At 42.9% G+C, this 70,411-nt stretch overlaps 5 protein-coding genes across 6 annotated transcripts; 2 read left to right on the top strand and 3 right to left on the bottom strand.

Moving 5' to 3' along the window:
- Positions 1–1,179: 1,179 nt before the first annotated feature.
- Positions 1,180–4,691, bottom strand: LOC308123405 (FH1/FH2 domain-containing protein 1). Its single transcript, XM_080485890.1, has 3 exons — positions 3,786–4,691; positions 1,618–1,758; positions 1,180–1,469 (listed from the first exon to the last, which is right to left on the bottom strand). The coding sequence occupies exons 1-3, from the start codon at positions 4,239–4,241 to the stop codon at positions 1,212–1,214; spliced, it is 855 nt and encodes a 284-aa protein (XP_080342016.1). The 5' UTR covers positions 4,242–4,691; the 3' UTR covers positions 1,180–1,211.
- A 7,077-nt stretch (positions 4,692–11,768) lies between these two features.
- On the top strand, positions 11,769–30,382 carry LOC308123909 (uncharacterized protein). 2 transcript variants are annotated; one of them, XM_080486639.1, is made up of 7 exons: positions 11,769–12,077; positions 13,746–13,847; positions 16,332–16,421; positions 16,652–16,726; positions 21,389–21,459; positions 21,537–21,708; positions 28,864–30,372. In XM_080486639.1, the coding sequence occupies exons 2-7, from the start codon at positions 13,779–13,781 to the stop codon at positions 29,071–29,073; spliced, it is 687 nt and encodes a 228-aa protein (XP_080342765.1). In that variant the 5' UTR covers positions 11,769–12,077; positions 13,746–13,778; the 3' UTR covers positions 29,074–30,372. The 2 variants fall into 2 exon arrangements, with proteins under 2 accessions (XP_080342765.1, XP_080342766.1); XM_080486640.1 differs by having other exon boundaries at positions 11,792–12,077; positions 13,729–13,847; positions 28,864–30,382.
- Positions 30,383–35,776: 5,394 nt separating this feature from the next.
- Positions 35,777–41,906, top strand: LOC308124036 (uncharacterized protein). Its single transcript, XM_080486816.1, has 4 exons — positions 35,777–37,944; positions 38,606–39,545; positions 39,626–39,793; positions 40,465–41,906. The coding sequence occupies exons 1-4, from the start codon at positions 36,003–36,005 to the stop codon at positions 40,985–40,987; spliced, it is 3,573 nt and encodes a 1,190-aa protein (XP_080342942.1). The 5' UTR covers positions 35,777–36,002; the 3' UTR covers positions 40,988–41,906.
- A 4,609-nt stretch (positions 41,907–46,515) lies between these two features.
- Positions 46,516–49,862, bottom strand: LOC308123842 (kelch-like protein 33). Its single transcript, XM_080486544.1, has 4 exons — positions 48,952–49,862; positions 47,928–48,876; positions 47,684–47,854; positions 46,516–47,386 (listed from the first exon to the last, which is right to left on the bottom strand). The coding sequence occupies exons 1-4, from the start codon at positions 49,718–49,720 to the stop codon at positions 46,867–46,869; spliced, it is 2,409 nt and encodes an 802-aa protein (XP_080342670.1). The 5' UTR covers positions 49,721–49,862; the 3' UTR covers positions 46,516–46,866.
- An 844-nt stretch (positions 49,863–50,706) lies between these two features.
- Positions 50,707–69,292, bottom strand: LOC308123399 (protein mono-ADP-ribosyltransferase PARP14-like). The gene is made up of 15 exons (XM_080485882.1): positions 68,997–69,292; positions 66,971–67,122; positions 63,991–66,111; positions 63,258–63,488; positions 59,608–59,832; positions 57,459–57,519; positions 56,106–56,252; positions 55,646–55,705; positions 55,354–55,530; positions 54,501–54,639; positions 54,326–54,381; positions 53,511–54,200; positions 51,997–52,130; positions 51,726–51,903; positions 50,707–51,630 (listed from the first exon to the last, which is right to left on the bottom strand). The coding sequence occupies exons 1-15, from the start codon at positions 69,169–69,171 to the stop codon at positions 51,350–51,352; spliced, it is 4,827 nt and encodes a 1,608-aa protein (XP_080342008.1). The 5' UTR covers positions 69,172–69,292; the 3' UTR covers positions 50,707–51,349.
- Between the last annotated feature and the right edge of the window lie 1,119 nt (positions 69,293–70,411).

The raw sequence follows: 70,411 nt of genomic DNA, 5'->3' as shown, positions 1-70,411 counted from the left end.
TCCCTCACCTGCGACAGCTTTCCCAGGTAACTCAGCTCAAAGCCTCGGGCCTTGGCAGAGGGAAGGAAGTCATGTCAATTCAGGGAAACTAAGAAAATCAAGGATGTAGGTTGGAATCAGTCACCTTGCATCCATTGAGAAAGTTGCCGATTGCCAGCACTGTTGCTAGTATTCGCCTGAACGTCTGGCTGGTTGCCAGTTGCTCCATGGCTAACTTCAGGTGGAAGAGAGGCTCAGCAATTTCCTGTCAAGAAGAAGGACGCGCGTTTGGCGTTTTGAGGCGATTCATTCACAGTGGGCCACCAAGTCTGTGTTTTATCTTTAGTCTTGTGACATTTGTTGTGATGGGAGGAAATCACACTGGAGTTTTCACACTGCGCACCGCGGTGATGACGTGTCAATGTGACGCAGCGCGTGGCGGTGGAACGATGGTGGTCATGTTTAGATTTCTGCTATCCAGAGTAGCGTAGTAGGGAATATTATCCACAGATTTGACACAAGACAAAGTACTGTCACTTTAGGATAATCTTACTCAAGTGAAGAGTAGAAATACAAATAATTACTTGAGTAAGAGTAATAAAGTACTTGGATTCAAAAGTACTCAAGTAGTGGGTAACTTCTTGTTAATGTCATTACATCAGGATGTGCACATTTAGATACAATGAAACAATATAACTTCTAATCAGGCTGGAAATGTGAGGTTTTTATTCATTCATTCATTCATTCATTCATTCATTCATTCATACTAATTGAGACTGCATGGAACTCATCTTCTGTTTTACGGAGGGAAAATTATGGAGGTTGTGAAGCGTAAAACACATTCAAAAATCTCAGTGAGCAGGATGTCAGTGTGTGTCCATGAGTTTGAATGTGTGTGTGGAGAGTTTGTGTGCAGTCATGTGACTGTCTGGCATCGTTTCATTGGTCACATGGAGTCAGTTGATGAAGCCTTTTGCGAGATGAAAATAAAGTGATAAATTTAAAATATTCCAATCAAAGGTAACGGTACTGAGCAGCATGAAGCCCAGTGTAATGGAGTAAAAGTTTTTTCTTCAAAATTGTACTCGAGGAAAAGCAAAAAGTATGTTGCAGTAAAACTACTCTCAGGGGTAAAATTGATAGAAAAAGTTACTCAAGTCATTGTAATGGAGTAAATGTAACACGTTACTACCCACCTCTGGCGGTATCTATTCAAAAATATTTATTTATACTCAATGGTTGATGCACAAACTTTCTACTACTTTCCATGTTTGACTTCTCAGTACTTCCTGGTTGATTCGGCTCACCCTCTCCAAGTAGTCGTAGTCCAGAGCGAAGGCCCACAGCTGGAGCCTGAGGCTTAAGTGAGGCACGTCGCCCAGCGTCAGCAGACAGAACTCGGCCTGGGCCAGACAGGAGTGTGGATTCTGGGCTTTGGCCTCTTTGATCAGACAAATCTCTTCTTCTGTTGGGATTAATGCTTGAAGACGCTTTGGAAGAAACAACACAAAGAACAATCAAATGAAATCTGTCTACTCTACTGATCTGTCCAGTTTCACAGCGATGTATTGGAGTTGATGATAGATATTGGTGGGCACACTCCAGTTTGACCTCTGGAAGAAGAGCTGTGTTGTTTACCTGAACGTCCTCTCTGTCCAGCACACTGCTGTCCATGCTGAAGATAGCAGGAGGGAGGAGGCGGGGAGGGGGCAGACTGCTCAGGGCAATGGTGATGATGTTACTGCGCTTCATCCCCAACACTGACACCGTCGGCTGCTTCTGTTGGCATCAAAAGTTCAGTTTTCTGAGAGTAATTTCTAATATTCTGCAGTTGCAAATATGTATTTGAAGCACGTTGGCGTCCCATTTAAAAGCCAGAGAACCGTTTGTGGGGCCTGCTTATTGTGCACTAGGTGACAGTGATGAGTCGTTGAAGCGTCCAGTCTGTCCTCAGTCCAGCTATCAGGGTTTTAACAGTTTACCAAGAGCTTCATGTAATGTTGAATTTACCGTTTCATTTCTCAGCAGCAACACCATCTACATTTTCTCCTGTTTGTTGAGTGAGTTAAAAACAGACATTAAATACAAAGGCACATGGTACAAAATACTAGATGGTAGTAGACTGGATGTCCCAATGGCTAAATTTGGTAAATATACCTTAATATGGATATGGGTACCTTAGATGATATTGTGGTTGATTGAAGTGATGATTTTGAGTTGCACTTTTGCAGGTTTGAAAAAGAAAATACTTATAGGAATTACTAACTGATGAAACAGTTCTCTTTGCATCATCACAATGAAGAAAATCCCAAAATATGACTTGAATAAGGGGTTGCTTTTGCTTTTACAAAGTGTTTGACTTAATAATGAGAAACACACATGAAATAAGCTATAGACCAAAGCATGGAAGGCTCAATGAACTGCTTTGTCAACATTTTACAGTCCTAGGGATGCACACTGAACAAAAATATGAACACATCGTTGTTTTTGCTCCCATTTTACATGACCTGAACTCAAAGATCAAAGACTTTTTCTATGTATGCAAAACACCTATTTCTCTCAAGCATTGTTCACAAATCTGTCAAAATCTGTGTTAGTGAGCACTTCTCCTTTGCTGAGATAATCCATCCCACCTCACAGGTGTGGCAGATCAAGATGCTGATTAGACTGCATGATTATTGCACAGTGTCTTAGGGTGGCCGCAATAAAAGGCCACTCTGAAATGTGCAGTTTTGCTTTATCGGGGGAGAAGCGGGGGGTGGGGGGACAACAATGGGCCTCAGGATCTCGTCACGGTATCTATACGCATTCAAAACGCCATCAATCAAATTCCCCTGTGTTTGTTGTCCATAACTTGCGCCAGCATGCCAATTGCACGCTCACTCAAAACTCACGGCCCATGGTGGCGGTGCGGTTATGGTATGGGCAGGCGTATGTTATGGACAACGAACACAGGTGCATTTTATTATTGGCATTTTGAATGCACAGAGATACCGCAAGGAGATCCTGAGGCCCATTGTTGTGCTGTTCATCCACGACCATCACCTCATGTTGCAGCATGATAATGCACGGCCCCATGTTGCAAGGATCTGGACACTATTCCTGGAAGCTGAAAACATCTCAGTTCTTGCATGGCCAGCATACTCAACGGACATGTCACCCATTGAGCATGTTTGGGATGCTCTGGATCGGCGCATACGACAGCGTGTTCCAGTTCCGGCCAATATCCAGCAACTTGGAACAGCTATTGAAGAGGAGTGGACCAACATTCCACAGGCCACGATCAACAACCTGATCAACTCTATGCCAAGGAGATGTGTTGCACTGCGTGAGGCAAATGGGGGTCACACTCCATGGGGTATGACTGGTTTTCTGACCCCCCCGGAACCCCCCCAATAAAGCAAAACCACACATTTCAGAGTGGCCTTTTATTGTGGCCACCCTAAGACACACCTGTGCAATATTCATGCTGTCTAATCAGGAACTTGATCTGCCACACCTGTGAGGTGGGAGGGATTATTTCAGCAAACGAGAAGTGCTCACTAACACAGATTTTGATCTTTGAGTTCAGCTCATGAAAAATGGGAGCAAAAACAAAAGTGTTGCCATTATATTTATGTTCAGTATGTGAAGCTTGTTAACTCATTTTATTGTTATTTTTACCCAATGATCTGGTGTTCTCCATTGCTTTTCACAAGTGTTTGCATGTCAAAATTATGAATGAACCTAACTGGCTTGATCTGTCCTTGCTGTCCCGATTTAAAAAGCAGCTTATAAAAGATCCTTCTGCGTCTCATTAGTCTCACCTGCCGCATAGAAACCACATTGAAACTGGTGCTACGTCCCTTGGATTCAAACAAATATTCGAGGCGGTTTGTGTCCACGTGCACTGGCTCAAGTACTGCCCAGATAGTCTGGGTCCCAAAGCGTGTCATCCTGGGAAGTGGGCCCAGGTTCTGCAGCTCCCTCCAGTGGAGCTTCATGGTGCGACTTTTAATAGGTGCACCTTTAGCAGAGGAGGGAGACAACGGGAGCAGCGGGGGAGGGGGAGGCGGTAGGGGAGGTGGTGCTGGAGGGGTTTGGGGGCACGTTGATGATTTCTGGGTCGGGAGGGCTCCTTCATCTTCCGTGCTGTCTTCCTCATCCCAGAGGTCAGAAAAATCCAAGGAGTTCAGGCAAAGACGTGCAGATGGTTGAAGGAAGGAGCCCCAGGACGGGTTTGAATCACAGCTGGAGTCCTTCGTTTGCTCTGGCTCCTTCATTGATTCCTTTGAATTTGAGTCTTCAAGTTCCACATGAAGTAGAAGATCGTCTCCTTCCTGCTGAGCAGACAGCTGCCGCCTCAAAGACCGAGCATATCCATCTTCTTGTGGATGCTCTGGCTCAATGTCCACAGAAGCCCCAAAGTCACTCACAACTTAATCTTTCAGCTGCTTTGAGATCCGCTATCCACCGTGAGTGCTGGGATTCTTCTTCAACTCTCCAACTTCAGGTTGTAGTTATTCCAAAAGTCCAAAGTTGTAAAAAAAAAAAAGAAAAATCCAACTTGAAAGAGAAAAAGGGGTTGCTTCCAAGTTGGTTGCATTCAGTCCTGATCCCAAGTCTGAGGGGGAAATAAAAATCTGAGCAATGCGTTTCTGCAGCACTTCCAGTTTCCAAATGATGAGCTTCTGCAGCCCTGACGAGACTCTGATTTCTGCCAGCGTTTCTGTGAGTGGCAGAGAGTAAAAGATTTAGTTTGAGTGCAGGAGAGAGAGGGATGCATTGGTCCGTTGGTGCATCACACTTGCTTTATTTGAGTTGCACCCTTTCCCTTAATTTCCTTATCGAGCCTGCATCTCCTGTTTGTATTGCTCCTTCTGTTTACACAAACCTCTCTATCTGCCCCTGAAGATCTGGTACTTCCCTCTGCCTCCCCTTTTAACCCTGCGCACTTAAAAGAGTCCAGCTGACCACATTTTTCCCTCAATTCGTGATATGTTCAACTCTGTACTTGCCTTGTCTTAAAGGGGACATATCATGCTAAATCCACTTTTTTAGCCCTTAAATGCATTTTGTTGTATATTTAGAGTGTTTAGAAGTACAGAAAAGTTCAAAGTAGTCTCTTCAGGTGCTCCGTTGATATCTTTATATTCTGTTTTGGTCATATTTTGCGATCGGTTTCGATTTTTCTATTCTCTATTACGTTTTTTGAACAATGACGTCACAGTATTCTCAGCGGAACTGCCAAATTAGGACATCGACATTTCGAGCAATCCGCCATTTTTGTTTCTCGCTGCGATTTTGTAGTCCAACCGAAGTTACGAGAGGATAAGTCGAAATGTTCGGTTGTTGGATGTAGTAACCCACAAGCTTCGTTACACCGTCTCCCAGCATCAGAACCTTTTCGAAGTGCCTGGTTGAGTTTTATTTTTCACAGAAATGTACCCACATCTGTGGGTAAGGTCATTTTTGTGTGCGCGAATCACTTTAAGGACGACTGCTTCAGCAACCTCCGCCAGTATAAAGAAGGATTTGCCGAAAGACTTGGTCTGATTGAGCGGTCAGTTCCTTCTATCTATGGAGACGACGAACAGAGCACTTCGGTAAGCTGTATATAACGCTAAAAAGTGTGATGATAAGACGTCCCTATCATTGTTTTGTTAGCATTAGCAGTTGCACCGTCTTCATATGTTAGCGCTGTGTGCTCGTTTTAGATTATAATGTAACTTCTGTGTTAAATAGTCGTTGTAATACAGGCAGTATTGTAGTAGTGGGCATGGATGGAGAAGTTAGTGTAAATATAGTAACACACCATTGCGTTACATCCATATGAAGACGTTGTTCTGTAGGTGCATCATGGTCATTTTCATCTCGCTCCGCCGGGTCCGACTCTGGCTCCAACATGTATGGCTGGATGGACAAATCTTCCGTTGTTGACATTTTGTAAATAATGTGTGAATATAAAGTTTCTGCGCCGCTAGATAATTGTATCTGTTCTATCAAACTACAAAGATGGCCGAACAGGGTGACGTTGAACCGAGTGTCACCTCTGCAACCTGGAGAGGAGGCGGGGTATGAAGTGTCTCATTTGCATTTGAAGAGACCGCCCCAAAACGAGTTGCTCTCAGAAGCACATCAGAAAAGGGGTTGAAAAGGGGCCTGTGGAGCTATAATAATGAGGAATTCAGACCCAAGCATTGCAGTTTCGCGTTGTATAGACCACAACTGTATGATTTATATGTAAAAAGGAAGGATTTAAAAGCATGATATGTCTCCTTTAAGGATCGGCCGCGATGAGCTGCAGTGACTGAAGCATCACGAATGGGAACATTGTGCTTGAAGGTTCAGCATATAATCACATATAATAATTAAAATGTTATCAGAAGCAGAGCGGTAAGAACACCTTACAAAAATATTGGATTCCAGAGAACAGAAGTGCAAACACATTGCAGCATGACATGAGGGTCTACAGACTACACAGTGTACGGTTGTGTTCTCAGGGGTCATTTGCAGAGTCGATATGCAGCCTTAATGATGATCCCTCCCTCGACCATTAGGTCTCTTGTAATTACACTTTATCTGGTGCAGTGGCCCTGCGGTCCACCCGTGGCAGAGAGGCTCATGGGACATGTAGACCTAAATGAGGTTGCTTTATAGAGCATAAGAACATTAAACATTGACTTATTAACAGAGGTTTTTCAGCAACACTCACCAATGCCTGCTCTATCAATGGTAACCATTTGAGGTCATTTAGAATTATCCCTGACGATGAGTTCACTCCAGAAAATGACAAGCTATTTACACCCCACATCCTGCTGGGAGGAGGGAGAGAGAGAGGGGATCGGGTGTGTGTGTGTGTGTGTGTGTGGGGGGGGGGGGGGGGGTTTAGTGACATGTAATAGTGACACATGGTGAGTGAGAAAGGAAAGCTCAGTGCCGGTCCTCTAGCAGTCTTAACTTATGGCAGCTTTACAAGAAAATGGTCCAGGGTGTCCTGGACCAGGCTTAACTGTATTCTTTAAATAGAAAAGTCTTAAGTCTAACCTTTAAAGTAGAGACTGTGTCAGCCTCACCTTTTCCACCGGAAAGAACCAGGTGCTAGTTCTGGTCCAGGGCCAGCCTTAGCACCAGTTATTTGTCTGTCAAAGCCCCGGCCAAACGGGCTAAACTGCTGCTACGCTGGCCCCACTTCGTTGCCGGGCCAGAGAGGGGCCAGACTGGGGCCGGGATTATTTAATCCGCGTTCACGGAGCGCAGCAGAGCTCCTCCGCTATCAGTCAGCTACGTCGGATATAATTTAGGCCCTGTTTACACGACAACGTTTTACGTGACAACACCTCATCCGTTAAAAAAAAAGGAGTGTCTTTACACTGCAGCAGCGGACACAGAGACAACGATGTAGTTAGTATGCCGGGCCACTGGAGGGTGCTGTTGCTTGATTTTGTAATGAAACTACACAGACGTGAGCAGAGAACAACACACTATAAATGTGAGGAAAATGGGGAGAACCTGACATGCGCATGGACTGATGATGCATCAGATGCTACCAGGGGAGAGTCTCAACTATTAAACTACTGATCTGGACGATAAAACTAGAATATAGACAGCGGGTCGTACCGCTACGCGGCCGCCATGTTTGTTTACAGGAGGGAGGGGGAGAGATGTGCATGTGCAGTAACAGGCTCTGTAACCTTTGATTTGATTTGAGCTGTGAAAGAATCTTTCCACCTTGGGAGCCGGATTAAAAACTTTGTGGATACAGTGCATCCGCAAACTGGTGTCGTGTAAACGGACCCCCCAAAAGTGAAGAAAGTTTTGCGGATACACTCGATTTCTTTGTCGTGTAAACTGGGCCTTAGAAGCATTTTTCCATTGTCATTTTTTTTTCACACTTTTCATGGTAACATTATTATAACTAACGTCACGTCCAGGTCTTGTTTCACGTTCTGACCGCAGGCTGAGGAGCTGCAGCCACTGAGCAATGCAGTGTGAGGCTGCAGGGGGCGCTCCGCTCCGCTCCGAGACGCTCCAATATTATTTTTTAACCCACAGAACTTCTTTACAATGAATACTTTTGGTTCATCAGCAACTAACAAACAAACTACATACTACTGTAAATGAAAGCTTGGATTTTATAGGCATAAAATGAGCGTTTTAACGGTGAAAGAGAACTTAAATCAGTGGGTTTACGTAGGTTGCCATTGGAAACCGTTTTAGAGCAGCGTTCTATCATTCTACACCTCCATCCTTCTCTGATGTTGAAGCATTTGATTCAGACACGTCCAGAAATAAAGTGAAAGGAGCAGAAATTCACAGTGTAATGCCCAAATGTTGAAAAATAAGACCCAAACTCATTCACGCGTTTTTATTTCCCCTCTACGTCCACTCCGGGGCTCCGGACTAAAGCAAGACGGACGTGAAAAAACATCAATAGAAACAAGAAGAGGCGTAATGTCTTTTCGCTCTTTGGTGAATCAGAGGTTCAGACCAAACTAGATGGAGCGACCCGGACTAAACCGATGAATACAGTCCGTCTCCTTGTACCTGGATGAGTGCTGTCAGCGCCAAATTGGTGAAATCAGTGACGTATCACGTTTTGGAGTGACGCAATGACGTGGCTCTCACTTGGCTCCGCTGACGGTGGCAAAAGAACCGGTTCTTTGGTGGTGCTCATTTAAGAACCGGCTCTGGCACTGGCCCTGTACTAGAACCTGGTTCTTTTTGGTGGAAAAGCCTTATGGCTGAACCTGGGAACTGGGAGCTGAAAGCTCTGCCTCTCATTCTACGTCTAGAAAACCTGGGAACCTCCAGGGGGCAGCACTCTGAGAACCAGGGGCCTCATTTATAAAGCTTGCTTACGCACAAAACGTACAAATACACTAAACTGTATGTACACGGTAACAACTAAAGTGAGTCTCTGGGAAAGTCTCATGCAAAAAAAAAACTGCAATTGAGATGATTTACCAATGGGTTACATGTAAAATAAAGAAATTATAGATTTTATATCGCTTATTTTATTATCATAAAATGCGTAAAGCTGCACTGTGGATGCTCTGGTACCGCCAAACGCTCTGGGGCTGCAGACGACCTCCTCCACCCTCCGCTTCCAACTCAAGAGTGACTGAGGATCAAACAAAAAGTCCACTGAGCCGTTTCACAAGTCCCTTTTTAATATGTCATTTTTACATTAAACAGATAAAACTGAACTTTATCAGTCTGCTGTGGTCTCCACCAAATATGTCTCCTTCCTGTAGGGTTGGATGGCGTAATGAAGAAGCAGGACAGCATGGATTTACTGTCTCAACAGCATTCCTTACAACAGCATGGCAAAGACTCTTCCTTCCTGTCTCTATACTGGGTGACTCCATCCAGCTTACAGCCTACACTGACACCTAGTGGAGAAGCAGTGAAATAACATCTTGCCTGGCAAGATGTTAGAGAACACAACACTTCCCTCTCCGACACTGGGCAACCATGGAGGTTGTGTTGGTGTCCAGCGTTGTGCTCAGGTGCTGGCCCCATGACGGTGTCATGTCACTCTCCTCCTGGCTCCACCTTCCCATCAGACTCTTCATCTCCACCACTGCAGTCACTGATGTCTCTGTAATCTGCGGGTAGATGTGAGGACCACTGTTTTACTGATTCAAAGTTTTTTTTGGAACACACTATTTTCAGCTTTTGGGCGCACAAACATTTTCAGTAGGAATCTTATGCAATGTTTTATAAATGAGGCCTCAGGTGTTCCTACTGGGTGATATGGGACTAACAGTTCTTTAAGACAGGATGGAGCCTGGTTGTGAGGAGCTTTATAGGTTAAAAGAAGGAAACTAAATTCTATTCTGGATTTATCAGGGAGCCAAAGAAGACAAAACACATGCATTGTGAATACTTTTTGCTCTGAATAATATTTTGACATTAATCTCAAAAAGCCTAATTAATTCCTCTTCCCCCTTCAATGTGGCTCTAATGTTTGGTTGCTGTGACGGTAGCACTGCATTGAATCTGATCTAAATGTTTATTTCCGGGACCAAGTGTTCAGACTAAAACTCAACATGAAGATTTTGAATCTGAAGAAGCGCAGCACTTTTATTTTTCTTTCTGTTGTTGCAGCACATTGCAGCAACGGGCAACTACTTGAACCTTGTTTTCTTTAAAGCTGCAAAGTCCATCAATCCAACCATCCATTTATCCATCCCTCCATCTCCCAGTCTTCTATCCAGTCCAGGGTCGCGGGGCGCTGGAGCCGATCCCAGGCTACTGTGGGTGAGGACAGGATACACCTGGACAGGTCGCCAGCCTGTCACAGGGCAAACACATATAGACAGACAAACAACCACATACTGACACATCGGGGCAATTTAACATCACCGATTGACCTCACGCATGTTTCTGGACAGTGACAAACTGAATGTATGGACACCTCAAACTGTCCAACTGTCCAACACTTGATAATTCACAATGATGGATTTGCATCAATTCACATCTGTTAATGTTGAGTTTAAGCCCCGAAGCTTTGGGAAAAATATCAATTGTTTGATTTGTCTTTGGGACCTAAGTCGGCTGTTTCATAAAAATAGCTGTGTCGTCCGCTAACTGACTAATGATTATAGGTTTGCCCAACAACTCTAAGGGGGCAATATTCGAATTCTTGCTAAAGATAGAAAGCATTTCAGTAGCAATAATAAAAAGAAATGGAGAAATTGAGCAGCCTTGTTTTATTCCTCGTTTGATATCAAACGTTGGTGAAGTACCTCCTGGAAATGAAACTGAGCGCTTCCTTATTCTGACACTGTTTGGCGCATCTGTGACAAGCGATACAGCGCCTGCGGCGGGCACGTGACTTTTTCTTAGACGAGCACCAACACGGGTTTCGCTCTGTGAGCTACACGTCTTGCCAGTGCTGGAGAGTGATGCAGCGTCGCCGCCATATTGGATGGGGCATCTCGCTCTCGGTTAGCACCAGAGTCAAAGAAAGTTAACACAAAACGAGCAACTTTGTCCGCGTTTTGTTTACAAACACTTGAAGGAAGCTGAAGAGAGCTGACCAGTGGACCTTCCTCAGTCCTTCTCTGAAAGTCAACCTCAGTCTGATTACGTGAGTATTTGAGACGTTGCATGAAGCTGTCAGCATCATGAATCTGTTCATATTAAAATCTTAGATAGATAGATTGATAGATATGTTAACCTACGGATACACAACCCATTTTACTATACTTTTTGTGTGTGAAAATTCGGCGACAGATGATTATTATAGTTGGACTAAACCTTCCTCAGTAGAAATAAATGGACTTGAGGCGCAGGGTGCCCTATCCAAGATGGCGTCATGCTGTGACGTCAGCTCCGATAGGGAGCGCGAGTCAGTGAAGCGTCTCCATATGTTATGTATATGTTGTGTCACCCACCACTGACCTGACCTACCTAGGTAGCATCGATATGAGCTAATGGCAAACATGTTAGCGATGCTAACTCGGTTCTGCAAACAAACGTGGCAGGTATGAGTTCTACCGAGTTCTACCAGTGCACGTTCTAGTTCAGGTTTGTGAAACCTTTATTCTGTTTGTGAAAATGTAATAGTGGTTTTCATTCCTTTTTTCATTAGGCATTTTCACGAATAGAATAAAGGTTATACAAATTCAATATTTGTTGTTGAGAAAAATGTATGTGTTACTTAAAATGTCTAAAATGTTTTTATATCGATGCAGAAGTATTTTTTTATTAACTTCCGTTAGACCTTTATTTTCAAACGGAAGTGCTCCTCTGTTCCTTGCTCGCTTCTGCGTTATTTTTAGTATATTTGGTATCCGCTTGTGCGCGCTGTCATCGTTTCGTCACACACACACACACACACACACACACACACACACACACACACACACACACACACACACACACACACACACACACACACACACACACACACACACACACACACACACACACACACACACACACACACACACAGGTTTTGCTACAGTGTCAAACAAGCAAGCAGCGCGAGCTCATGGCTTCATCGCGCCACCATGAGAAGCGTCGCCGCGTGCAGCAGCAGCTCTCCGTCTGAACACGCGCTCACCTTTATGGCTTTATTCCGCGTTGTGGGACGAGATGCGTTTAAGGTACGATGGGATAAATCAATGCTTAATTAATTTAATAATTCATTACTTATTTCAGTTTTATTCTTTTTATACTCGTCAATTCCTGCGGGTCTTTATTGTATTTTAAAGTGTTAAAATGTATTTAACAACGACATCATCCGTCTATTTTTCCTGCTTCTGCTCTTCATGTGAAAAGTTGTCTGGCTGCTTGTCGCGTGTTTACGTAACAGCTGAGCAGATGTTCCAGTCACTGAGATGCTGTGAGAACAAATCTCTAATGCTCGACCTTGTGATGACAGCGCCAGTTGTCTTTATTTATTCATTTTAAATTCATGATTTAACCACAATATTCTGTTTAATTTCCCATTAAAAAAGATTTATCACGCTTGAAAAATGGCACAACTAAACGGTGCACAAAAAGTAAGAAACATGTGTTTGGTAGGTTATTGCTGTTCGGTCATTTGCGTCTGGGCTCATCATTTCCCTTTAAACGGTGCCATCGTTGTTGGGAACAAGCATGTGTGGGATGAGCAGTGATATTCTGATCAAAGAGTGTTTTCTTTAACGTTAAAATAATTACAATGTCGATCATATATTCTGCTGACTGCTATAAGGACCTTTCTTCCCAGTGTGTTTATTGATGTTAATCCAGCTGTTTGTTCATGACCCACACATGGTGGCGGATAGAAAACACAGCAGGTTTGGAGCTGAGATTGAATAAAGATATAGTTTACCATTAGCTTCTTTTAAATAGCTAAGATTTGCAAGAAAATACCTTTAACTGGTTTCGCTTATCACAGGTCAGTGTTGCACCTCACACATGCTTGTGTTTATAGTACTAGTAAGGTATCAGTGTTGGTAGGCTGAGTAGGTTGAAAACATGTCAAGTCTTCTCTACCAAGCACATGAATTGGATGTTAGGAGGTCTAAAGAAAATACACTTTTTCTCGTGTCAGGCAACCTGATTGTGTTGGACACTCCTGAAGTCTGGGAGTAGACAGGTGGAGCATGTAGGATTGTCATTGCCTGCCTCATCTCATTTTCATATCTGATTATATTTAAAAGTGCTGATCAGCCTGGGAGTAACAGAAAACCCAGCGAGAGCACGAAGCTCTATGACATGCCAACAAGTAACGATAAAATAATAATCTACCAAACACAGATTCTCTTTAGACCGAAAACTACTGTACTCTCCTTATGTGAGACAAGTGTGGTGATCCTGCTGCAGGTGGGGGGACACACAGTCGCAGACACAGATTGCTGGTTGACCATTTTATTAAGCATAACACCCACACACAGCTACACACACAGCAACACACACAGCTACACACTCAGCTACACACACAGCTACACACACAGCGACACACACAGTGACACACACAGCTACACACACAGCTACACACTCAGCTACACACTCAGCTACACACACAGCTGCTCCTTCCTCCAGCGGTCACACACTGTAGACTATTTTGTTTGACTTATTTGTCAATATAGTATTCAATAACTTACCAATTATTGTTGAGTAGAATAGAATAGAAAATACTTAGTTTTCCCTCTGGACCCGAGGACTCACCCAGCAGGGAAAGTGATTCTGAAGCATCCTTGCAGCCGGGCTATTTGCTTTCCAACCATTCATATTGATGACTTTGGCCTCACTGTGTCATTAACTCAGAGAACCGTCACATGCAGGTGTTCATGAGTGAGTGAGCCAGGTCAGAGGTCATGCTACGGAGGGAATCCCACTCCCACGGCCCGCTTACCTCTGGAGAGACGTCTGACAATGACTGTGAGGTGAGTTACTTATTTATATCTCTTACTTGTTTCTCTTTGCCCAGATTTCTTTACATAATTTGAAACTATGAGGATCAAAACTTTGACAAGATTACTTTTTTGTAATTTTACTTGTTGCTTGTTTTTCACAAAGTAATTCATTGTACACTTTGTGTTTACGACTTTAGGACAAGTAGATGCGCTGAAGCTTAGTAAACAATCCAACGGCACATTGAAAAACAAGCACAAATCTAATAGGTCCCCTTTACAAAGGAGACAAGCGAGCGATAAAACATCACCGACTTGTTCCAGATGATAGTTCAACCTGCATCATAGTTTTCAATCATAAACTGTGAATGAATGAATCCCAGGTGGAACTTTTTGAAAACACCCTCGACTCTGTCACCATGGAAATGGGAAAATGCAACTTTTTGAAAACGCTACTGCGCATGTGCACCGTGGCCGTAGTGAACAGTAGTTGTGCACATGCTCAGTAGAGACAGTCAGGACAATGTTTACTCCAGAGTGTCATGACTCCCAGTCCAGATTCTCCCGGACTTGGTAGTTTTATTTTGACGGTCACTCTAATAACAATCCGACTTGGTCGTCTGTCCACTAGAATGCCCGTGTATGAGGGCTGGGTCATATAGCCTAAAATCTATATTGCGGTATAATTTGAAGCAGGTGCGGTAACGATATTTATTGTGATATATTTTTCTCTTCTGTGTATATATATATATATATATATATATATATATATATATATATATTATATTATTATATATTACCTAAAATTACTCATAATTACTCAAAAAACATAAACAAAACAAAACTTTTTCCACAGTAATAAACGGCACCATGTCATTATACAGGTACACCGGAATGGCATTTGTAATATCAACCCACCGCCAATTCTTTTTGTCATACGCAGTGCCTATAGGAAATGCTTGTAAACTATCAGTCTGCTGATGTGGAGGGTCTTTTTTCTTCCTGCTTAACTGACTGGGCGTTTGTAGAGGGCGAGGCTTTTGCCTTTTGTCATGTTCCAAATTGTACTTCGTGCTTGTATTCCCTCTCTTCCCTAAACCGTCGCCCAGTATGTTTTGCAAATTATGTGTTTCTGCTCAACAGCCGACTCTTTAAACCCAAACCAGGCCCATATGACCGACGTAGAACAGCTCTACTTTGCCAGCACCTCCTCCTCCTCCTGTGTAAGCAGCTTGCAGCTGCGGCCATGCTTTTGAGCAAAACAGGCGCAGCTTAATGACATCATCAACATGTGGTGTCACTGTAGGCTGGTATAGTCAAAATCTCTACCGTGGGTTAACTTCATATTGTTTATAAAATATTGATCCCGCCCACCCCTACCCTGTACTCCCATTGTGACCTTTGCCAACAAAAGTTGGTCGAGAAGGTTATGTTTTCATCTGCGTGTATTTATTTTTAATTTGTTTATTGGTTTGTTTGTATGTATTTTACCAAAGTTTCACAAAAACTATTTCCCCGAATTGCATGAAATGTTCAGGGATGATTTGTCATCATCCAAGCACCAATCTTTTAGATTTTGGGACATTAATAGCTAACCATTTCCGAATAAATCCCCAAAAACTGTGAAAAAATCTCCTATACAAAGTAGATGGGAGGAGCACCTTATGGAGGAGATCGAAGCAGATCAAAGGAGATCAGTGTCTGTTGCCATGGAGATGCTTCCTGCTCAGTGTTTCACACAGTGATGTTATCTGACAGGCTACTTAGCATAAATATAAGCTAACGGCTAACATGCTAGTGATGCTAACTCGGTTCTGCAAACAGATGTGGCGTTGGCGAAGTTCTGCACTCTACCGAGTGTAGCTCTAGTATATGTTCATAGGGTGTTGCTCTCTGAGCACACGTGTGCGTGGTTTCATTACAAAAACAACCAATAGCGCCAAATTCTGCCGTTTCCATGTAAATGGACATCATTTTTAAAACGTTGCTGTGGAAATGGTTTCTTAGCTGCTTTGACACTTTTACTGAATCGTCCTCAAAGAGGTGAAAACAAGAAACAAGCAGGTTTAAGTTTGGAAGGGGGACAAAGATCACACATTGGTCTTCAAATGTAGGCAGTAATAGTGAAAGAGAATCTCCTCAAGTTCAGTGATGAGGTACAAATGCTCTATTTTCCACCTCTCATGGTTAGAGGCAAAATAGTGTCTTTCTGTTGTGATGCAAGTTCTCCCTCAACTTAATTAAATGGATTTTTCTGATTTCATATGCAGCCAGCCGTCGATCTTTGAGTATTTCAAAATGCAAGTGCAGTAGGTGGGAACGCTGAAAATCCAGGAATTTCCTCAGTGAGCCGCTGACAGGCTTGCATGATATTAAAACTATATCCAGCGGATCACATCCTCGGATGCTGGATTTGAGGTTGTGTCCGTCGGAGTTTTCACCGTCTTAATATGCAATAAAAAGGAGGAGAAGTTTGTTGAAGTCAACAGATCACAGTTGTTTGTCTCTCTGTCTCAGGTGGGGGCGACTTGTGGAGAGGTGGATAAGATGTGTCAGTGCGAGGCCGGTCCCTGTACACTTTATTCCGAAGCACACACGCCTACGTCGGTGAGTGCTCAGGCGTCCTGCTTAAGTGTCTGCGGCCGTCGCTCAACCCGCTCAGATCGCAGACTGCTTCTCTGTCTATAATGGAGCTCTAAATAAGTGCCTTCAAGCTTCTCGCTGACCTGTTTCTGTGGTTCTGCCTTTTATTTAGTTTTTTTCCTTCACTGATTGGAATGTCACTTTGGTGTTTGTCAATCTCAATTTTTGCCTTTTATTTTTGTTGCTGTTCCCAGGACACACTTCTGTGTGAACACTGTGGGAAAAGCAGGGTGATGATCACCAGGTACTCAGAGGGATACGGCACAGAGGTACTATGTGTGTGTGTGTGTGTGTGTGTGTGTGTGTGTGTGTGTGTGTGTGTGTGTGTGTGTGTGTGTGTGTGTTTATGTTCAATCAGTTGTATCTGTAGGAGTCTGCAGCTCTGACACCCGACGACGCTTTGATATATTTTTGCTTTTAATTTGGCGCACATGCTGGCTGTTTTTAAGATTTTCAAGATGACAGCGTGTGAGGTGTTCGTGGTAACCTCCAGGGTTCATGGAGGTTGAATAAATCAAGCCTGGGTTCAAGTGAATGGTGGATCATAGAGAACGTATATTCAGCAGACTTGGATTATTTCCTGCAAGAAAGGAACGTGTCCTTTAAACGAAGCTGAGTTGAGGAGTAGAATTTAAAAACAAACAATAACTCTTGTGATTTGTATCTTAAATCGTTTGGGACGTTAGACAGAAAACGAGTTGGAGGAGCGGGTCTGTTGCATACCGGCTCTCCTTCCCTCACCTGCCACCAGGGGCACCGCCATCTCCTTCCTAAATTCACCATCTTTATAGGAGTGAAATCTCCCCAACGCTGCTTTGACGTCTGTTTCCAGTCCCACGTTTTGGTTCCTCAGAAGACAACCAACATGAATCGAAAGCGAACATAAACCGAGGTTGAGACCATAACACTAACCAGACAACAAGCTGGTGTCAAATTACAAAGACTCGATGCTTCCTGTGGGCAGGCTCGTGGGCAGTTTTGAAATCTGAATAATAGGGAAAAGATTTCAAGAGAGTAAAGCCAAAACTAATTTTTTCATCATACAACATATTATATCGTCATATTATACAGTTTTTCAACACTTGTCTCGTTAGTCCAAAAACCTTGTATTCAAAGTTTTTTTCCCAGATCAATATTTTCCTCGATTTTCCTCATTTGAATATTGGATCATAGCAGCTGCATTGAGAATCTGCTATGTCTGTGTGAGCTGGACTGGCTCCGCCCACACATGCCCACCTTGGGAAGAGGAGGAAGTACTTCCTCTCGTGGTGCCATGTGCCAGAGCAGAGCTGCTTAATTGTGGGAGGAGTCAAAGGGAGGGCCTACCTTGATTGGGATTGGCTAAACCCCCGATGACACTATACAGGGTTTGATTTCTGATTGGCTGGTTGGAGCAACACACTTTTTAAAACCTGAAACAAGCCTGGGAGAGAGAGGATCAGTGGCCTTTCTAGACTTAAATACTTGGTGGACTAAGATTTTATTTCAGGTCTAGTGACACCACTGAATTCCAAAGTAAAGTGTGTGCACCACCTTTTAGCCACATTATAACAATAGAGCCACTGATCCCGTAAAAATGTTGAGCCTTGGAGATAGCGATCAAAAAAGAAATGATAAATTCAATTAAAAAAAAGTCATTGATAAGAATGGACCTCTGTCATGCAGTTTCAAAGACGAAAGTTCTGCCGCTCAACCACCAGTAAAGATGCAAATTAATGAGATTTTTAGAAACTCTTCATTACAGCGTCACTCAGTTTACCACTAGTTACCTTCAGTTTCTCAGCTAAAATAAGAGTCTGAAACTTGTAGTTGCAAATAATCAACCAAATTATTTTGATTATTTACTGTTTGTTAGCTTTAGCTGCTAACAAGCTGGTATTTGTTCGACTCGTGCCGGTTCTGTGAAGCAGAGCCTCAATCAGCTCCAGCCAATCAGCTCTGAGCTTCTAAATGACGTCAAAATCACGGGATCTGAATGAATGGAGCCACAGCCTGAGCATGAACACTCACACTTTATTGAATGCAATACACACTGCATGGTGAGAGAGGGGCGAGCTACACTAATGCAATACACACTGCATGGCGAGAGAGGGGCGAACTACACTAATGCAATACACACTGCATGGCGAGAGAGGGGCGAGCTACACTAATGCAATACACACTGCATGGTGAGAGAGGGGCGAGCTACACTAATGCAATACACACTGCATGGTGAGAGAGGGGCGAGCTACACTAATGCAATACACACTGCATGGCGAGAGAGGGGCGAACTACACTAATGCAATACACACTGCATGGCGAGAGAGGGGCGAGCTACACTAATGCAATACACACTGCATGGTGAGAGAGGGGCGAGCTACACTAATCGGTGTGGATCAGGAGGAAACAACCTGAAACAGCAAGAGGAGACCAGTAACCAGGGAGTTCAGTCCTCACACAGTAATTATGTGCTATATAAGAGGAAGTTTTATTCACTGACAAGAAAATATTGTAGATAATCGCAAAGAATTATAACATACTTTGCATGCAGTCCTTTCTGATGACAGCAGGTGGCGCTCAGCCACACCTGCCCCTAATGACCAGTCGCCACTGGACACGACAGACCTTTTTCTCTTCTTGGCGTCATTCCAGGTAATAGGGACGCACATTACTGATGGAAAATCATTAGAGAGTGAATTTTGCATAATATGACCCCTCAAAGAAAGAGGATAAACTGAAGGGCTTTGTAAGAAGAAAGAAATCTACTCAAATAAATCCAAATTCATGAAAACAACAATGAAACAAGACCACTCTGTCTTTTTTTAAACTTCGGTTGAATGGGGCCAAAACACTTATTGTTTGTGAACCTTTAACCTAGAAATGATCTCCTTGTTTAATAGTGTCATTAACAGCACTTCATCTCACATAAACAGATAATAAAGGGACTAAAAACTTTAAACAAGACATTTGTAGAGGGCGAGGCTTTTGCTTCTTGTCATGTTCCAAATTGTACTTCGTGCTTGTATTCCCTCTCTTCCCTAAACCGTCGCCCAGTATGTTTTGCAAATTATGTGTTTCTGCTCAACAGCCGACTCTTTAAACCCAAGCCAGGCCCATATGACCGACGTAGAACAGCTCTACTTTGCCAGCACCTCCTCCTCCTCCTGTGTAAGCAGCTTGCAGCTGCAGCCATGCTTTTGAGCAAAACAGGCGCAGCTTAATGACATCATCAACATGTGGTGTCACTGTGGACTGGTATAGTCAAAATCTCTACCGTGGGTTAACTTCATATTGTTTATAAAATATTTATCCCGCCCACCCCTACCCTGTACTCCCATTGTGACCTTTGCCAACAAAAGTTGGTCGAGAAGGTTATGTTTTCATCTGCGTGTATTTATTTTTAATTTGTTTATTGGTTTGTTTGTATGTATTTTACCAACGTTTCACAAAAACTATTTCCCCGAATTGCATGAAATGTTCAGGGATGATTTGTCATCATCCAAGCACCAATCTTTTAGATTTTGGGACATTAATAGCTAACCATTTCTGAATAAACCCCCAAAAACTGTGAAAAAATCTCCTATACAAAGTAGATGGGAGGAGCACCTCATGGAGGAGATCGAAGCAGATCAAAGGAGATCAGTGTCTGTTGCCATGGAGATGCTTCCTGCTCAGTGTTTCACACAGTGATGTTATCTGTCAGGCTACTTAGCATAAATATAAGCCGTTAGCCGGCTAACTCGGTTCTGAAAACCTCATCATGCTCTCATTTAAAAACTTAGTTTAACATTTTAGAGTCAGAGAATCAGATTGGTACCACTTGAATATAAATAGGAAGCCATTACCAGATTAAGAGCCTCAGAGTCCATTAGTCATGTTTTGGATAGAAAGTGTCAGTTGACTCATACATTTTAACAGTCGCAAAACGTGACGCATGAACACACGCGCAGAGACAAAAAAGCCATCGTCAGGTGTTGTTTTTGGTTTGGATGGCAGGTGATGATGTAGTCTGGGCTTTTTTTGTTGTTTCATTGAAAAACCACGAAATAAAAGCCTCCATACACAGAATAAGGAGGAAGCGGACATCTGGCCAAAGTCTGCTGCAGAGGATCCAGTCTGAGGGAAATGATAAAAAAGACTTTAAATCAACAAAAGCTACTTTTCCACATTGTTTTTGTCAGACAACTCTGAGAACAGCAGAGACAGCAGCAGAGACAGCAGTAGAGACAGCAGCAGAGACAGCAGTAGAGACAGCAGCAGAGACAGCAGTAGAGACAGCAGCAGACACAGCAGCAGAGACAGCAGCAGAGACAGCAGCAGTGCAGCAGCAGAGACAGCAGCAGAGACAGCAGCAGTGCAGCAGCAGAGACAGCAGCAGAGACAGCAGCAGTGCAGCAGCAGAGACGTCAGTCATGCTACAGTGAGATCACCTTGATGCTTTTCAGCCACATCAACGCCTGCATGCTGAAAGCTTCACAAACTGAGTGTTTGAGAAGCATTAGGCTTTTTCTAACAGCTTGGAGAGAAAGACTGGTTTGACCAAGTACTGAAAGCAAAGGCATTTCAGATGTTGCACAACTGGCCTTGTTGGAGCCCTGAACACAGTATGCACTAGTGAGGATGCTCCATTAATGAAAACACTGATGTAATGTCAGAATCTAGAGGGAAAGTTCATCCGTGGGACTTTTCACTGTATTTTTAATATGGGATTAAATTAAAATAATACTGTTTGGATCTGAGTTGTTTTTCTCAATAAATTGATGTTTAGGTTGGGCTTTGTACTAAGATATTGCACTAAAACAAAGAGGACTTATTGACATGGTTGTGATGCTATGGTTTCAATGGTTCAAATCAAGAGGCTAAGATTAGTTTGATTCCCTGTCGCATTTAGTCATTTATGTGTTTTGATTCTTCTGTATATAATTCAGTGTGCTTGCTTTGTTCCCCTCCAGGAGGAGTGTGTGTTATCTGACCCTCAGGGGGAGAGTGATGCAGATGCTGATATAGAGGACACAGATTGCAGGTTGGACACTTCACTTTGCTTCACTTTTTTTTTTCTTTCCTCTCTATATTTATCTGACCTTGTGCTGTTTGGTCCAGACTCCAGGAGGCGGGCTCTCTCCAGCGAATCAGCTCTCGGCGACGTAAGCGTCCGCAGGTAGCGCGGCAGGACACCACGGAGAGCGAGGACGATGGTGGGCGGAGTCACAGGTCCTATCGCTGGAACCTTCGGCTCAGTCCTGATCGAGCGCACAGCAGGACCATCCTGGAGGTAAAACACACACACACACACACACACACACACACACACACACACACACACACACACACACACACACACACACACACACACACACACACACTGAGGAGGGGTTTCGTAGCGATCTCACCAGTTACTGATTAATACGTTTAACCAACCGTTACCTTAAACCAGGTGTTATCTTGATGTTAAAGTTAAAACTCCTCAGGACCTCCACTAACTGTTTACCAGTGGTTAACTCTCACCATGGCGTTCACTGGCAGCGCAGCGTTCATGATACCAGTTAGACAAAGGAAGGATAGAGTGGACCGTGGACTGAACTTTGATAGAAGTCAATACTGGAATTAAGAGTTACGCCTCTATGGAGCCCCGGGGTGGCCATAGAGAAAAAAACTATAAAAAACTATTGATAAATATGTAATGCGTGGAAATTATCTCCTTCCCTCGTATTATATTTTTTCACCAATGTCGCCTCCATCCCATCATATTTGCTGTTCTGGAGCTTTGAGATCAAATCATACGAACCACATTAGATATTGGTGTTTTCTAACTAAAGCATGAAAACCAGACATGTTAAACTCACCTTGATCTAAAAAGAGAGGATCTAATTCTCATTTCTCATTTCTGGACGTGTCTGAATCAAATGCTTCAACATGGAGGAATGGAGGTGAAGAATGATAGAACGCTGCTCTACAGCCGTTTCCAATAGCAACCCATGTAAACACTCTGATTAAACTTCTCTTTCACATGAAGCCATTAAAAGGCTCATTTTATGGCTAAAAACTCCAAGCTTTCATTTACAGTAGTATGTAGTTTGTTTAGTAGTTACTGATGAACCAAACAGTTTGCTTTGTTATAAAGAAGTGCTGTGGAGCGTCTTATAGCGGAGCGCCCCCTGCTGCCTCATGCAGACCTCTCCCTTCGTCAATCTCACAGCCAGAGATTAAACAATCTGGTTCCCTCGCTTTATTAATCTGAGGTAACGACTTATTATCTCGTTCCCACACGTTGTTATTATTTTTCTGTCTGGCTACGTACAGTCCACTTTCTATGTTGTTCTCTCTGGTCAAATTAAAAAGAAGAGGCAACATGAAGCCTCAGATCATCCAGCTCAGTTTTCATCTTCCACTTTAACATCCTGTCAGCAGCGGAGTTTGTCATGTTTTATGGTCGTTTAATAGAGCAGATAAAAACACTGCGCTGCCTCCACCACAATGTTTCAGACAAAACACAGAAGCACAGAGACTTCAAAGTGGGCGGAGCCTTGGGTGGAGCCTTGGGCGGAGCGGCGGCAGGGACACTTTCCACTGTTGTTAACCTCACAGTTAACTTTAACAGCCACGTTAACTAACGGGATGACTAACCATGTTTTACACTACGCATATTTAACGGTCGGTTAGCCAACGGCGGGTTAAGGATTTAACCGGCGGTTAGGGCTTAACCAGTGGTTAAAATAACCCAGTTCTGAACAACCGGGCCCTGAGTGACTGACATAAAATCAAACCAATCAGCGTCATTTGATGTCTGAGACTTGGGGACTGTTAAGTCGCCTCCCGCTCAGTGATTGGCTTAAAGTCCGTTCTGGTTTGTTCTCACGTGTTTCTAAGAGATGTTGAGATGAAGACAACAAGCGGTGAGTCTCTGTTTATTAACTCGGTCACATCTCTTCTAATTTAGCCTTTGGAAGGAGAAGTTGGCTGAAAAGCTGCAGGTCAAGTTCAACTTTCTCCAGTATAGTTACAGTGGTGTGAACAAGTGTTTCCCTTCCTGATTTCTTAGTTTTTTCCATGTTTTCCACACTTAAATGTTTCAGATCATCAAACAAATGTAAACATTATTCAGAGATAATACAAGTAAACACAAAATGCAGTTTTTAAATGAGGGGTTTTATTAATGAGGAAGAAGGAAATGGCCCTGTGTGAAAAAGTGTTTGACCCCTAAACCTAATAACCTGATGGGCCACCCTGAGCAGCAGCTACTGCAATCAAGTGTTTGCGATAACTTGCAATGAGTCTTTTACGACGCTGTGGAGGAATTCGAGTCACAACAGAGTTGTTGTAATTCAGCCACATTGGAAGGTTTTCCAGCACGAACCACCTTTAAGGTCCTGCCACAGCATCTCAATAGGACTGAGAGCAGGACTTTGACTCGGCCACTCCAAAACCTTCATTTTGTTTTTCTTCAGCCATTCAGAGGTGGACTTGCTACTGTGTTTTGGATCGTTGTCCTGCTATAGAACCCAGGTTCTCTTCAGCTTGAGGTCAGGAACAGATGGCCAGACATTCTCCTTCAGGATATTTTGGTAGACGGCAGAATTCATGCTTCCATTTATCACGACAAGTCTTCCAGGTCCTGAAGCAGCAGCACAGCCCCAGACCACCACACTGCCACCACCAGACTGTACTGTTGGTATGATGTCCTTTTTCTGAAATGCGCTGTTACTTTTACGCCAGATGTACTGGGACACAGACCTTCCATAAAGTTCAACTGTTGTCTCGACACTCCGCAGAATATTTTGCCAAAAGTCTTAAGGATCATCAAGATGTTTTCTGGCAAAACTGAGACGAGCCTTAATGTTCTTTGTACTTAGCAGTGGTTTTGGTCTTGGAACATTTCTGCCCCGTCTCTTTCTCATGGTGGAGTCATGAACTCTGACCTCAGCTGAGGCAAGTGATGCCTGCAGTTCTTTAGATGTGGTTGTGGGTTTTCTGTCACCTCTTGGATGAGTCACCGCTGCACTCCTGGGGTAATTTTGGTCGGCCAGCCACTCCTGGGAAACGTCACCACTGTTTTCACCATTTGTGGATAACGGTTCTCACTGTGGTTCTCTGGAGTCCCAAAGCCTCACAAATGGCTTTAGAACCTTTTCCAGACTCATAGATTTCAATTACTTTTTTTCTCATTTGTTCCTGAATTTCTTTGGATCTCGGCATGATGTCTGTAGCTTTGGAGGATCTCCTGGTCGACTTCACTTTGTCAGGTAGGTCCTATTGAAGTGGTTTCTAGACTGAGACCAGGTGAGCAGTATTCAGGCCTGGGTGTGGCTCTACAAGTTGAACTCAGGTGTGATCAACCACAGTTGTGTTTTAACAGGAGCTGGGGGGCAAACACTTTTTCACACAGGGCCATGTAGCTTTGGATTTCTTTCTTCCTCATTAATAAAACTCTTCATTTAAAAACTGCATTTTGTGTTTACGTGTGATATCTTTGACTAATGTTTACATTTGTTTGATGATCTGAAACACTTAAGTGTGGAAAACATGCAAAAAGTAAGAAATCAGGAAGGGGCAAACACTTGATCACACCACTGTAATTTTAAATACACACAAAAACTGAAATTTAATAATAATGAAGAGCCCCACCTAAGAAATTTACCACCAGTTTCCACTGAGTTTTGTATGACTGAACATCATGATCACATCTTGCATCTTCATCTAAATGGTGAAAGGATTTCACTTATAGTGCTGCTTGTAAAGCGACCCTGCAACCTTCTGTTGGGAATCAACTTTATGAGCAGTTTCCATAGCTCCGTAGCTCCCCCTGGTTTCTCTCACGGAAATGCACACACTACAACAAGATGGCTGCCGCTAACGAGAGGCAGACGTTTGTTCCCGAAAAAGGAATAGTATCGTTAGTTGTCTGGAATTGGTTTGGGTTTGTGGTGACAGACGTGCAGCAAGTGAGTCGCATGCTGCAAGGTTTGTCTGAAGCCCGTTGCTACAAACGGCAGCAGCACAACAAACTTATTCCAACTTCTGAAACAGGCATCCAGCGTCAATACGTCTCCAGGCTAAGACGTATTGAGAAAATTCCTTTGTCAATGTTTTTGAAAATGGTGCAACTATTGATGTGAATGTTAAAATTCAGTCTTCTTTCAAACTGCAGAATTATTTATTTATTTATTTATTTATTTATTTATTTATTTATTTATTTGATTATCTATTTATTTATTTATTTATTTATTTATTTATTTCAAAAGAACAAGTGGCACTTTGATTCCAGGAGGTAAATAGGGTTTCATTTTGTTAAGTTTGATGAAATATAATCAAACATCTGTGTCATTTTGTACTATTTGTTTTCTTTGAAAAGTCGGGGGGAAAATCAGAAAAAATTGTAAATCAAATTTTTGGTGAGAAAATCTGAGATTTAATTTTTAGGCCGTATCGGCAGTCCTATGATTAATAATGATGAAAGTTATGACAGAAGGTACGGAGTCCAGAATCGGCTGCCTTAAGGAGGTCGTTGGTGATTTTGACCAGTGCTGTTTCGGTGCTGTGGAGTGGGCGGAAACCGGACTGGGAATTTCCATCGAGGTTATTATGGGATAGGTGAGAGTGGAGTTGGGAGGCATGAAGTGTAGATTGGAGATGGGATGGTAATTGTTGAAGTTTGAGGGGTCGGCACCAGGTTTTTTCACATTGAGGTGATGGCAGCAGTTTTGAAGGTAGTGGGAACAGTTCCAGTATGAGGGAGGAGTTTCTGGATGTTTTAGAGTGAAAAACGACATGATGGGATTTGCAGAAGCACGTTGTGTACAGGTGAGGAGGGAGAAGGTCCTGGGTTCAGTGTTAAGTGGGAAGAACCATGACTCATTGTTTTCTTCATTCACAGAGATTATTCTGGAGTAGTAGTGGGCTGTGATGTCGGCAGAGACCTTATAACATATGACGTGGTTAATGTACAATTCTTTGTAGATTGTTAGAACTGTTTTTCTGGAAAGCTGTTCAAGTTGAGAGCCGAAAATCAGGAGTGAGCGAAGGGGTGGATACAGAGGAAGAAAGAGATCTGTTGTTTAACTGGACTTCACTTATATAGCGTTTAGGGCTGCAACTCACGAGTACAAGTACGAGTACATCTCAAATTGTAGGACCAGTTGATATTGAAGGAACAAAACACCAAATATGTACATAAGCTGTATACAAAATAATTATTAAATAAGATTTAATTAACTTCAGGGACCACATACAGTCCAGTTCCATCCTGAGTGGACCAGACTGGTAGAATATTGCTATAATAACCTTTAAATTTACACTTACACTAAGTTTTTCTTTGTTGTGGTCACAGTGTGTGTAATGAAATCGTTTATATTTTGTAAGATCAAACAGTTAGAACTGAAAATGATTACAATCTGAACATAAAGTCGATTTGAATTAAACGTTCTGGTGCAAAATACAATGAAATGTCCAAAATAAACCTGTATAAATCCTTTATAAGCTCCTTGCTTAGTGGGACCAGACTGGAGCCTCTTGGTTGGTTTTGGCCCACGGGCCTTATGTTCTCTGCTGTTAAATGAAAATTAAACTGACGGAGAGGAGCTTTACAGAGCAGCACTGGGCTGCAGGGAGGCGGCGATGATTCAGATCTCAAAACTAACCTCCTGACACCACAACGTCTGAATATTCTACTAATCAGGTCCAGTCCAGGTATTTTGGCCGTTTCAGTGTCGCTCAGCTTGAAAATTACCAGGAGAACCAGTCTGTTGTCCTCGTCAGGCAGGTTGTCCTCATTAAGGTGTGTTAACAGGTAAATATGTGTCCGTCCACAGTGACGTGTCCAGTACAGCCTGTTCTCTTACCAGGTTCTACTGTACCGCCTCCGCCTCGCTCCGTTCAACTCACTCAGCGGGTGGAGGTTCTGTTTTTAAACCTTATTTCAGTCAGCCAGCGTTGATAAAGCTCCGAAGGTGAAGCAAACGGCTCTGCAACATGGCGAGTGACGCCTGAATCACGGGACACAACGAATCGATAATGTAATTCGTTGCCAACACTTTTAACAATCGAATTTTATCGATTTTATCGATTCGTTGTTGCAGCCCTAATAGTGTTTGCCAACTGCATGAACAGCCCCAAAGCATTCTACATCGTTAATCACATTCACCCATTCACACACTCATTCACACACTACTGGAGGCTAATGGAGTGAGAGAATTGAGAATATAGTGTTGTAATGAGAAACCAGCTCATCAGGGGTGGAGAGGTTGTGGAAGTCAGGGAGGCAGTTGCTAGTTGGAGTGAGAGTGGTGGGGTTGATGTTGTTAGTATTGCAGAATGAGATGAGACGTGGTGTCTTAGTGATGAAGAGAGACAGTTTGACTGAAAATGAGAGGAAGAAGTGGTCAGTTATCAGATTAAATCCAGGATGTGGGAGCGTGTGGGAGTAGTGGTATGCTGCTGGAATCAGGACGTGAAGGTTCATGGAAGAGGCTTGACTTCATTCGGAAGCCGTTGTGTGGCTCTTCTGTTTTGTTCTGTTAACAATTCGGTATGGTGAAGAAAGTGAAATAAAATAAATAACACTTGAGAATAGGGATGTCCCCATCCGATCGGTAGATATCGGATCGGGGCCGATATTGGTGATTTGTGAGTGATCGGGGAATCGGCAAATCCAGCCGATCACCCCGCCGATCTAAAAAAAAAAAATAAAATCTTTTAAAAACGCAGTCCGCAACGGCTTGTGGATGTACCCTCAGTTTACAACAACAACTAAAGAAAAAGCGGCACCGAAGCAGCAAACTCTCGACTTTAAAATAAAGGATTTTTGTCAAACAGGTTTTACCACTTTGAAGTGGAATAAAGTGTTTATAATTCACATTGAAATGTAAATGTTTTGTGACAATTCAGGTCAAATCTCTCATACTGCTTTAAGTGAAACTGAAATTTAATACACAAAGAAGTTACATTGGAGCCTAAGAGTATTTATGTTTAAGTCATTCTGAGAAGAATTGTGATTCAATAAGTGAGTTTTACAATCATTTCGAGCTGAACAAAGCTTCTGCCAATAGTGCTTTTAGCTTCAGACATCTTAGTCGCTCCAAAAATAGACTATTGAGTATATTTGTAATAGCAATGTAAGTATCGGATCGGGAAAGTATCGGTATCGGCCGATACTCAATTCTGAAAAATCGGATCGGTATCGGGGGATAAAAAGTTTGATCAGGACATCCCTAGTTGAGAACCATCTGACTGAAGTGTGGACCATTAGTTTTGTGTGTAATGCTTGGATTTAATCCCCAGCCAGGATGTGGCTGTACATTGTCCCTACAATATAAAGCCGCCTGCAGGGTAGGGAGATAGAAGTAAGTATGGATGATATTGCTGACTGTGGTACTGGAGGTGTCCTCCAGGTTCAGCTCTCATTAATCAGACGTGTTGTTTCTGTCTCTTCCAGGAGAGCATATCACAGGTCAGGCCTCTGGTCATCTGTCAGCCGAATGCAGGGAAGCAGAAGAGTCCAGCTGGACGTCCCCTCGGCTCCAAGGTCACGTCTCTGTGGCCTTCGTCCCTCTCTCTGCCCTTCATCCTCCTCCTCTCGCTCCCCCTCTCCCTCTCTCTCGTCATCGTCATCGTGTCCTTCCTCCTGCCGTGGGCCGTCGTTTGACCCGGAAGTTCTGATTCCAGCGAAAAGTTTCATTCCAGATGTGAGTGAATGTCTGAACAATGTAGTCGACGGAGAAAAAGAGACAAAGGGTCAGTAAAAATATCTTGAGCGTTTAGAGATCATTGCATTTGATTGAAAGATTTTTTTTGAAGGAATTTATCAAGTCTGGAACGATTTAAATGATTCCAATCTTTGGCAGCAGTGGTGGTTTTGTAGTTTTCATAAAAACTAAAAAAGGAATAAACTTCCATTTTTCTGCATATTCACTGCTCTCAGTATGTTTACATCTAGAATCAGTTGATAAACTGCCTGCTTCTGTCTCACAAAGCCTCATATTTCACGTCATCGCCTCATCTGTAAAAATAGAGCTCTCAGCTCTGCTACGTCGGACTCGTGGGGGAGAAGTTTCAGGACGGCACAAGTAAAGACTAAAACCTTCAAAACAAACCTTGTTCAGCGGGGAAATGAGGTGAAGCTGCCCAACTATGCAAATCCTTGACTGCAGCGATTTAACCGCCGTTTGAGAAGGACTTCTGTCCTCTGCACTATTGTCCCCTTCTCGGCCCCGTCTCCTTTTCTCCGAGGAATACACTTCATGAATGCAGGGACTCGCTACTAAAATAGAGCTTGACCCAATTATTAAAGCAATAGCAGGAGAGATCAGATATAGCTCCTTTCATTTCTATGATTTACCGTACATCTGCTGGTGTATCGACTGGATTGCATGTATTAATGTACTTCATGCAGACAGATTAGGGAGCAGGTTGATCTCTCTCCTCTTTTCCCAAACACATTGGTGTATGTTTTAGTTTTATGTTTTGTAAAATATGCTGACCTCAAAAGGAAAAGGAGCTTCAGTGGGAATTACTGTAACTATGTTTAAACAATATCTCACAGTTGGAACATAATGGTTATGTTTTTAAATGTTTATCATAAGTGTGTGTTTGTTAGGAATCCATTATTATTTAAGAAAATAAGCTTGACAATCAGTCATGCGACTTATATAAAACTGAATCAAATGGAAAAAGCCATTTTTGCTTCCCTGCTGTGTTTATGACTGTGTTTTTGTATGTTTGTGTTGTCTGGACGTTTGTTCACACCGCACTTTCATTCCAGTCAAGAAGTGAGATTGTACTTTATGACCTGATTACATGAACTCTTGAACCCTTTTCCCTCTTCCAGCCTGCCGTATCGGGCGTCTTCAATCTTACCTTTTATTTTCTGGATGTTTGTTCACTGTTGTGCTTCATGAAGTCGTAGATGTTCAATAAAACTAGATTGTATTTTGACAATAAACTGAACTTTCGGCTCCAGTTTTTCTGCAGATTAGAAAGTGAACCTGGGGAAATGTAATGTTTTATTGAGTGAATTTATGATGCGGTGGAGGGTTGACTTTTTTATTAGCCGAACCGGGACAGCAGGGTTTGCTCTTGGGAGGGCGAGCGTATTGGCAGGTGACTGATCAGATTCCACGATATATCAGCTGAAAGTGAGACTCGCTGCTTTTAAATACACTGTTCTTTAAACCAGCCATGATCCCTCATTTTGGAGGGAACAATTCTTTGTGAACCAAAATGACATTTGCTCAGCTTGAACTGAGCTGCGCTGCATTCCAGTTGCGTTGAAAGCTCCGCCTCCTTCACGCCTGAAGTCGAAGCTCCCGAGAAAAAGCTGCGAAGTGAAAATGGTAAACCTTTTTAATTCACCAGCGTTTCTCTCACAAAGTACATTTATGACACCATCATCCGGATCACATGTGGAGACATCGTTTACATAATGAGTGGAACTATACAATGAGAAAATACAGCTCAAAAGAGCCTGAATGTTCACATCATACCGACTCTGCATGGGAGTCTTCATTCTATAATTAAACAAACCAGTGGACCGGCAGACAAACTGCAGTGTTTGTATGGGGATTATCATCAAAACGTGTAAATGTGAATGTTTTCCAAAACAAAAGATTAGAAACACTTGAGTTCAATTTTGATTTGTCTGCACAGTGTGACATGTAACTAGAACCAGCGTTGTGATGGTTTAGAACTTACTCGTGTTTCTGACCATTAAATTATTTTGTGGACCTCGTTCTTCCGTTGTGTTGCTGAGGATAGGAAGTTGTGGGCTTCTTGTGGGTGGAAACAGCCAGAAAGGCTTTCCTGAAATGTTCTATTATGTTTCCTGGCTTGCAATGTTCTAGACGTTGAACACCTTTTTTCCTGAGGAAGTTTTGTTGTTATGAGTGGAAGGAGAGAAAAATCATACTTCGTGAATGGAAAAATAAATCCTCAACTGAAGGTTGAGAAATTTTGCATTGTATACGTGTTGGGTGACCTGCTGCACAAATGCTGTTGTATTTCTGTTTTATTCTACTTTTAAAGTTCACGTTTTGTATTACTTTGAAAGAATCAGCAGGCACCATTAAAAGAGTGACTTGCTTGTGTTTCTCATGCTGTTAAGTAGGAGTACAGTAGGAGAACGCATTGCAAAGTCCCGGGTGATGGTCTCACTCTGAGGTTAGCACTTTCTCCTCCTCCTCACTGTGTACGTACGTTGTCATAGTAACCATCAGCACTGCAGAGGAAACAGACTCTTAGTAAGTAGATGTTGAGCTGCTCCCCAGAGCTCAACACTCACAGGAGGTGATCATGAGAATACAGCAACATCTGCAAAACTGCTGTGTTTATATTCATTATGTCACGCAGAGCAGTAAACAAATGTTTCTGTTTGACATTAAGAAAACCAGTTTTTCAATGTGACATTCAGATAGAATTTTTCAATTTATACATTTGGGTAGATTTTAAATTCAGCTGAGGTTACATCAGTTAATGGGAGGAAGATGCTCTATAATCTGTTGTTAGGAAGGCAATGTCCTCTTCTTCACCTGGCTCCTATGGAGGCCCCTACAAGCTCTATAAGAACTGGCCCAACGTACTAGAGCTGCCATAGTACCTGATTATAACCGCCTGGATAAAATATATAGTATTTCAGTTCTCAGCTAAGCATGAATAACATAGGACAACATATTCTATATTGTTCACTTAATTTACCATATTTCATTTACTGCATGGAAGTTTGGGGAAACACCAATAAATCCTCACTCTACCGTCGTGCACACTCCAGAAAAGATCTGTCAGACTGGTTCATAAGGCGTCCAGGACCACACTAATGCCTTATTCATAAATTCTTGTCAACTGAAACTTCCAGATCTGGTCTAAACATCTGAAATAATGTATAAAGCCAGAAACAACCAATTACCAGACAACATACAGAGGGGGGTTATAACTTCAGGGGGAATCTGAACTTCAGACACAGGAGCGTTTGAACAACCATGAGGACGATGAGCTCTTCATTCTGTGTGTGTGTGTGTGTGTGTGTGTGTGTGTGTGTGTGTGTGTGTGTGTGTGTGTGTGTGTGTGTGTGTGTGTGTGTGTGTGTGTGTGTGTGTGTGTGTGTGTGTGTGTGTGTGTGTGTGTGTGTGTGTGTGTCAGTTCCAAGGCTGTGTGGAGCGGGCAAATGGTGATTTGCGGCTGAAACTGGGAAAGTGGATTGAAGACAACGGTGATTCATGGGCCAAAGGTGTGACGTTTGTCGTGCATGTCATGAACACATCAACATCAGTAACAACAGGTTCGACAACCTATGGGATTGTGTTTGACCAGGCGGCAAGGTGTCACCTTGGAGAACTTGAAGCCGGCTGGATGAAGAAGACCTCGACTTCATTGTGGAACTGACAAGATGAACCAACGAAGTAGAAGAGACGCCATCTTCTTCTCCAACTCAAGGAGCGCCCAGCATCTCCTCGAGCATCAGAGTTACTCCTGGACATCCCAGCTTCAAGTCTGCCTGACTCATCAGATCCATCCCCTGCTATAGACGAGCCTCAGGAACCAACTAATTCAACATCTACCACACCTCAACGTCTTCCAGACTTATCTGATACTGAAATGAAAAGACCCACCATCTATGTACAAGCTTTCAGCCTCCAAACACATACTGCATTTCAGGTTACTGAAGTCATAGATGCTACTCGTGCTCAAGGATGGAAACTCATTTGAAGAGTATTTGGCTGAAGGACAGCTTGTGCTTTGGAATAGACTGGAACTTCTGGAAGACAAGTCCCTGGACACTCCACATTCCAAGATACGACTGACTGCAAGAAAGAAATACTTGAAGACAGCCCACAAGCAACAACTCATCTTTGACGGGAAACTTTTAAGCTACACTCAAAAAAATATTGTGTTGACTTTAAATCATGCCACACGTTTCCATCTATTCATGTTAAGTAGATTGAATCCCAATTAATCATAATATCTCAACCACATGTATTAGAATGAACCATTTAACAACGAGACACTCAATAGGCTCATGTTAATGGAACATATTTGGGATATGTAAACTGAGTGTACAGAAGACCTACAAACACGGGGATGCAGTTGATGTCCCAGTTGATCCAGTGGATCACACCAACACCGGCTGAAAGTTGCTGCCATGCAAGGTTCTGGACCAAACATCAAGCATTCTACAGGGTGTACTCCACATCGGGTATTCTGAAGTCCAGGTTCATGTCTGAGAACCTTGTTGACGTGAGAATCAAATCCCCTTTATAGCAGCAGCACCAGCCAACTGCAGCAAGCATGTAGTCATGGGAGGGCAGTGGATCACTCTTTGATCATTTCATGCTTCACCCTCACATTTGGCCTTGGCCGAGTTTTGAAATTGTTTTGGGGTAACTTCCAATGACAGCCTCCCCAGAGTTGAGTTTCCTCCATGACATATAGATGGATAGATAGATAGATAGATAGATAGATAGATAGATAGATAGATAGATAGATAGATAGATAGATAGATAGATAGATAGATAGATAGATAGATAGATAGATAGATAGATAGATAGATAGATAGATAGATAGATAGATAGATAGATAGATAGATAGATAGATAGATAGATAGATCGATCGATCGATCGATCGATCGATAGATAGATTCCACTGTCCCACTGTTCCACTGGTGTTTGGATAACATCAACCATACTTCCATTCATACAACACTGTTTCATAGGCGTGAAGCCAATAAGTTAAATAGGTTAAGAAAGTGCAAAATAGTTGATTTAAAATCGATATAAAATTACAGTTAAAATGGAGTTTGGAAAATTGAAACAGCGATATAAATGATGATTATGATTGCTGTGTGTGTGTGTGTGTGTGTGTGTGTGTGTGTGTGTGTGTGTGTGTGTGTGTGTGTGTGTGTGTGTGTGAGTTCAGGAGGCGTTAAGCAGTTTTATTGCAGCGGGGACGAAGGATCTCCTGACTCTCTCTGTTCTGCATCACAATGAATGAGTGTGTGTGTGAACGGGTGAATGTGATTAACAGTGTGAAGTGCTTTGGGGACTGCTCAAGCATTCGGTAAGTGAAATCCATTCACCATGTTTATCATGAAATGAACTGCTTGCTGAAACCTCAGTGACAATGTGATTCCTACTTATGGTTTTGAATCTCTGTTGTTCTGCACAGCAGTTACAGGATGTGTGCATGCACACACAGCTCACATGTAAAAGGCTGAGGAAAGAGCTGTCATTGTGTCCTCAGGTAGGAGGGCTTTTTAAAGCGAGCCGCTGCCCACCAGTTTCATTAGCAGCTCTCCCACTCACAGTACTTGAACTTCAAAGCATTTCAATAGATGGAATATCATTAGAAACTCTGCGCAGACGACAGAGCGCAGTGATTCCCTCACGCTGCTAGAAGATTTCTGAGGACATCAAAGTTTGGTTTAATACCGTGACATCTCTATTTCAAGTCATTTGTTTCCTGTCACCCTGGTGTCCTTTCTGCAGTTGATTCATTAAAACTGCTGCACAATGTTTGGGTAAATCACCAGTTAGAACAATGAATCCACAAATAGCAGCTGTAACCTGAACCAGCTGCTCTGGCTAACAATGCAGTAACACAAGGACAGAGCATATTCATGAGGGTCCAGTGTCAATGGCTTGCTACTGCCGCTGCTATATTTCAAGCCAAGGTTAGGCCTTGAAGGTTAGGCCTCGGGTGCGACCCAGCTGTTTGATTTCTCCGTCGGCACAAAAGCCGACAAGCCGACAGGTGTTGTATGTTTTCTTGCACTGTTTGCCTCCTTTCACTCACGCCTCCCGATCCTTGACCCAGATTCCACTTTGTTTGGCTGTTGAGGAGCAATGTGATCTCAATCCCCCGGCATTTAATACTGAGCCTTCAGTCATATGGTCCAAAATAAAGATGCCAGCCAAGGCTCCCTGCTATCTTACGGTTCACGGGCAGAGATGGGCAAAGATCAAGCTGCCTCCAGCTCTAGAACATTCTCTTTCGAGTACATTTAAGAGCTGTGGGATACTAATTGCATATATCATAGATATATAAAGATAATGAGAATCTATATAATAAATTGCAATCCCAGAAAGTCATAAATATTGATATTAAAAACTAGGCAATAAGGCCATTGGATGGACAAAAATTGATAAATGAAGATGTATTTGGTAAATAAGTGAATTACACATCAAATCAGACATTTTTGTGTGTCATCCTTGTAAATCTTTGTTAGTTCCTCCCCAACTCCTTAAACTTGCGAGGGATGAAGCACTCTGGATATAGCAGTTTGTTCGGTCCAGGAATCACGGGCACTCGTGCCACTCTCCAACGGTCACATATATGAGGAGAGGGAGGCAGGAGGAGAGCAAACTGACAAGACAGCAGCTGACTGCAGGCAGGACAAGAGGCACAGCTCCCAACAATCCTGGCATCATTCATCGGTCGGTCACTGTTGGACATACATGATCTGCTGTTGTGTGTGTGTGTGTGCATCTGCAGGCTGTGAAGAAGTAAGTGATCTGCAGTCTTTTTGTTCTGAAGAGCAGCTTTGCGCTATAGAAGGTATTAGTGAGGATTATAGGGACAGAGGGCAGCATGGCTGTAGCGAATCCAAGCCTCCGGGAGGACTGGGGTGAATGGAGCAATAAAACTGTGGCAAACAAGAGGATCCCATGGAGGGAGAGAATGATGCGCTGGATTAAAGCAGAGGTGAGGGAGGGAGAAGAGGCTGATGTGGAAGAAGAAAGTGAGGAGAGCTTTGATAATGAGGTGAGCGAGGAAGAGGAGGTAAAGGAAGCAGATGAATCTGGAGAAGATGAGAAAAAAGAAGAGTTGACAGGAGAAGAAATGATTGAAGAGGTGGAGGAAGAAGAAACAAGGGCTTTTGAGAAGGACAAACAGAGAGAAGACGGGGAGAGTAGTGATGGATATGAAAGGGTGGATGAGAAGGAAGAAAGAGAAACGGAAGTGGAGACTGAGGAAAGCAATGAGTCTGATGAGGATGAGGAGGAAGCAGAAGAAGAGCAGGAAGAAGAACTTGAAGTTGAATGGGCTGCAGAGTCACAGGAAGAATGGAATGTTGAGGAGAAAGAAGATGAAGACCTTCAAGAACAAAATGATCAGTATCTCCAAGGTTGGTTCAACAATGTGACAGGATGCCACGATGGCAAGAACCAGGAAAGTCAACTTAGAGAAGATGAAGAACCTGCCGAAGAACCTGCTGAAGAACCTGCCGAAGAACCTGCTGAAGAACCTGCTGAAGAACCTGCCGAAGAACCTGCTGAAGAACCTGCCGAAGAACCTGCCGAAGAACCTGCCGAAGAACCTGTTGAAGAACCTGCCGAAGAACCTGCCGAAGAACCTGCCGAAGAACCTGTTGAAGAACCTGCCGAAGAACCTGCCGAAGAACCTGCCGAAGAACCTGCCGAAGAACCTGCCGAAGAACCTGCCGAAGAACCTGCCAAAGAACCTGCCGAAGAACCTGCCGAAGAACCTGCCGAAGAACCTGCCGAAGAACCTGCTGAAGAACCTGCCGAAGAAGATAATGATTTAGATTCTGTAGAATCGTACGGCGAAGGCTCCGACTTAACGACCCTTGGGGATGAAGATCTTCTCTCAGAAAGACTTGATATTGAAGAAGTTCATGGTGAACTTGAAGGAGAAGAAGAAGAAGAAGAAGAAGAAGAAGAAGAAGAAGAAGAAGAAGAAGAAGAAGAAGAAGATCCTGTTGAAAGGTCATTGAGTGATGATGTCAGCATCTTTGAGGACTGGACTTCTCAGGAAACAGATGAAAAAGAAGAAGGCGGACGTGAGGAGTCGAGTTATGACAAAGACACGCTCAGTGAGTCTTGGACAATGGAAGAAGAGTTTCAAGACGACGATCTTCAAGAGGAAGAGTTCATCGAGGATGAGGAAGGAGAACACTCAATGGACGAGGATGAGGATGAGGAAGAGGATGAGGGTGATGATGAAGGTCACGCGGATCAAGATGATTTGAAGATTTACAGCAGAGAGGATTACCCCACCAATATATTCCTGGCGTTGAATGAATCTAAGGATTCCTTCCTTTTCACTGACCTGATCCTGACCACAGCAGGCGGGAGGAGTTTTGAAGTGCATTTCTTTGTGATGGCTGCCGTCAGCTCGCTGGTCTGGAGGAACCAGAGTCAGAACAAAACAGACAGAAAAGACCAGGATTCCGGCGCCCAAGCCCAGAGGGCGTCGGTGTCTCTGGCTCCAGAAGTGGACCCTGTTGGTTTGGAGGCCATTGTGGAGTTTGCCTACACTGGACTTATATCGAGTTTGAACCTGGACAGTGTGAATCAGATAAAGATTGCAGCTGAAAAACTTGAAGCTCCCAGAGTGCTGGATCTCTGCGCCAAGTTTGTAGAGTCTGCGAAAATGGGAAATGATGAGAAGAAGGACAAAATGTGTGCTGCACAGCAGATGATGATCAGCCTTCAGGTGATCAAACAGCTGTGGCTGGACGGAGTGGGCTGCGATGTGGTGCTGGAGGCTGCCGGGGCGTCACTTCATGGTGAGTCAACTTTGGATTGTTGGTCCACACTGTCATGGTTGTACTTGAACCTTCTGGTGGAGCAAATGTGTTTTCCATCACGAAATGAAACTTTATACCGAAACCTACCAACCTCATTTGTTGAGTGTATTAGATTATTTTATATTAATAACTTTAGTATCTAAGTTTGTGTTACAGGATTTTCAGGTATTTGTAGCATTGCCAGAAAGAAAATAAGTTTCTGTCCCTGTAGATTCTATTTATATGCACGTGGCAACCGCTTCATTGACTAGATTACACTTTTCGAACACGAGAAGGACCCGGTCAGGTTTTGTTCTGGTAAGTGCCAGAAGCAGTTGTGTTTTTTGGAATTGTCAAATCATGTGGACAAAATGGTAGAGCAATATGGTGATCATGCATCGTGCATGTAAGGGGATCGAGCTACAACATGTTACTGCATTAATGGGGACGATATGTTGACCTGTCTAGAAAAACAATGGCATTCGGGTAAAAAAGAAAAGTAAAATTTGCATTTATTAAACAGTTACTGGTGTTTTCAGATGAAGGTCGTGGCCTTAACGTCGCTTATTAACAAATCCAAAGGTAATTCAGTCGCTGTGCTTTGAGGTAATAGACATATTTAGTGGCAGTGGATATTTTCTCATTTCCATTCTCTGTCTAGTCCATAGAGTGATCCTGGCAGTGAGCAGCGACTACTTCCGTAGCATGTTCACGTTGGGAATGAAAGAGTCCCGCCAGCAGAGGGTGGCCATGCCCCTCCTATCGGCTCTGGAGCTGGAGGTCCTCGTCCACTGCTCCTACAGCGGAGTCCTCCAGCTCAGCTGGGACTGCATATTTGAGGTGACCAGCACTGCTCTCCAGCTCCAGCACCAGCCTGCCCTCTCCTTGTGCCTGAACTTTCTGCATCAAGAGATTAATCCTCACACCTGCCTTGACGTGGTTTCCTTTGCGGAGGCCTACGAGGTGCCGCAGATTCTGGAGGTTGCTACTGATTTTATCTTGCGGCAATTCCAGAAGGTGGCGTCCACCTCAAAGTTCAAGGACCTTCCAGGCAGGCAGCTCTTCAAGTACCTGAAGAGTCGCTCGCTCTGTGTGTCATCTGAACTTGTTGTTTTCAAAGCTATAGTTTCCTGGATCCAGGCAAAGCCCAAGACAAGAGTTGGACTTACTCGAGCTCTCATGAAAACCGTCCACTTTCCCCTGATGACCTTCAAAGAATTCAAAGAGGTCCGATCAAACAATTTGTGGTCCAACGATAATCTGAAGCCGCTGTATGAAGAAATCTTTGAAGATTTCTGCTCTAATGAGAGCAGGCTGAGAAATCAGTGTCGCATCTATCTGCCCAAAGAGAGTCTGGTCCTGACGGGAGGCGAGCAGATTTCTGAGGACCTGGGCCGACGCAGCATCAGTAAGGAGCTCTGGTTCGGACATTCCTTGAGGAACCTCACAGGTATTAGAAAGGCCATGGAGTGGAGAAGACTGGGAGAGATGCCAGAGCCTGCCAGGTTCAGTCATGCAGTGGCTGTGCTGAAAGGACGACTGTATGTGTTCGGAGGCAAGAAGTATTATGGTAACGGGGACATCTTGAATTCTGTTTCCAGGTAAGAGAGGGGAAATGTCAACTTGTGGAACGCTCCAGCATTTCTTCAAACATATTTCTCTCATCTTAAAATGTTTGTAGGTTCGATCCCCTTGAAAACACCTGGGAGTGTCTGGCTGACATGCTGGAAAGAAGAAGCTCTTTCTCCGTGGTTGTGCTGGATGGAAAGCTCTTCGCTCTCGGAGGACAATCTCACTCTGACTTTAGCGACAGTGTGGAGCGATACTGCCCCGCAACAAATTCTTGGAGGTACGTTAAACAGAATGCGTAACATTTTTACAAAACATGATGAACGGCTGAACAAGTACAATGATTTTCTTCCTACCGAGCAGCAAATGAAAGCGACTGAGCTCTAAGAAAAGCCCACATGGCGTCAAAAGGAAGAAATCTGAAGTGGTATCAATTGCCACTTGTGATAATTATAATAAATGTTACATGGCTAAAAAGTTGCTAGAAATTTGTTTAGAATGACTAATTCGTCATTTCAAATTCCTAAGTATTGTTATATTTCGTAAAGAAATATTAACTAATTCAAGTAAATTTTTTTCTAATGAGACTTGCTTGTTTAGCAATTAGCTTATTTGTGGATTGTCCAGATGGTGCCCCATGATTATTAATGAATAAATAACATATAAAATTCAAATTAATTACATGTTTTTTACTCTTTTTATTTAAATCTATTGTCGGCAGCTCTTCAATTTTACTTTAGTGAAATATCAGAAATAATTCTCCTTTTCCTGAATTAATGTACTTCTTAAATTAAGAAACAGAGTACATTTGCCACCTCTGGTTACACATACATTTCATAAATAATTCCTGTGATAAAACGTCATTGCTTTGAGAAGGAATATTTCATATTTTTTGAAACTATTTTGCTGCTTTTTTATTCAGTTCCAACCAGTTTTCTCCTCGTCTTTCAGCTTCATGTGGCCCTTGGATCTGCCTCTAAGTGGACACGGGGCAAAATGTTTACATGGAAAGATTTTCGTCTGCGGAGGCCAAAACAATGAGTACCCATGTGTTGGGTCCATGTTTCAGTACCACCCAGAAACAGGAAGCACGTATTTGGCCAACATGTCTAAACCCCGAGCTCACCACTGCATGGAGATCCTGGGCGAGAGTCTGTACGTGGCGGGCGGGATCAGCTCAGAGGATCAGGTCAATGTCGTCGACCAGTCCTCCTGTGAAGTGTACAGTCCAGGGACGGACTCCTGGACGGCCTTTGCCCCCCTGCCGGTGCCACATGTTGGCGCAGGAAGTGCAGTTTTGGAGGGAAAGTTTTACGTGCTGGGCGGTTACAGCCAGGAGGACTACAGCGACACTAAGATGGTGCATCGCTACGACCCGGCCACACAGCGATGGGAGAACATGGGCAAGATGCCGGGGCCAAATAATGACATACGTGCATCTGTGATGAGTTTACCGCAACATTTTAGATCGTAGGACACGTGACGAGTATCATTACTTTTGTTTTGCAGGTGGATTACCAACTGCACGTGAAGAAGGGATATTTTATTGTGTCTTCCCCTTGCATCTGCAGGCGTGTGAATTCAGGGTTTTAATGTACAATTTTGGTGTTAAAGATGACGCAGATACTTGTGCTGTATTCAGAGACGTGCTGTAGCATCTGCAGAGTGAGCCCAGGAGGCCTTACCACACCTTCCAGCCTGATAAATGCCCCAGCATGCTCACTGTCCATGTGAAAGGGTTAACACACACAGATCAGTTATCACACAAACAAACGCAAAGCGTGCATTAATGTAATGCATGTTAATGCTGCCATCCCACTATCATGGTGTTACAGTCAGTTAGTGGCCTCCTGACTTAGTACTGTTGTTTTTGTTATTTTAGTTATACGTGAAAAAAGATTCAGATGTTTATATTTTCATAAAAAAGGAACTTATAAATGTGCACAATTTGCAGTGATTTATTTTATTATGAAGCCATGTATATGATTAGTTTGCGATTCCTTCAGGTAATATTCTCTTATATTTTGTTATTTTTGCTCATCTGATACAACTGGAGCGTCTTGAAGTACTCACTGTTACATAAGTGTTTCTCTGGCCGAACCACCACACAGACAGCGGGACAAAAAAGAAAACCGTGTTGAGGTTACGGTCCTCTCTGCCGTCGTCCTGCAGTTCCATATGGATCTTATCGCCTGCAGCAGCTTCAGAACGGCAGCATCACCACTGCAGCCGGAGCCGTCGGCTGAAGCGCTGCTTTAGGTTGAAATCTGACATTGTTCTGCAGTAAAATGGCCGCCATTGTTTGAGTGTTGCAGCCGTAGGTGCTGGAAGGGAAGAAGTAGAGATGGGTGCTGTGAACACGCCTGAAATTCAATAAAGAAATACAGAATGTTTGAGTGTCTCCATCTTTATATTTGAACCTTTTTACCGGGGCAGCAAGTCCGTGCAATTAGCAATACAGACATTCCCGATGCAACCAGGATTCAAACTGGAGTCATAACGATAACATTTTGGATAAAAGACACTTTTATAAACCTTAAAGACAATTTAGATTTGGAAAAGACCCATATATTGATTTATTACCAGTTTTTCACTTGTTCCACATGTTGCTCCATTACAGCTTATTCCAGAAAGGATCAATTACATTTTCTACACACAATACCCAATAATAACAGAGTGGAAGTTAAATGTTAATAAACATTATGAAAAAGTACTGCGGATATTATATAATTTTATATATAATATATCATGTGTAGGGGAGAGATGGGCCACTTTTTACTTATGTTGTCCTGGAGGTAGGGGACAACGACACAGCGATAGAATTAAAACATTTACCATTATTTCAAGATGTCTGCTATCAAATGAAATTCTCAGGAGGCAAGCTGGCCATAATAATGACTTGTCAAGTTGAGCCATGTGGGGTAAACTGACCATCTGAGTTTTACAATGTCAACCTGAGCATCTTGTCCTAACAAACAGTTTAATAGTTTTGAACTTGCGAGAACAAACCACCCGTTAGTTTAAGAACCAGTTCATCAAAACAGCTACTCAATATTCCACCTGTCCAGGTTGCAGTGGAAGATGAACTGTTGCTCCCTCCTTCAGTTCCTCCAGTCGTTTGACTTCTTCAGCACATCACTCCGTGGGGAAGACGTCTCAGTCTTCTCCTTGAATGCAAAGGAAGCTTGAAACCATCACATGGTCTGCCGGCTCCTCCTCCACCTCCTCTCAGAAGACTTTGCTTCTGCTGTTCCTACTTCCTTTGCCTTCCTCTTTCTCATCTACCTCCTCAGTGTTGACCCGTCAATGTTCGTCTCTTCGGTCACTGATCTGACGGACGTTCCAGCTGTGACATCATTGGCTGCGCTCTCCATCTCTTCCAGGAGTTTGGAGCTCCAGCTTGTATCTTCTTGACATGATGCCTTTTCTACTATGTTTAATAACCGGCAAACACACCAAACCATGAGTATACTCAACTGAAATACAATTTCATACGCCATTGGCTCACTTCCCCACAGAGCCATTTTAGACCTGGATAACTTTGCTTTGGCACAACAGTCATCTTACCTTTTAAGCAGAAAATTTACTTTGACAAGCAAAAACACTGTTTTTTTGTGTAAAATAATTCCTAACCTCTCCCCATGTACTTCACTGTATCACAGCAAGATGGAAATGATGGATGCTTCCTGTCTTATGACAAAGAAATGTGCACGGTTACCTGGACACAAGGGGTGTGTCAACTTACCCTCTGGCTCGTCCCCCCACCCCCAACCTTAGTTTACTCCCACTCAAATGTAATGTACTTAATTTTCTCCTTTGGAAATGTTATGTTGCCACTGACAATACCCACAATTTGATCAATATATTCAAAGCTTTTGACCTGCAACTTAATTCTTCTTCCTATTATTTATAATATTTGTTTACTTTCACGTCATTTTCACTCATTTTCATTTTTTTTGTCTCAAAATGTGTTTCATATGTTGGAACCTAATGGATGGTTCCATTTATATGTATGTGGTTAAATAGTCACTAACATGTTGAATTGTTTTATAGACAAAGTGTTTAGTAAATTTACCTGAGTGCTTATTTAAGCTTTTATGACGAAATTAACTGAGAGAATTGAAGCAAAGTAAATGTATTCAGCTCTAGTTGCGCCTTAGATTATCATGGCCTGCTGAATGGGGATTAAATCAGTAGATCTGGAACAATCAAATAAAGAAAACTCCCACGAGATTACAGGAAATAGAGTCTTCACATTATCCCTGCATTTCTAGAGTAAATAATAAAGAGTTTGCAGCGTCACCATCTGCTCCTCCAAGTACATTTCCAGCCTGAATCCTGACTGGAGGCATCACATCATTTCAGCTTGAGTGTTCATTTTCATATGTTGTCCAGTAATATGTGATTTTAACCTCGGAAGCAGTGGAGGATTGAGGGACATCTAGTGGTGAAAGTGAATATCGCAGCAATGTGAAAACCCCTTTCCACTCATTTCCCTTCACTTGTGTTTTAGATCATTTCTTAAATCAAGGTGGTTTTACACAAATGTAAACATATTCCTCAAGTTTTTTTAAAAACCATTCTCCCTGAAGGATCTCTCTAAATGCTTTTCCCCCTTCAGTCATCATATCTGTTTTTTCTTTGTTCTCATGCAGCGCTTGTGTTCAGCTGTTCAATAGTAATAAATGAAGAAGACCCACTAAACCAGGGGTGTCAAACTCAGATCCTCGTGGGCCGCAGCCCTGCACGTTTTCAATGTCTCCCTCCCCTGAATGTCCTGATGGTTCATCATCACATTCAGCACAAAGCCAGATAACGAGCTGCTCATTGCAATCAGCTGTGTTGAAGCTGGGAGACATGCAAAACGTGCAGGGCTGCGGCCCTCGAGGCCTGGAGTTCGACACGTGTGCACTAAACACTGTACACTGAGAGAGATACAGTTTGGGTCGGGCTGAAGAATCTTATGAAAGCTTATGGCATTTACATTTTGTCACAATCACACAAACACTGGCGTCTGGAACTCCAGAATGAAGTGACAGGGACTGATTTTGCCCACCAGGGGGAGCAGCTCTCATTCTCCTTCATCAAATCCATTCATTCGGGATTTATTGAAAAGGAATGTGACAACAACAACAACAACAACAACAACAACAACAACAACAACAACAACAACAACAACAACAACAACAACAACAACAACAACAACAACAACAACAACAACAACAACAACAACAACAACAACAACAGCTGTATTCAACTCCTCCTTACTGTGGGCAGTGAACGCAGTGAAAGTCATTTTAAAAGTGAAGTGGTCCTTTAAAGTTGAAGCCTTACATTTAAAAACAAATCATTCCGTTTTAATTATTTTGAGGTAATCCTGTTCAAATAAGCCCAAAGAATTTTGTAAGCAACAGAGAAAATTGTGTGTTGGGCTTTTTTTTTTTTTTTACTAATGGTAAAACCATATATATGTATGTATGTATGTATGTATGTATGTATGTATGTATGTATGTATGTATGTATGTATGTATGTATGTATGTATGTATGTATGTATGTATGTATGTATGTATGTATGTATGTATTTTACCAACTTTTTGCAAACACTACTGACCTGAATTGCATGAAATCTTCAGAGATGATTTGCCCTCATCCAAGGACCAATCCATTGCATTTTGGGATCGACCAGCTCCTGAAGAAGGACAGTATTTCCTCCGTAGTGGACACGTTGGAGCTCCACTCAGTGTTTCGCACAGTAATGCTATGACAGGCTAGTTCGCATCGATATGAGCTAACGGCTAACATGGTAGCAATGCTCGCTCGGTTCCACAAACGTCTCCACTGGGTGCAGGTTCTAGTTGTGTCATGTTGTTGTTAAAGTTCAGTGTCACTTTTGGGAGCAAAATAAAACTTGAAATAAAGGAACATTTTGAAACGTTATCCGTTTACCATTTTTTATTATTTATTCCAGTTCAAGTTAATGGCTTTCTCTTATCACTTGCACAACATAGAGTATTAATTCTTCATTTTATTTTATTCATTTCAAAGTGTGAAAGGGTCTTCAAATGTTTGACATTTTAGGAGTGGGACATTGCATTAATTTGTTGTGTTTGACAGACAAATATTGGGAAAATATCTACAAGCTCACGTCTCACAACAAGAGTATCAATAGCTCACCATAAATACCCTTATCGGTGCCTCCCTGGTTGATGGTTTTAATGGCTCGTTTATGGCTTGAGGGACAAAGTTTAGGACTTGGACTCGACTCAGGATTCAACTTGAGACTCAACTATGATTTGAAAACCAAGGACCTGGTCCTGCCTCTGTCAAACCGGCTCCTCCAGGTCTTTGGGGACCTTTCTTTGTGTTCTGCTGCAGTCACGTTGGAACAGGAAGGGCTCATCTCCAAACGATTCCCACAAAGTTGGGGCCATGAAATCTTATGCTGAAGCTTTCATAGTTTCTTTCATTGGATCAAAGAGACCGAGACCAACTCCCTGGAAACAATGCCACACCACAACCCCCCCCCCCAACCAAACTTTACCCTTGGTACAATGCAGTCAGACCAGTACCGTTCTGCTGGAAACCATCAAACTCAGACCGTCCATCAGATTGTCAGACGGAGAAGTGTGATTGGCCACTCCAGAGAACTTGTCTCCACTGTTCTGGAGTCCGGTGGAGGTGTTTTTATGCCGCTGCATCCGACGCTTTGATTGTGGGTTCTGATGCTCAGGGTTAACAAACACTGCTCAAGACTCACACACAGACATCACAAGAAACCATGGAAGGACGCAACAAATAGACAACCCAGAGAAGGGAAATCATACTTCATATATTATGTTGGTTCAAGCTTGTAACTGGCCCCCCAAAAATTACATTTGAATTTAAAAGAAAAACTGACAACAAATACAAGAATATTTAGGATAACCTGTGTGTGTGTGTGTGTGTGTGTGTGTGTGGGGGGGGGGGGGTTCTAGTTCAGCCATTAAAAATGGACACAAACTCAAGTATACATTTTTTAATTTCTTTTCTGTCAAAACACTGAGAACAAAGTCTTCAAAACAGTTTATAAGAAAAACAAATAGTGACAACCAAAGAATATCTTAAAACCCTGAATCCACTCGTAGCTGGGTGGTTTCTCTCAGGATCTCAGTACGACATGCACACAACAACAAGAAATGTATTTTTAAAGTTCTTGATAATAGACGTATAGTGGCTATATTATTGGCTTGTATGTATTGTATTTAATAATATGCAACTAAATATATGCGATACAAACGATTGATTTTGTATTTAGCATTTCCCAGGAGTGTTCAGGACTTCTTTGTTAATTTCATATTATTTTGACCAACCTGTCACTGTCTGAGATGCTGGGGTAATGGAAGCAGGCAGGCCCGGAGGTCAGTAACAGCCCCAGGCAGTCTGCCCATGTTTTCCCATCGCTGTGAGCTGGGATCAAAACGGTGGACCAGTCCAGACTCACTGTACTCATCCTGGCAGTATCCGCCGAACACGTAGATTTTATCCTCCAGGACGACTGAGGCGGCACTGACATGGGGTAGTGGCAGCGACGCGAAACCAGTCCATGCATCAGCCGCAGGATCATACACTTCGCAGGCGTGCTGGTTGGTATAGAAGGTCCTGAGGTTACACACCCCGCCCGCCACGTACAGAAGGCCTCGCGCAGCTTCCATGCAGTGCTGCGCCCGGTCCTGGGCCATGCTGGCCAGGTAAGCAGTCCCTCTCTCTGGGTGGTACAAGAACATGGAAACCAGACACACGTACTTACAGTTGAAACCTCCAGAAATAAAAATCCCATCATTCAGGACAGTGAGGGCATATCCACTCAGAGCCTGGTCCAGAGGCTTGACGAAGCTGTAAAACATGAGCATCACAGGATGAGTCAAAGCAGATCAACCACTAAAGCTTGTTTAGAGTTTTTAACAAGAGCCTTGAATGATGTAGAATGTTTTTCAACAGTTGGATGGATGGATGGATGGATGGAGGGATGGAGGGATGGAGGGATGGAGGGATGGAGGGATGGAGGGATGGAGGGATGGATATTATCTGACAGATTTTGTCAAAAACTACATCACCATTTCTGATTCGATTAGAAAAACCTGCTTTAAGATGCCATGTCAGAGTCCCGTTCATCACTTTGCTTAATAATACCTCCAAGAGTCATTGTCTGGGTTGTACATTTCTATGCTGTCCATGTTGGTGTTGATGTCCTGATCTCCACCAATAGCATAAAGGCGCTCCTCGTGTGGCACCACTGAAAAGTTGCTTCTGAATTCCTGCATGTCAGCGAGCCTCTTCCAGCCGTCCTTCACAGGATCAAAACTAGTGCGAAAGACAAGAGGAAAACTTATGTGATGAGCTTGTTCCTGAAAGTACAAAGTCTCTGTTTCCTCACCTGTATGTGGATTTCATCATGTCATCCTTGGCATAAAAGTAGCATCCTCCCACCACATACAGTTTCCCCTCCATTACCGCGACAGCGTGCCTGAACTTCGGCTTGTCTGGAATCTCACCGAGCTTCCTCCACTCCACCTCCTTCACCAGCCCGGTGCCGCTGCGGAGGGAGTTTGCAAACCACACTTCCCTGCTTGGTATACGCTGACCCACATCTGGGTTGAGCTGGTCTCCCCCAACCAGAATCACAGCGTCTCTGGGTCGCCTCACACGACACCGATCCTCAGATTGTGGTTGGCTGAAGCCAAACTCCTTGAGTGCAGAGCTGTAGAGCTCCACATTGTCCTCTCCAACGCTCTCCAGGCGCAGGTTAATGGCTCTGACCTCCCGGAACTCTCGAAAGGTCATGAGAGGAAAGCGAACTCCAGTCATTAGTAAGCTGGCCTGAGCGAGTCTCTCCTCAGGTTTGGCCTCAATCCAAGCGATTACAGCTCGAAATGCTGCGAGCTCAGAGGGGACACACAGGCCATCACATCGCAGGAAGCCCAGGAGCTTCTCCGCCGGCAAGTCCTGGAACTTTGCAGTGCCTGATACCTTGCTGAAGTTCCTCAGAACAAAGTCATTGGCGTCCTCAAGGAGCTCTGACATCCCATAAGCCTCTGCGAAGGAGATCACATCGAGGCAGAACTCGGCCTCTATTTCTTGTTGCATGAAGGCGAAACAAAGCGAGAGCGCAGGCTGAAACTGGAGCTGGAGAGCCGTGCAGGTGATTTCAAAAACAGAGTCCCAGCTGAGATGGAGGACTCCGCTGTACGAGAAGCTGATGAGCGCCTCCAGTTCAGATGCCGACAAGAAGGGAAGGGCGACGCGGTGTTGACGTGATTCTCTCATTCCACACGTGAACATGCCACGGAAGTAGTCACTGCCCGCTGCCAGGAGGACTCTGTGAACTGGGGACAGACATGGGAACACTCAACTCCGAGCGCTACGATCGAGACAATCATAAAAAGTAAAGTCATACTTACCATGGAACAAACTTCCATCTACATCCAGAAGTACATCACATCCCACTCCTTCTGCCCACAGCTGTTCAATGCGCTGGAGAGTGAGCTCTCTCTGGTGTCCTGCAGAAACACTTTGCTCTTCCATCTTGGAGTGTTGCCCGTCCTTCAGTCTGCTGCACAGATCAAGCAGTCTTGGGACTGACAGTTCCTGAGCTGCAGCGCTGAGCTGATCCACCGTGTCTGTGTTTAGAGACGATACGACCCCGGTGTAGGCAAACTCCACAACTGCCTTCAGACCCACACCGTCGGCTTCAGTGGCCACTGACCACCTTTCAGAAACATTGTCCAGTGGTCGTCCTTTTCTTTCTCTCAGTTTTTCCAGGACGACGTTGCTGACAGCAGCCAGGATGACGGCGTGAACATTCAGCGTGTTTCCGTCCACAGTGGCCAGAGTTAAGTCTGTGAGAACAGACGAGTCCTGGAGCTCCTGCACCGTCACAAACAGCTGCCTGGAGTAGGTTCTGCTGCGATACTTGTGGACGTGATGCACATCCTCCACCTGTGCCTTGTCCCTGGTATGCTCCTCAATGGCTTCCCGACTGGTCCGGACCTTTGACCCGTCACTCCTCAGTCCCATCCTGGCGTCGTTGAAAGCAACAATCCTCTTCAGCTCACGGTTGTACTGTTCCACTCCTTCTCCGCCTTCCTGTACCACTTTCTTCCTCTTCTCCTTCTCTCTCCTCCAACACTCTTCCCACTCCATTGGAAGGTAGCGGCTGCTGAGCTCCATGTCGCTGGTTGATTCCTCGTTACATTACACCTCAAATTTCCTTTCAGTTACGGATGTGATCAAACTGTTTATTCCAAATAACAGCCTCATGCCTTCTTCCAATCCTCTACATCCCTCTTTCAGTCTGGAGTCTCCCCGCGACAGAAACAAGCAGCTATACATAGGCCCCGGGTCAGACAGATCTAATATCAAGGTTGTTTTTTTTTTAGCATGGACTTCATTGCATGTTAAGCAGGGGGCCATGATTATAACTACTGGTAAAATGTATTAGCGCAATAGCTGTTGTCGCATTTCAAACTTTAAAAAAAAGAAAAAAAAAAGCACAACAAAAAGGAGTGAGGGGAAGGGAAGACCACTGGGCTCAGATCACCAAACAAAAATAGAAGAAGAAAGCTTGAGGGCCACATAAGCTTCAGTTTCATCGCAACCGAGCTGAACTGGTAAATTAAATACATAAATAAATGAAGGAATAAATAAAATATGAAAAGATCAAAATGTTGTACAAATATGTCTTTTCTTTCATATTTGAAGCTATTTATAGAAACATTCACGAGGAAAATCCTACAATATCATCACCATTGAGATTCTCTTCATTCTGTCTGGAGAAGCTTCTCAGAGGGTTTCTGCAGCCTCAGCATGCGTGCTGTCATGAACACAATGCTTATGCTATTAGGTTACGTTTTATTGCTCCGTCACTGATTTCTGGTTTGTAAACATTCTTGTTGTTTAGGTCTGGTTCACAGTGCCATTACATGTTCTTGGACACAGCAGGCGGACACAAGTAGAACAGAAGTTACTTTAATGGGGAAATGGCAGCTAATGTCACACCCATGGGTTTTGGTTCACAGTAACAAGTGTCACACCACTTTGTGAAAACATGAGCATTTTTAAGGTGTGGGTCACAAACTAGGGTTATGCTCAAAAAGGAGTCTCTTATTTTTGAAGGCTTCATTGTTTTCTTAAAAAATAAAAAAACAGCGTAACTCCACAAGAGTTCATTCTGAGTTTATTGGTTATAAAAAAACTCTCCAATACATTCAATGACAAATGAAACCGTTTCTCAAATGACAAATCATTCAAATTCATTCAACCTCTTAACACAATAAAGTGTAAAATGGAAGTTTTCCATATTATTCTCTTAGTCACAGTATGTGGTCATGTTTATCCCTTTAATATAACATCACCTTTAAGGATTCGAAAAAAAAAATAAAAAATTACAATTATATATAACACAGAGTGAAATTTGAATATGTTTTTTAAGAAATGACTTAACATTATATTTCTCTCTGGTAATGCATCGGTATAACTAATCTACAAGTAGCATTTCATTTGTAAAGAAGACATTTGTAGACAAGAAGAGAAAACCCAGTAAGATTAGATGAGACATCTGTAAACTAGAAAAATATTAAGCTTCATCTTTCAATGCGAGACAATTAACTGTACATATATGTCATCATAAAGTGCCTCCATGTTGGAGAAATAAACAGCTTGAGAGCATATCAACACTATAATGTCAACCGAGTACAGAAATTGAAGGCAAATTCAAAGCTGATCTCTCCCTCTAGTATATATATATATATATACTATATTTCCTGAAGACTTCAGGACTTGTCTTGTTGTCGTCCTGCTCTATTTGAACGTGATGCGGTATTCTGGGTAGGCCTGGTCGTCGTGGAAGACCACAAACATTGTGGGCAGCATGATTTTGTCCACCAGGCTGTCGTAGCAGTCGGTGGGGTCTGATCCTCTGGCGGGGGGGGCCACCATGCTGGATTTCCCGGCGGTGTAACGGCCCGTCAAGACGCGAGCGGCATACAGCCGCTTCAGGCCTGACTTGTCTGCAGGAGAATAGCCGCTGGCCGAATAGCTGGCATTGACAGCAAAGTAAACTCCCTTTCCGTACACAGCAGCTGTGGAAGACGTGAAAACGGAGGCTTTCATTTTGGAAAATCACTCTAATTTTCAATTCAAGGGGTTTAAAAACAAACAAACAAGCATTGTTTACCATGTGCTCCGGCGTAGTTTCTGTCGAATCTGTCCTTTTCGATGCAGTCGCACGACTCAGCTGAAGTGCCGTGGTAGAGGAGCTTCTCACCGAGGCTCCCCTGGCCGTTCTTCTTGAGGATACGCTGCCTGCACACGCTGAAGGCATGCCACAGGTAGACGTTCTGCACGCGCTCAATCTGAGTTGAAGACACAACCCGTTTCTGTAATGTGGACTTTTCAAGGCTCAAACATCTGTGAAACCAAACGTGTCTCTGAGTGATGGCTCTTACTTTCTGAATGGTGTGCTTGGCCGTTTTCAGGAAACCCTGCGCTATTCTGTTGTATTCATCTGATTGCTGCTGCAGCTCAACCCTTTTAAAAACGTCATCGTTCATCGGTTCCCAGTGTGGCGGTAACTCCAGAGCTAAAGTAGAAATCACACAAGTCATTTCAGGAGAGTTGCTTCTTAAAGCTCCCCTCAACAGAACAGGTTTCCTCTTTGGATTGATTTATTACCAAATGTTATTTATTAACCACCAATTCCCATTATGTTTAAAATGAAATGGAGATAAAATGTAGAATATGTATTTGTTATATGGCTTTAAAAGACAATATGGTTTTTTAACATGTCCATCTCAGTCTGACAAAGAGCAGCTAATCTATATACACTTTTAACAAGAGTGAAACAACTTAGAGAAGCTCAGAGAATCACATGACAAACTATCAGTGAAAATGTGTTTTTGAATAAAGTGGAAAAACAACATGGTGCGACTAGAACTCTTGAGGTGATCGTATATGGCACCAAACAGCTTGAGCAACTAAAGAAGAGTGTGTCAAACTTCTTCAGATTATTACTGCACTAATTATAAATGAACACATTTACTAATGAACTAGTGGATCTTCAAGATCAACACTGTTGAAACTGAACACCCTGATTTATATGTGCCATTCACCAGCTAGTTGTCTGAAAAATACATACAAATCATGTTACATATATGATCCAAAACAATAAAAACAAAATAAAAGCTCCAAAATCCACGTCTTCATTTGTATTTTAATTGTCGTTAAAGAACTGGCTGTTGCTGTAAGACTGTTGATGTAACTGTAGCACGTAAGACAGAATGGAATCAGTGTTTGTGCAGTTTGCTTCTTGTATTGCATTCAAGTGTAAACATATTGTACATGCATTGTGTTCTTGCATGGCGGTCTAGAGGTTATGGGTCTCATCTCACAGCAACATTATTCATCAATATCTCCGGTTGGGAGCTTTTTTGTTTCCTGTTTGCATGTTCTCCCTGAGCAGGTGTGTATTTTTCTGTGGTTTCGTCCAACAGTGAAAAACATAAAATAAAAAAAGCATTCAACTGGTGACTGGTTGAAAACGATCCACAGCTATGATGTTAGTGGGTGTGACTTGAGTTTGTCCTGGTGGCCTGTCCATCTGAACTGGATAAAGTACAGAAGATGATAAATATCATGTCACTATATTCTGCTGTGGTTGCAGTCGGACATTGTGAAGTCTTTCTTGTAGGCTAATGATATGGAGCTGTGCCCCCTGATTGGGTTTAGTATGTGTGAGGTTGGTGCCAAGGCCTCAACTGGTGAAAACATTATTAATATAAGCTTTACTTGAGGGAACTGATGGTAATAATCCAGCCATCAGGGTTAGATGAGCAAGATGTGTTTGTTCAGAAACTGTGAGTCTCTGCAATGGAAGATTTACTGTCAAATATTTCTGCAGCTTCACTGTATATTTGATTGAACGGTACGCAGTCAGAGGCGTGCATCGGCTTGCAAATCGTACCTGTCTCGGAGCGGCTTCTTTTCACCTGGTATTTGTTGCCACTTTGGGAATCTTTGGCTTCTTGTGTCTTCAGGTTAACGCTGACCGTCAGGCCAGTCGGAGTCATGATATCAGCCGACGCCTGTTTTCTTATGCGAGCCTCTTCCAGCTTGTAGTTGTCGTGCAGACTCAGCTCCTGCCAGGTTCCCTTGGCGTCCTTGATGGACCACTGCACGGTGAGAGCCAGCATGGCTGCCTCTTTGTCTTGGAGGTCTTTGGAGAGCACTGTGTTGATGGATTTGTTAATCAGCTCAACGACACTCAGGACGTCCTCCTTCAGGCCTTTCAGCACATAGACCTCTTTTCCCGACCCTGAACCGACGCTCATGTAGGGTCCAGCTCCTGAGCCGGGATACTTCCTGTGCTCCAGGCTGACTGCCAAGGCTTTGATTGTTGCCTGCAGGGCGTCCACTTCCATTGTCTCAAGCCTGGAGAAATGGTTCACATCCACTTGTCTCTCTAGCTGTTGCTGATTCAGCACATCCTCCAGTTCCTTCTTGATGACCCTGACGGTGTCTGAAGCACAGCTGATGACGCTCATCACGGCACGCGGAGGCTTTGATGACAGGATCGTTTGGACTTGAGGGGCAGAAGGAGACACGGTGTCTTGTGGCTTGTCTTGCCACTTTGTGAGCGATTGTTTGGCTTTTTCTAAAAACAAAATAAAAGGGAATATTTTATGGTGTGCGATGAATGTTTTTAAAAGGCGATCAATGTGCCTGACCAATGATTTTACTTCTCCTCTACGATCATAAAAAAACAACTTTTAAAAAAACCTTTCATGCTGAGTTGAGAAGATGCATCTTGTCCAAAGCGGCTTTCCAACTCTGTTCTGTTAAAACACACAGAAGAAAGCGCTTCAACAGAAAGAAAGTCGCGCAAATCATGATAAAAACCATAAAGATCCTTTCTAGAGTCTGTAGCCTTGTGAGGAAGAGATTGATTTGTCACCGGAAAGCTTTGAAGATCTTCGGTTGCAGGATGACAATACGAATGAGGGAGAGCGACTGTGGTTTCAGGCCCTGGATGGCTGCGGCCATGCCGTCCAGCATGGCTCTGCAAGCTTTAGCAGCATCCATACTCCCTTGTCCTGAGGGGGGAGGAGGACAGTTAGGAGGAATCTACAGCGACACATCAACAATCATGCATTGTGTTCCTCCTTGGCTTTTGTTTGAAATCAAGAGTAGTTCAATCTAAACCTGTTTTATTTTCTACAAGTAGGTCAGGAGATGTCAAAATGTGTCAGGATGAAGTCGAGCTTTACAGTGGAGGCATCCACAACTTCTCAAGGTTGGAAGGACAAAGTTAGTTCATGTTTCACAAGAAACTCATGTTAAACACTCCAGTCAGAAGATTGAAAACAAATGTCCACTGTTCTCTCAACTTTCTGACAAATAACAAAATATGAACTGTCAATCATTCATATGTATCAAGTCTTAATTAATCTCTTTATTTATGCTCTCTCCATTGTGCTGTAAAACGTCTGGATTTGTTCTGCTGGTGTTGTGCAAAATATCAAAACCTTTGTTTATAGCTTTGTTTTAATTCTACTTCTAGGTTCAGGGCATTCAAAGAGAAGCCAAAGTAATGTGACTACACCTGTTACAGAGACTCTTGTTCATGCCAGGGGACGTGACACAACACAATAAAAGTTCCTGCCCACACAAAATGTCATGAACAAGCTCTCAGAGCCCCCACAGTTCTTTTCTCTCAGCCCTGGGGGGGGAGAGGGAGCTAGTTTCTCGGTTCTCTGTCCTCTAAGATCAGCAGCACAAACTGAGACACTGAGACTGGCGGTACACACCGGTGTTGATGGCTGGGAAGGCCACTGATTGGTAGCGTTTGCTCTCGCACTGCTTCAGTATCTTTTTACAGTTCTTGCGAATCGTCTGACTGTCGTTCTTAAACGTGGCGTGGATGATCTCTTTACAGCCGAGCATCCCGGGTCCGGTGGAGCAAATGAGGTCCGCTGGCAGGCCCGCTGACCAAAGCAAATACAAGTGTTCTTTAGTTAATAGGTGATTGGTTTTCTGACTGTAGACATCCCAGAACCCTTCAAACTGGTTATCATTCATGGGACTTCTCCGGTGGCTCACCCTTTGCCAACTCTTGTTGGACGCTGGGCCCTGCTGCATCCAGAATGGCTTTGGAGACGCCTGCGATGGTAAACACACAGTTAGTCCAACTTCTATAGGCTTTATCCTGCGCAGGGTCGCCGCGCGCTGGAGCCAATCCCAGCTCACCACGGACGAGGGCCGGATTCCCTCTGGACTGATCTCCAGTCCATCACAGGACAAACACAGAGACACACAACCACACACACTCACATTCAGATCGAGCGGCAATTTAGTGTCACAAATTGATTTCACATGCATGCCTTTGGACCTTGGGGGGAAACCGGAGAACTCAGAGGAAACCCATGCACACATGAACATGCAAAGTCCACACATAAAGACCCCGGACGGTTATTTCAACTTGTTACCTTCTGGCTGTGAGAAACAAAACTTCATTTAACAGTTTGCCTATTGAAAATGAATCCAAGCTTTTCCACCGTACCCATTTTGTTGCCAGAGAAGTCCGTTGAGTTGACGATGACGTCGGCACCTCCGTTTATAATGTTGCCTTGTACCATGTGAAGCGCAACGTTACCCAGCATGGCAGTGATCCTGTCAGTGGTTACTGAGGTGCAGTGGTAAAAGAAACCTTTAAGCATTAAAAACACAAAAAGAAAATACACTATAGTGATTCTTTTGGAATCAACAGTAATACACGAGTCTAATGGTGCCATGTAACATGGCTGCTGACTCATGCTAGGCTAATTACTTCACAAAACTACTTTAACTAAGTTTCAAGGGTTGTCACATGACCCAAACAAGATGGCAGCATAGGAGAAGCGCTCTCGTCAGCTGCACCTAAATAATGTTTTATTTTCTAGACGGGGGCTTAAAACTTGAGGTTTCCATTCTGTTTTGGTTCCGTCAACATCTCGGTCAACGTTTTTACCCAAACCCGCAAAGCAGACCGGTCCATCGCCTGCACAAGCCGACACTATACATATATATATATATATATATATATATATATATATATATATATAAAAAATCCAATGTCACATTGACTTTTTTATTCTAAACAGAAAACCATTGAAAACTAAAACTACTGACATTAAATGAAATGTCCCTTTGACTATTGTTCCTTCCAGCGATTAGTCACCGTCTCTCAATGATGGAGATGATTAAATGACCAGGGAAATAAACTAAGAAACTAATTACCACACCTCCATATCTCATCATCTCTCAATTACACAGGTGAGATTCACCTCAGCTAAATTAAAATTATGTCATATCTCAAAACACCAAAGTTCCATTCTGTATCTCTGAAAATGAACATTACTTCTGTTTGAATGTGAATGAATTTGAACTGCAGAAGGCCATGACAGTGGATTTATTGCAGCTGCCTGATATGTTGATGTTTCCCAGCCATCTGATGTTATCTACTGTTATTGCCATGACACATTTACAGGTAGAGATATTGAGCTTGTCAATGTTTACTGGTGATAAAACTTTGTGACTTATTTTACATTTAGTATCTTAAACATTGATCTTTTCATCCTGTCCTCCAGGCCAAACTTTTAATTTCAATGCAGATGTTTTCACTTCATAACACAGAAATGTAATAAGCTCTGACAAGATATTTCTTAATTACTATTTTGTGAATGCCAAATCAGGGTTGAAAATCAGATGACTCCAAATTATTACAGTACTTTAGCTGAATGTGCATGGGGCATGATAATCGACTTGTGCATTAAGTGTGGCTTTCCAAGTGGTACTGATGTGCACTATTGTGATGGTGTTTCTGAGGCTGATTGAACCTTTTTGGACTTACAAAAACAAATGATGAAACAATTACCTCTGACTGGGTCACTTGCAGCTCCTCCTGATTGGGAAGCATCAAGAGCACTTTTAAAGGCCTGCGGAGGGAAAATGTGATAATGTTATTGGCATTTTACAATCCTGCATTCTCCTTCTGGTGTTTAAGTTATCAACTGACTATTAAAAGCTCCCAGATTCAAACTGCTTCGTCTTATGACTGCGTTCAATCTGTGATGCCCATATCTGGTATATACTCCCTTATAAGTTTTAAGTCAAATATAAGTGGATTTCATTGCCCACTGTGAGCTGTAATTTGCAAAGGCGTCCTGATATACTGAATTGGACAAAGTGTGAGATAGAAGATGTATTGTTGTCTCTTCATTCTGAGATCAGGGTGCAACTTGTGATTAAAGCAGGAAGAGGGAAGTTTTTGAGTATTAAATACAGTGTGAAAACAATGTGACCTTAACTGAAAACAATCAAATATAACAGAATCATGAATGCCCAGAATGCTTCCACTGCTTTCAGTTCAGAAGAAAAAACCACCACACTATTGAGGATCAGCAGCTGATAAGAAGTTCAAGGTAACATTTTCATACCCGGAGGCCAATTCCAGTAAAACATAGATAAAGAAAAGAGCTTTCACACAATACACACACTGGAATAAAAGAGTTCTGGTGCCTGTTGACTTGTCTGTCAGTTCCACAATATACGTATTTAATGGACAGATTTGAAAGGAAAAGTAATCATAAGTAATCACAACATATTACTTATATTAAGTTTGGAGTGAATTGTGTGAGTTTCACTCTCAGGGTGCAAAAGGTGAAAGCTCTGCTTCAGTTCGATCAGAGGTCTCAAACTCGCGGCCTGCAAGACGATATGTTGTGGCCCGCACCTTCCTATGAAAGTATAACGTTATATACGGTAGACAACAGCAGAAGTCTGAATGATAAGCAAAGCGGTTCTACAATGCATACCATTATATTGAGCTTTTATTTTTGACATATCCCAGGAGGTGTCCCATGGCAGCATGACACCCCACACAAAACCCTCTTCACTCCTGGTTGCCCACCCTCAACTAATAAACCAAACTAAACTAGATGAATTAACGAACTACATGAACAAAGCAACAAAAACACAACACAACACAACCATTACCAAGACTACAAACCTAAAATAACCCCCAATTATTACATCCAAAACGTGACAGACAGAAACTCCCATGATGCACTGCAACGATCCGCTTATTGGGGGTTATTTTAGGTTTGTAGCGTTAGTAATGATTGTGTTTTGTTGTGTTTTTGTTGCTTTGTTCATGTAGTTAGTTAGTTCATCTAGTTTAGTTTAATATTTATGGGTGTGCAACAAGGAGTGAAGAGGGTTTTGTGTGGGGTCTCTTCCTGCCATGGTGCTCTTGAGGATCGGTTATTGTCAAAGTAATAATATTTATTATTCATGAATCCCACGATAGACTTTGATAATTCTCTTTTATGCTCTGTATTGTTTGACAGTTTTAGAATCATCAGACTAGTGTGTTCTAATGTACTTATCAGTTATTATTCCATGTTCAACTATGTATTGGTAATTTAAGTAGACTTGCACAAATATGTGAATTTATTGTAAGTTAGCACTCCACAACTCGAGGGACCAATATGCGTAGGCAAGAGAAACATTTTTCAGAAGAGCCGTTCATGATCTACATTCAACGTTCCATTCATGTTCAGGACACTTCATGTTCAGAAGAAATCATTAAAACTGTTAATAATGACATTTGAGGATTTTTTGTACAACTTTTTTAGTGGAATCCCTGATGCGGCCCAGCCTCACCCAGACTCTGCCTCCAGCGGCCCCCGGGTACATTGAGTTTGAGACCCCTGAGTTAGATCCTTTGAAGATCTTTATTTATTTTGTCTGGTTTGTCGACCAAATGTCATCCATCGCTGTCCCACCCAGTAGATTGCACCCTGGGAAAGACGGCCTTCAGCCCGCTGACCCTCATCCTGCCTGTACACCTACAAACACATCACTTTCTGCCTCAAGCAGGAAACGAGCAGATCTTTAAAAGTTGAATGCTGATTGATGCTCTTAAACTGCTCCACATGTGAATAAATGAACATCTCGAGTTCTAGATTAACTTTAACAACTTTCTGGATCCTGAATTTCTGTTTGTGGACACCCGATCTTACCTTGTAGGACTCTTTGTTCTTGGGGTGAATGACCACTCTGACGACAAAAGGCGTTTGGTTGTTTCGTTGCTGTTCAAACGTTCTGATCTCCTCCAGGAGAACCTTTGATGCGACGGCAGGAGGAAAATTCAGGAGCTGTCCAGTCCCGAGTAACGGAAACGCCACTGAAGTGAAGCCCCGATCGTCACAGGAAGACAAAGTTTCTCTGATTCCCTGCCTCAGCACCTGTAAAATTCAAAGAATGATGATGCCTAGAAAGTAGGGATGCGCAATATATTGGTAATGACATTTTAGTCTTTTTTGAACACATTAGCATCAGTCCGATAAGTTAAACTAGCTATTTATTTCCGTCTAGTGTGTGTGTGTGTGTGTGTGTGTGTGTGTGTGTGTGTGTTTTGCCCATGCATATCTTCTCTGGTCATGTGACAGTGTCGCTGACAATCAGAGACGATGTCCGTGGTCTGGACTATTTTACGGCATCAAAAGAAGATACTGGGATTGTATAGCATGGGATACTTGCAAAGCTGAAGTAATGCGAAGGAGATGACATGTGGAATCATTGAACATTATCAATTTAATGAGTAAACAATCACCCACCAGAACTTATCAAGCAATTTCAGGAAGTTAACATTGCTAGCAAGCGCACCAAACTGAGAACAGCAGCCGCTGCAGCCCCGTGCAGCTAGCTGTCCACCACGCAAGAAAAAGGACAGCGCAAAGCTAACTCAATCTAACAAACAATTTAATGAAAACGATGGGAACGATGGAGGCTTTTGTCCGCTGATAGAGCGTATGGAACCTCCCTACCACCTTCCCAGTTGCCGGTACCTTTCTGAGGTTTCCCTCCCTGCTTTGTACCAAGCGGCAGCCAAATGTCCACAAGACGTCGGACAGCAGTGCGAATGACATTAGCTTCACGACAAACATATGGAGCTGATGAGTAAGTTAGGCTTCACTGCTCAATGGATTGATGACAACCTTGAAATGAGAAGAGGGACTGTCATAGCTCGTGCAGCTGACTGCATGTTTGCTCAATGGAAAATATCAAAAGACAACTTGCATGTTGTGATTCGTGATGAGATTCACTATGTGGATCACTATGTGGCTATTGGAGGAAAATAGTCGGACAGTAAAGGCGCTCTCAACATGCCAGCTCTCCACCGAGAGACAAACAGCGAGAGTTGGACACGAACACCAAGATGCTACGACAGGATGTCGCAACCTGATTTAATAGTTTATGGTTTGACAGCAACAAATTATCATTAAATTTAGGAAAGACAAAAATAATGCTATTTGGCAATTATAAAATGAATGCACAGGTAAAAATAAAAATGGAGGGGGTAGAAATTGAGAGAGTTCATGAAATTAAATTTCTGGGGGTAATTATAGACGACAAAATGAGCTGGAAACCACATATCAAACATATACAGAGTAAAGTCTCAAGAAACATCGCAGTAATGAATAAAGCAAAGAAGGTCTTGGATGGCAGATCGCTCCATACTCTATACTGTTCACTAGTCTCTCCTTATTTGCAGTAGTGTGCTGAAGTTTGGGGCAACAACTACAAAACCACATTATCTTCAATAAATATCCTTCAGAAAAGAGCAATACGGATCATTCACAAAGCCGGTTATCAGGAACACACAAACACATTATTTCTGAAGTCAAAATTACTCAAGCTTACTGACATTGTGCAATACCAAACAGCTCAAACAATGTTCAAAGCAAAACATAATCTATTACCAGGGAATTATCAACAATTGTTCAAAAATGATGAAGAGTCTTACAATCTAAGGAGGAAATGTAACTTTAAACAACCAAGATTTCGCACGACCAAAAAAGGGTTTTGTCTATCAGTATGCGGGGTGAGACTACTGAACGGGTTTAGTGTGGAACTGAAGCAATGTCCAAATATGAGACAGTTTAAAATGCTATATAAAAATATAATTTTCAAAAGGTACGACGATGAAGAAGGTGTGGCCAATCACTAGGCTATTTTTAGGGGCAAATGTCTGGTCATTTCTTTTGGTTATTTATATTGTTCGTTTCTTTCCTTGCACTGTGGGCTTGTGTGTGGGTATAGGTGTTTATGTCTGTAGATATGTATGAATGGACATGTATGTATATATATTCTATGTGCTGCACAGGACGTGTGTGTGTGTGTGTGTGTGTAAGAGATGGAAGGAAGTAATTATATTATTTATTTGTGACAAGGGGTGAGAGTAAATAAGTTTTTACTTCTTCTCACTCCTTTTCGAATACTCATCTGACGATGTTTTTCTTGATTTATTTTATTTCATTACTGTTATTCATTTATTTATTATTTGAGAGGAAAACTTTGTTGTTAATTTTCTTTTCTTTTTTTCTTATTGTTTTCGTATTCGAAATAAACATTTCAATCAATAGTACTTTGTTCGTGATGCAAAGCCTGATGGATCAGAAGTGCACACTCGGTGTGTTTGGAGCACATCGTGAGCCTCTCAGCTGAAACCTATGGGGACTAATTGAAGACATGACCACGCTTCATACGCCATTCAAACGGTTAGCGAGAGACATAAGCTCACATTGGCCACCCGTGCTGCCGTGAGCTCCTCTGTGGTGACATTGAAAGATACAAAGACTGTGTCACCAAGCTACCAGCAGAAAGTGTGCTTCAGAAGGAAGTGGACCACACGAGAAACAGTGACAGCGCCACGGAGACACCGGACACAGAAGATCCACAGGAAGAGAAGAGGTGTACAGGAAGTGATGGGAGTGGACAGTCGCTCCTGGACATGCATGATGTCATTCTGGAGGGAAACTCAACAAAGCAACAGCTGGACGGCCAGACAAGCACAACAAGTGTGCAGGTATATAGAGTACTCTTTTATCAATGTACTGTAAACTCTCTAGATCAACTAAATTATTAGATTTATTCAAATGAACAAGCCGATTGTACAAAAGTATCGTTTAGAAATACTACACTGCTCCCTTGTGGTTGAACTCCAGTCCTGGTCGTCTGCTCAGAGCAAAGCTTTTAAGGGGAGGAGAATCATTTATTAGACAGACTGGTGACCTGTCCAGGGTGTACCCTGCCCTCGCCCACGGTAGGCTGGGATTGGCTCCAGCACCCCTGCGACCCTGAACTGGAAAAGTGGGAAAGAAGATGATGGATGGATGGATGGATAATTTATCAATGTCCTGTTTCCTTACACTAGTCTATATACTGATACTGATAACCCTGATTTTAGTTTTAGCCTATTAAACAGATTTAAGTTGATATGGATTTAAGTTATAAAATGTTGCCAAGGTATTTTGATTTGTGATTTACGAGCCAAACTTTGCAAGTTTAAGTGTACTTTAATAGAGGTGCATGTTACAAATTAAAAATCAGCCTAAAACCAAAACTGTTATTTAATTCTTTGTTTTGTTTTTTGAAGTTTTGGAAAATAAATTACTTTTTCATATTTAGAGTTTACATGCTCTTCAGTAAACAAAATCATCAGCCAGCCTTGTTTTCATACCAACATTGATGTCCATAAATATCAACTATCCCCATTAACAGCAACATTAATGTTGGATATTGGTCAAAATGTTCATATCAGTGCATCCCTACTAGAAAGTTAACACAATAACTGAGAATGACTTACGCGTTGTTAAAGGTACTTTACCTGCGTTGGAAAGTCTTTATTGTCCCAGGTGGTCAGCCAGATGAAGATCACTGCCTTACTTTTAAGGGCAGTCAGGTTCTCCACCACAAATATGTCACCGGGCTTCGAGCCAGCAACTGCCACTTTATCAAAATGCACTTTCAGCTGAGGTCCAGCCACATTCAACAGAGCGATTCCAACACGGGTGGAGGTCAGGTTGAGGCCAGCCAGCGGAGCCACGAGGACATCAGCCTTAGAGATGGAGAAAAGTACTTTAGTATGGAATTACATAGCGTTCTATATGACATGGTGCCATGACGGACCACTTTGTGGACCAGTTAGAGTCCATGAATCCCAGGTTTCACACCCTGATCTGCAATCACAACAACTGATTTGTCAAAATGTTGATCTCTTTAAGGGCTTTGACATCTTCGGCCTCGGGGCCAAAACCCGCATGCCAGAGGGACCAAGGGATGATGTTTCATAGCGTTAAAGTGACAAAGAAGAGTCTTTCAATGAAAGTTTTATTAAGAAGAGTGGACATACTGCATAACAACACTGAGACCTAAGTAAAGACATCCATGATTCAGCAGTGAAAGCGAGCTACAAAATGAGGAGGGAGGAGTCACAACAAGGAAACAAAGGAATTGTTTCCCCTTTCTTTGGACATTTGAGTGTAATTTGAACGTGACGTAGCATTTGAATTAAAATGAGTTTGACAACACTGCTTCAACATGCCATGAAAGTTTCTCACCTGTTGGGTTTCAAGGGTTCCATGAAGGATCTCCACGCAGATGTTTTTTCTCGGAGGTGCAGCAGAGGCTCCTCTCACTGCGTCCTTGGCGGCAGTACCTTGCTTCACCCGTACTGCGTCCTTGGCGGCAGTACCTTGCTTCACCCCTCCAGACCCCGCTTGGAGCAGTCTGTCACAAGCATCCTGCAGCGCCCGCACCACGTCTGCCTTGGTATCAATCAATATTATCCTGCTCAAACTTCGCCCTCCCTGGCTGCCAAACATCTTAACTGCAGATACAATAGCGTCTGAGCACACACTGAGCGGCACGCCGAACAGACCTGAGCTTATGCAGGGAATAGCTATAGACTTAAAATCCATTGTTTCTGCTAAATTAAGAGCAGACTGGACAGCTTTTTCCAGCAATGGTCTTTCTCTGCCTCCAACTTGTCCATTTACAGGTCCAACGACATGTATGAGTTTCTTGCATTTCAGGTTTCCACTAGTGGTCACCACTGCATTTCCTATAGGGATTTTCCCGCGTCGCCTCACTATGTCTCGGCTCTCCATCTGCACTTGAGGCCCACCAGCTGTGCTCAGAGCAGCAGCCAGGCCACCGCCATGGTCCAGATGCTCATTGGCAGCATTCACCAGCGCATCAGCATACTGCTGAGTTATGTCGCCCTGACACACAAGCACTCCGATCCCATTCTGAAGGGTGTATTTGGCGGCCTTGGAACTCTGCCGGGAGAGAGGTTGAGGTGGTTCTTCAAGCTGAATGAGACTCTTCTGAGCGCGTGCGATGGTGACCATGCTTTCTCTTCCAGAGGGACTTTTGAAAAACCTCACTGTGCCTGGATAATCGATTGCGATCTTTTCCTGAATGAGAGTACCCAGAAAAGAATCCAGTCTATTTTTGACCTCAGTCACTTTGCCGGATGGACCTTCCAGTGCCACGACTGGGCCGGAGGCCGACGTCAGTGGAAGCAAGGTAACCCCGGAATGGTCAAAGTCATGTAGCTGCAGTAAGTCTGGCAGGAGTTGAACTAGCTGTGGAAATGGAAGAGGGGCCTTTCCTTTTATGCTTGCCTGGTCTAAAATAAACTGTGTGACAGCCTGACTTAACTCTGTCACCTCCTTGGCGTGGCCCAGTAACCACACACTGCTGTCTAAGCCGAGCCCAACTTCAACCCGGCACGATCCCTGGTTCATCTCATTTGACTTAGACTTCAGCTGTTCCATGAGCTCAGCTGGCACAACAGAGCAGTTTGGAACATCAAACTTGACATCCTTGAATGTTTCTTCAATTTTCTTTACTGTTTCATCCAGTTTATGTCTGAACAGTGAGAACAAATGCAGCTCTATGTCTCCGATTTCTATTTCTACCTCACTATCACCCAATAAAATCTTTCCTAATGCACCTGGAGCGCCATAAACTTTTCTCAGAAACATTAAGAAATGTGGGCTCTTGTCCGACACAATCCTCTCGAAGACCAAATCCTCCATGTGAGAGATCAGCTTTCCAGCATTAGCGATCTCCTCCACAGACCCGGATAAAACCAGCTGCCCTGCGTCTCCCTGTCGGATCTCCACGTCTGGGAATTTTTCCCCCAAACTGCTTTTGACGTCTTCACAGAGGAGGCGAAGTTTGGCCTCACCCAGTCGATGAGTGCTGGTCCGCTTCTCGCCTGCGCCTGATGCTTTACGTTTGACAAGCGAGTCCTCCATTTCCTTTAACATGGCGTTCACCTGAAAACGTTCCCCGACCACAACTGCCACGCCGATCTCGCTGTACACCTTCGCCCTGTCGGAGCTCTGGCGAGAGCTGCAGGACTGAAGCAAGGCTTTGACTTTGCGAGAGTCCACCTCATAGTGGCACATGAAGCACTCAAAAACTTTACTAACTGCTACTTTCCAGTTTCCCACTTCAGCAGCAGCACCAAGTGGAACATCATGACAGACGACCATCATTTCATCCTCCTCAGACGTAACCAAACAGGCCATGGAAGCAAGCTTCCTGTCCACTTCTTTCCTAACGTTGGGACTTTCCCTCAAGTAACGAATGACATAACGGTCAAGGTGCACTTCATGTTCTTCCTGATGTGGCGGCCTTGGAGCAGGAGTGGCCGTTTGACTCTGCTCCTGGAAAAACACAGTTTCAGTTTTTAACATTAACGACGGCAAAACCATGTTTAAACAGAAAGAACATTTTGATGCGATCACTTGAATTGGTTTGAACTACGATGTTGGTCCTATATTGTTGATTTGGATCCTAATGTTCAATAATCAAACAAACTTTATTTATATAGCAATGTACATCTTAGTCGGTCAGGCAGTGATAATAACATAAAAAGAAAGGCAAGAAAACAGGAATTGAAGGACAGAAACACATAAAGATTTTTAAGAAGTGAACTCAAATTGGGGCTTAAGATGCAATATGCAAATATGTTATTGAGTATTATAATTACGATATTACTTGTGATAAATAAAAATCTAAGTATATGATGTTGATGTCTTTCTGCTTTGGGATTTGTAATTCCAAAGAACGATAGACTCAATTTTAACCCGTGTTCTTTTCTGCCTGCAGTTCTCAGCAGCAGCATTTCAGAAGCAGCGCAGCCTGCTGACTTTGAGCAGGTGTGTCATTATTGAGGTGCAAGACCATGAAGTATAAAGGTATTTCATCGCTTTGCATAACCTGCTAATACATTGGAAACAGACTTATACTCTAACAAATTATATTCAGAAAGACTTTGTATTTGTAACCAACTAAACCAACTGTTGTAATTCTCCAATCTTGACTATTTGCAGCACATTGATCGTGTATTTGGCAGCGCCGTCTCCTCGTATCAAATGTGTTGAATTTGCATGTTCTCCCTGAGCTTGTATGGTTTGGATGTCGCTATCTAAAGATATGCTTGTGATATTATTTGGTGGCTATACATTGGACGTAGTTGTGACAGTGCAGTTATGACACCAGTGTGGAAAGTATCCCACTGACCTGCAGTGAGGCTGCTGGGTTCACTTGGAGGGTTGCCGATGGGCCTGAGGACGAGGGGTCGGAGGAAGAGGAGCCGTCTCGCACAGTCAGAACCAGAGAATCACCCTGAGCGTCCACCACGTGTTTACTCTTCTGAAGGACTCTTTGCTGGTCTGAAGCAGAAAAAGAGACATTGCTTGTTTCTTCACATTAGGTGATCTCTGATATTGTGTGCCGTCCAGGTAAGGTGGACGTCTTTGTTGAGGGACTATGTTGAGATTCTGTCTGATGTGGTTTTCTAATGTTCTGTGCTTAAACCTTTTCACTGCCTGTCAGTTCTCAGCTCATTTAGACCACCTCGAGAAACGATATAACACACTCTTGTGATTTAAATCTATTGAGTCTCTGTAAAATATTCCGGTGTTTGGTCACATCACATTTTGCACTTTTTCATTGACTCACTGGAAACAGATAGACGCTATCTCCAGACACATTTTGTTATGAGCTGATAATATTAAAGCCTGGATGGTTTTTGAATTGGGCACTATTGGTGAAGTCTGCAGTTTCTAACTTGGGTTTTGAGATACAGTCATTTTACATTGGCTTAGCAAATCCAGTTATTAAATTCAGCTTTTGACAGCAAAGCTGAAGGCCAGTTTTACACAACAGCAGTTCAGATCAGTAAATCAGTAATCAATGCCTTCTTGATGTCTGACCTGGATTATGTGACACACTTTACTTTGACTTTTGAGCCAGTATGAGATTGTGCTCGTTTTATATTGATTTATTGTCTATGTTTTTAAGATTGTTTCAGCTGTTGCTGTTTTGATCTGCCATAGCAACAAAGCTGAATTAGTTTGAGTGCAGTTGAGTCTCCAGTTTAACAAGACAAGTCGTGTCAGTGGCCTCATTTTGGGCTCTGAGTGTCTTTGGCTGTCTAATATCTTCAAAAACATTTTGACTGTAAGACTTTGGCTCCCCCCCCCCTGCTGAAGCCACCTACACGAGAAGGGCACCTCTGCATATCCAGACAGAAGTGTGACAACGCGCAGCCGTAGAATCCTTGTTGCTATTCATAGATAGCGCCCCCTACAGGGAGACCACAGGAAGAGGACCCACAGTCGTAGGACTCACCATGAAAGAATGCACCTTTAAAGACTAGACAGAGTACATAGCATGCGATTCATGGCTCTACTTACCTGTACCTGTCTAACATGGATTGCTCCGTTGTAAAATGCTGTATTTAAACTATATTCTTTAAACAGGAAACTTTTTCGTTTGTTAGGCCTTCATATATGACCGCTCTATGCAGGACAGTCTGTCTTTACAGGAGGCTGAGCAGGTTTACTTCCATGGTCCGGTGTACCATCAACATTACAACATTAAGGATGTATTACTTTTAATTTGCACACTAGCCTGAAATCTTGTTTGTATACTAATAGGAGTAGTTACAGTTTACCACCTGAAGAGTCCCAGTGTTAACGAATGTAACTTTTTATGTGTTATCAGTGTTTGTGTCAACCCAGTACAGATCAGATAGTTCAAGTTCAGGGAAGTGGAGGAATCCTTGAGAAGGCTGGAGACAGAAGGGAGATAGTTCAGCCAGTAGGTGGCGCTCACTCAAAATAAGGGTAATATTGGCATGAAATGTGCGAAATAAAATATACTTATTCTCCAGGTATGCAGACACATAATATTGACCTACAAAAGCTGTAACATGGCCACTGCTGATACACAACACAATAACAAGGTATGTGAAAGTGAAAGTATTTGTGATGGCCCCAAGTAAATCTTGCTGGTTCATACAAAAATAAAAAAGAAACCTGAACTTTAAAAAAGCGTCTTAAAAAGTTCTTACATTCCGTAAAAATAAGAATAAATACTTACGTGTTTGTCAACCAGTATGTAAAGTTTGTCTCATAAACTAACACGAGATCAGCCGGTTGAGTTGAACTGATACTTTCAGTTTCACTTTGCCCTGAACATGAAGGATTAAAACAGAGAAAACGGCTCCAGACTGAGTGGAGGAGCCAGGAACCGTATTTACCTGCTTTTTCTTTAAAAGCGATGCTGTACACGTCGCCCTGCACCTGGACGACCGAGCCCGATTCCCCTCCGCCTGATTTACGACGGACCTGGAAATAACTCTCGATCTTTCTCTTCTGCTCCTCGCTCAGTTTGCCGCACTGGAGGAAGACGACATGCTGGAAGGTTTCCTCCATGACGCCGACCGGACCAGCGCCCTCACCGCGGGGACGAAGTCTGATGAAGTGCGTGAAGAGCAGCGGAGGAATCTGGACCGGCGTGTCGCTCCACCTTTGGAATGATGAGGCGCGCGCCTCTTCCAGTAAAGAGGCGCGCGCTTCCGTATGGTTATGTTTATAGACACAGACCCACAGGTCACACGCTTATCAGATTACACTTTGAAATCACACGCAAACGCCGTGAGATCTTAAAATTGCAGATTAAATAAATAAATAACTCTCGCTCTCTCGCTCTCTTTAGTTTTTTTTATTGATAAGAAAAAATAATCCAACAAAACAACTTGTTCTACAGGAACAAAGAAAACAATCATCACAGTTTAAAATGAACCAAAGGAGCATCCTTAAATGATTCCATTTAGCTGATGTTTCCTCTGCTTGGCTAAACTCCACAGAGTTATGGAAACTGCTTAGTTTGGTTTGCTCTCATACCATATATAGTTTTTAATCCCTCATCAAAACCGCAGGCTACATGAATTTACAGTAAGATAAAAACATTTGTCACAGATTTAAACATGTAAACTTATTGGTCCAGCAGAAGTTTGACACAAACACTGAAATATTTACTGAATCTAGGAACGTTTATTTATGTGTTACATTCATCCACAGCGCCAGGCAATAAATCAGCACAGTTCACATGTAAATGTTCCTCAGTGGATTATCATGTTATTTTCTAAAAACTTTCTAAAAATTATCATTTTTTTAACTTTCAATATACCTTACCTATATAACTTTCTACCTGTTGGTACAATGAATGTATACAGCTCGTGGTGACTTTTCTAAGGAAAACTTGGAAAAGTCCAAACCATCCATAGCATGCACATGAGACGTATGGCATACTGTCAAAATCTCCACTCAGAACAGAGACCCATGAGCTGGAGTGGTTTGCTTATGGAGCAGCAGTACATGAAGCAGACTGGGCACAAATAGAGATGACAACTTTAGAGGGGAATGAATTTATGAGTTTCCAAAACTTAAAAGAAAACTGCCGCCATCAAAACAAAGAGTTCTTTTTCCAGGCATGTGCAATTAAACTTTACGAAAAATGTGACGTCAGAAGCTACAGAGGACTAAAACTACCAAAATTAATTAAATAAATACACCATTAAATAACCACTTTAATGTGTCATTAGTCAATTAAAATTAGAAATAAATACATCAATGTTTCATTAATCTACTAGATTACCAATTCATTAATGTA

Source organism: Lipophrys pholis (assembly GCF_963383615.2).
Source record: "Lipophrys pholis genome assembly, chromosome: 18".
NCBI lineage: Eukaryota > Metazoa > Chordata > Actinopteri > Blenniiformes > Blenniidae > Lipophrys > Lipophrys pholis.
Note: the sequence above shows the minus strand (reverse complement) of the source record. Positions and strands in the feature narration are given on the sequence as shown.

Excerpts from the sequence above, each read along its gene's own strand:
- LOC308123909 (XM_080486640.1), top strand. The coding sequence starts at position 13,779 with ATGCTACGGAGGGAATCCCACTCCCACGGCCCGCTTACCTCTGGAGAG. Across the intron at positions 16,727-21,388 it reads CAGAGGGATACGGCACAGAG|GAGGAGTGTGTGTTATCTGA; the intron begins GTACTATGTGTG and ends GTTCCCCTCCAG. Across the intron at positions 21,460-21,536 it reads ATAGAGGACACAGATTGCAG|ACTCCAGGAGGCGGGCTCTC; the intron begins GTTGGACACTTC and ends TGTTTGGTCCAG.
- LOC308124036 (XM_080486816.1), top strand. The coding sequence starts at position 36,003 with ATGGCTGTAGCGAATCCAAGCCTCCGGGAGGACTGGGGTGAATGGAGC. Across the intron at positions 39,546-39,625 it reads ATCTTGAATTCTGTTTCCAG|GTTCGATCCCCTTGAAAACA; the intron begins GTAAGAGAGGGG and ends AAATGTTTGTAG. Across the intron at positions 39,794-40,464 it reads CCCGCAACAAATTCTTGGAG|CTTCATGTGGCCCTTGGATC; the intron begins GTACGTTAAACA and ends CTCGTCTTTCAG.
- LOC308123405 (XM_080485890.1), bottom strand. The coding sequence starts at position 4,241 with ATGAAGGAGCCAGAGCAAACGAAGGACTCCAGCTGTGATTCAAACCCG. Across the intron at positions 1,759-3,785 it reads ATGTGGTTTCTATGCGGCAG|AAGCAGCCGACGGTGTCAGT; the intron begins GTGAGACTAATG and ends TGATGCCAACAG. Across the intron at positions 1,470-1,617 it reads TGGACAGAGAGGACGTTCAG|CGTCTTCAAGCATTAATCCC; the intron begins GTAAACAACACA and ends TTTCTTCCAAAG.
- LOC308123399 (XM_080485882.1), bottom strand. The coding sequence starts at position 69,171 with ATGGAGGAAACCTTCCAGCATGTCGTCTTCCTCCAGTGCGGCAAACTG. Across the intron at positions 63,489-63,990 it reads GAACCCTTGAAACCCAACAG|GCTGATGTCCTCGTGGCTCC; the intron begins GTGAGAAACTTT and ends TCCATCTCTAAG. Across the intron at positions 56,253-57,458 it reads TGCAAGTGACCCAGTCAGAG|GTTTCTTTTACCACTGCACC; the intron begins GTAATTGTTTCA and ends TAATGCTTAAAG.
- LOC308123842 (XM_080486544.1), bottom strand. The coding sequence starts at position 49,720 with ATGGAGCTCAGCAGCCGCTACCTTCCAATGGAGTGGGAAGAGTGTTGG. Across the intron at positions 48,877-48,951 it reads AGATGGAAGTTTGTTCCATG|TTCACAGAGTCCTCCTGGCA; the intron begins GTAAGTATGACT and ends GTCTGTCCCCAG. Across the intron at positions 47,855-47,927 it reads ATGATGAAATCCACATACAG|TTTTGATCCTGTGAAGGACG; the intron begins GTGAGGAAACAG and ends CTTTCGCACTAG.